The 72,089-nt window shown below is 36.1% G+C and overlaps 1 protein-coding gene across 1 annotated transcript; it reads right to left on the bottom strand.

The window, feature by feature from the left end:
* Positions 1 to 39,672: 39,672 nt before the first annotated feature.
* On the bottom strand, positions 39,673 to 66,060 carry LOC132303227 (1-deoxy-D-xylulose 5-phosphate reductoisomerase, chloroplastic-like). Its single transcript, XM_059800406.1, has 12 exons — positions 65,693 to 66,060; positions 61,722 to 61,900; positions 61,254 to 61,340; positions 45,868 to 45,993; positions 45,725 to 45,787; positions 44,393 to 44,542; positions 44,119 to 44,186; positions 43,450 to 43,561; positions 43,149 to 43,253; positions 42,874 to 42,995; positions 41,959 to 42,105; positions 39,673 to 40,182 (listed from the first exon to the last, which is right to left on the bottom strand). Exons 1-12 carry the CDS (start codon positions 65,784 to 65,786, stop codon positions 40,014 to 40,016), a joined length of 1,422 nt encoding a protein of 473 aa, XP_059656389.1. The 5' UTR covers positions 65,787 to 66,060; the 3' UTR covers positions 39,673 to 40,013.
* Between the last annotated feature and the right edge of the window lie 6,029 nt (positions 66,061 to 72,089).

Genomic DNA, 72,089 nt, shown 5'->3' with positions numbered 1-72,089 from the left:
ACCACGGACGAAGCGGGATCGAACGTTTGATGAAATCTGGGCAGAATGGAAAAAACATGTGCGACCCGGTTACTGTTCACGAGTACGAATCACTGTTCCCGAGGTCAAACTCTGATCTCTACCATTCAGATTGTGTGTCACTGAGTCGTGAACCTCTCCTCCAAAATTTAGCTCGATCGGACCACGGACGAAGCAGGATCGGAGCTTTGATCAAACCTTGGCAGAATGTGAAAAACTGTGTTTTTCCTTCTCCACTTCCACAAAACGTGTGCTTTGTTTAAAAAAAACCCTACACAGACAGACGTCTACCTTATACTTATAGAGTTTTTCTAAACCCTAGGTTCATTTAAGTCCAACTCACAATCCAAACCGGCCCATCCAATTAACGTAGAAACATACGACGGCTATAATATAAAACCCTAATTTATACTGTAATTAAAACCCTAGTTAGATGTATTTACCTATTTACCCTATTCACCATTAAATACTTAACAAATAATCTAATTGAACAAAATAATAATTAGTAAACCCAATTAAACCAAATAAGACATACATAAAATAAGACACACATAGAATAATTAAACCAATTACACTTAAACCATTAATGCCAATTAAATAATTAAAACACTAACAAGTAATTCCAATCAAATAACTAAACCAATTACACTTAAACCATTAATGCCAATTAAATAATTAAAACACTGACAAGTAATTCTAATCAAATAACTAAAAATAAATATCATTTAAATAAATTAAATCACCACAAAAGAAAACAATTAAGCACCTAATAAAAAAAATAATGACACATAATCAAATAAAATACACTTAAATAATAAATTAAATACCATTAAATACCAGTAATATCCTTTTTAAAATTAGGGGTATTACAGCCGCCTCTTCTTTACCCTCTCTTCCTGGTTGCTTGTTTTGTCTCCGGTGATCTCCATTGTTTCCGTTCCTCTCTGTTACAGCCTCTAACGCTTTTAAATTACATTTTAACTGATTAAACTAAGTCCTAGGGTGATCTAGAGTTAATTAAATTCATTGATCATTAATCAAATTCAATTGGAACAAGAATTAAGCAAAAAGAATTTAAAATCGATTAGCATTCACATAAAGGAAGATATACTGTTTTGAAATAAATAATGGGGCAACCAAATTAATTTATCTTGATTTCTTCCTAGGACTGTATTAGGAATGAAAAGAACACAGGCCAAAGAGATAGATTTAGTATAAAACTTGTCTGTGAGATTTGGTTCAAAAATCTCAACGTCTTTCTCCTAAGCTTTTCCTGCGATCCTTTGGTTTTGTCCTAGACTTCTCTATACGTTTCTTGCTTCCAGTATGTCGTGAATAGGGTTCTAAAACCCTAGGGAGACGCTCATTACATATATTTATAGGTTTACACAAAACCCAAATTTAATTCAAACCCTACACTAATCCTTAGTCGGCCCATAGGAAACCTAATCAATGTTTAACTATGTCGGCTACATACGTGACGTCTAAAAACCTAATTTAACAAAAACATATTTAACTCATTATCAGAAATTAACTAATGAAAGATATAATTAAGTCAAATAGAATAAAATAAATCCAATTAAATAACAATTAAAACAAAAAAAAAATTAAATAAAACAAGTTATTAAATAATTCACAACCAATTCACAATTAAATCACCAAATTCACAATTAAATCGAAATTAAACAATTCAATAAATACCCGAACTATCCTTTTAAAATTAGAGATATTACATTCTTCCCCCCTAACAAAAGGAATTTCGTCCTCGGAATTCGCTCTTACTTTCTTCCCATAATTCAGGAAATTGCGAGCGAATGACATCCTCCCGTTCCCACGTAGACTCAACCTCATTGTGATGACTCCACTGAACACGGACCAAAGGGATAACCTTGTTACGAAGGATTTGATCTCGACAGTCAACAATACGACACGGTGGCTCCAAATAAGTTACATCCGGCTGCAACTCAATCTCCCCAACATCGATATGCTAATACCGATCCTCATCTCGCAGAAATTTCCGCAACATGGAAACATAGAATACGTTGTGTACGCGATTCAAATTATCTGGAAGTGCCAACCGATAAGCGACAGCTCCAACTCGGTCCGTAATCATAAATGGACAGAAAAATCGCGGAGACAACTTCCCTTTCTTCCCAAAGCGCATTACACCCTTCATAGGCGACACTTTGAGTAGTACCTGATCCCCAACCTGAAACTCCAGCGCACGTGTGCGATGATCAGCATAGCTCTTTTGCCGACTCTGAACAGTGTGCATGCAATCTTTAATAAGAGCGATCTTCTCAGAAGTATCCTTGATGAACTCAGGACCCAAGAATTTGCTCTCACCAACCTCTATCCAACAAACAGGCGATCGACACGGGCGGCTGTATAACGCCTCAAATGGTACTATCCCAATAGTCTTCTGAAAACTATTGTTATAAGCAAACTCCACAAGCGGTAAGTAATCCTCCCAGTGGCCCTTGAAATCAAGAACACACGACCAGAGCATATCCTCCATGATCTGATTTACCCGCTCAGTCTGTCTATCCATCTGAAGATGATAAGTAATATTAAGGTGTAATTCTATGCCCAAAGCCTACTGAAAACTCTTCCAAAATCCTGACACAAAGCTCGAATCCCTGTCTGATATAATAGACAATGGAATGCCATGCAACTTTATAATCTCTGAAATGTAAAGTCTCGCTAACTGCTCCGAAGTGAAGTTAGTGCGAATAGGCAAGAAGTGAGCTGATTTCGTCAGTCTGTCCATGATAACCCAAATAGAGTTGTGATCCTTGAAAGAGTTTGGCAATCCCTCCACAAAAGCCATAGAAATGTTCTCCCATTTCCACTCCGGTATCAGCAATGGCTGTAGAGCTCCTAGTGGCCTCTGGTGATCAATCTTGACCATCTGATAAGTGCTACATCGTGAGACAAATAGAGCAATGTCCCACTTCATACCTACCCACCAAAAATGCCACTTCATATCTTGATACATTTTGTCGCCTCCTGAATGAACCGAAAACTCAGAGTGGTGAGTCTTAGTCATCACATCCTTCCTTAACTCATCAGCAGAAGGTATCACTAACCATCCCTTGTACTGTAAACCTCCATCAGCCCCAACATAGTATAATGAAACCTCTTCGGAAGGTATCTCTGCAATTTTATTAACACACTGCTGATCCGTGAGTTGTGCCTTCAAAACCTTATGAATGATAGAAGGTGTAATTACTATACAAGCCATAAAAGCATCCGACAACTCATTCACTATCCTCAAAGCATTCCACTCAGTAGCGAATAGAGCAGAAAGACTACCAACAGGTCGGCGACTGAGTGCATCGACCACCACATTCGCTTTCCCTGGATGATACTGTATAGAAAAGTGATAGTCTTTTACAAACTCTAACCATCTGCGCTGTCTCATATTCAGCTCCCGCTGAGTGAACAAGTACTGCAGACTCTTGTGATCGCTAAACAATCTGAAGGATTCACCCAACAAATAATGCCTCCAAATACGTAAAGCAAAGACCACAGCTGCCAACTCCAAATCATGTGTTGGATAATTAAGCTCGTGAGGCTTAAGCTTCTGAGATCCATACGAAATCGGCCGCTCCTCCTACATCAAGACACATCCAAGACCCTGCAAAAAAGCATCTGTGTAGATAAGATACTCTATTCCACTTTATGGGGTAGACAAAACCGGCGCAGAAGTCAACTTAGTCTTCAGCTCATCAAAAGCTTTCTGACAATGTTCATCCCATATAAACCATACACCCTTCTTAGTTAGGTGCGTGAGTGGTCTAGCTATCTTAGATAACCCCTAGATGAACCTCCGATAATATCCCACCAAACTGAGAAAACTCCAAATCTCGGTAGGTGAAGTAGGCTGTCCCCACTCAACCACTGCTGAAACCTTGGCTGGATCCACCGCTATTCCCCTTTCTGACACCACATGACCCAGAAATTTCACCTCCCGCTGCCAAAATTCACATTTCTCGAACTTGGCATACAACTGGTGCTCACGAAGCGTCTGCAAGACTATCCGAAGATGTCTAGCATGATCGTCCTTTGACCTAGAATAGATCAAGATATCATCAATGAAAACAATGACAAACTGATCCAAATAAGCTCGGAAGACTCTGTTAATTAAATCCATGAACACTGCTGGTGCATTAGTCATCCCAAACGGCATGACATAAAACTCATAAGAACTATATCTCATGAGAAACGCTGTCTTAGGAACATCTTACTCCCTAACCCTCAGCTGATGATACCTAGAACGCAGATCAATCTTGGAGAAGTATGTGGCTCCCCTTAACTGATTAATCCTAGGTAAAGGGTACTTATTACTAATAGTAACCTTATTCAACTCCCTGTAATCTATACACAGGCGAAGCGAACCATCCTTCTTCTTCACAAATAAAACGGGTGCTCCCCAGGGTGAAGTACTCCTACGAATAAAACCCTGACTGAGTAATTGCTGAATCTGATCCCTCAATTCTCGCATCTCCACTGGTGCCATCCTATACGGTGCTCTAGCAATAGGCGTAGTGCCTAGAGCTAAGTCTATCACAAAGTCGATCTCGCGACTAGGCGGCAACCCTGGAATCTCCTGAAATACATCCGGGAAATCCTGTACAATTGGTATGTTATCCAATAACACAGTAGTCCCCTCCTCCATTTCCTCCTCCACATGGAACAAATAGGTACTAATGACCCCGCTAGAACGTGGCATAGCAACGACATATATGTCCTGACCAGGTATGGTAAACACAATAGACCTATCAAAACAATTAACTTGGGCATGGTAGTGAGACAACCAATCCATCCTAAGTATCACATCATAAGTGTGCATGCCCAGAACTAATAGGTTGGCTAGAAATCTGAGTCTGCCAATATCTGGTGTCACAGGCCCATCACTCTCATGTATAATGGTTGTATCGCCTAATGGTGTAAAAATACCCTGAGGTCCAGTGCATACCCTCGTCCTAATCCCAGATATAGTAACAAAAGTCCTAGCTACAAATGAGTGTGTAGCACCCGTATCAAATAAAATACGTCCACACAAACCATAAATAGGAAACTTACCCTCAACAGCCTGAGGTACCTGCATATCCTGTGGCAGGGTTGTACACCCTGCCATAATGTAACTGCTGCGGTGCCTGTCCCTGAGGCTGCGGCGGTGCCGGTAAAGCCAAATGTGTCTGTCCCTGAATCCGTAGAACTTATGGAGCTGGTAGAGGCACTGGCGCCCTCTGCCCCTACTGCACATGCTGTCCCGGTCCCTATCTCTGTCCCTGTCTTACTGTAGGACACTGCCTGGAAGTGTGACCATACTCTCCACAAGTATAGCAACTACCCTGGAAAGTACCAAATGGCCTCCTCTGTCGGTTAGCCCGTGACTGACCCTGTCCTGCCTGTGGTCCCCCATTCTGCTGTCGCTGAATAGGTGCCACATCCCTGGGAGCATCTGATCCACCCTAGTGCTTTTTCCAAGGCTGCAGTCCCTGGAACTTGCCCTTGTCATTCTGTCGGTGACCGTTCCTATTCCCTTTCTCAGCTGACTTATTAGCAGAGTCTCTGTCACCCTGCTTCTCACCCTTGGCCTGTCTGATGTCCACGGTCAATTGATACTGCTGTAAAGCGGCGTCTACCACCTGAGTATAGGTAGTATAGGCTGGACTACCTGTGATAGCTCTCTTGATAGACCACATCAGTCCCTTAACAAAACTGTTACGCTTCTTCTCCTCTATATCCACCTCCTCCGGTGCAAAGAGAGATAAGCGTGTGAACTGCTGCTCATACTCTGCCACTGTCATATTCCCCTACTGCAGATTAAGAAACTCAGTCTTCATAGCTGCCCTGACTGTATAAGGGAAATACTTCCCTTTAAAGCATGCATTGAACTCATCATAAATTAATGCCATCCTTTCCTCTGTGGTGGTAACTGACTCCCACCACTACAGTGCATCCCCAACTAGCTTGAAAGTAGCAAGCATCTGCTTCTGAACCTCCGTGCACTGAACCAAGCAAAGATGTCGCTCGATGTCCCTTTTCCACTGGTGAGCTGCTCTCGCATCGGTGGAGCCTGTGAACTCAGGTGGGCTCCCCTTTGTGGAAGAACAACCTGGCCTTCTCCCAAATATCAGTCTGAACAACCGGTGCTAGTAGTGGTGCTAGTAACGGTGCCGGCTGTACCTGAGGCTGATTTCGAAGTGCAGCGATTACCCCAGCTTCTAGAGCCCGAGCAATGAGGTCATTTATGTGAGGAGGATACTCTGGATCTACTCCCTGATCCCGAGTCTGTTGAACTGCCTCCTGAAACTGACCCTCATCATCCTGAAACCCAAACCTTTGCTGTTCTTCCTCCACTTATTGACGCCGTAGGAGATATTGTTGCCTACATGCCGTTCTCCTTTCCTTCCTAGTTCCTTGCATGTTCTGTACGTTTCTAGCATTAACCATCTGTTAACACGGAAAGACAGACATTAGTACCATTTCTAAATGAACCGTAAGGAATACAATGAATCCTAAACTTAAGCTCTAATCAAGAGAAAACGCTACGCGGAAGTCTTAATACGAAACATCCTAGAGACACTTGAACTTGGAGTGCTCTGATACCAACTGTGATACCCCTCGGATCCGAGACACGGGTTGATCAGGCCTAGGCCCAAACCCTAGGGAATATCAAACAATTAATATTTTAAAATGAACACAGATGACAAACTGAAATAAGAATAAACATTTAAAAGCTGAAAGAAACTAAAATAAAATCCTTTAAAGATAAATACTTAAATCTCAAAAATCCAAAACCTCCAATAGATTAAACAACTCGAGAATCCATCTCTAGTGGACCCCTAATAAAAACCAAACTAAAATAAAACAACTGAAAGGACATCCTGATATAAGCTATGGAGAGAAGTCCTACGTCGTCGGTAGAGTGAAAACTAGTCTCTGCGCAACACGATCAAGCCTAAGTCTAGAACTGTCATGTACCTGAAAAATAGAAGTGGGTCAGGCCCACGCGCAAGTTCTATACTACTACAATCCAGGCAGAGACCCGATACGCATGTATATCCTAATCAATCCAACAGTAACTAAATAGTCCATGGATATGTATATATATATATATATATTCACACTACAAGACTCTCACTGGACTACAGGCCCATCTCAACCTGACTAGTACGCACCATGCAAAACAAACCTGAGGTGGGCATGACTACCTAGACCTAGTACGGTACACATCCAACCATCATAGCCAACTATGCATCCCAATGCATATACGCTCCCTAACCAACGATTCTAAGACTCAGGCTCATATCGTGGCACCATAAAAATATATTTAAATTCCATTCCAAACCAAAATGTGGACCAATTATTTAGTGATCTGACACAAAATACAGGTAGGACTTAACTTTTGTAGTTAATCCATCCTGTTGCCCAAGTATAGACTCTAGAGGGGGGGTGAATAGAGTCTTTGGCAAACAATGGCCAATTTTCTGATTTGTAAATTCTACTAAACCCTTCTAACAATTATGCTATAATCAAGTTATAAACATAAGCAATTAATAACATCAATATAAAGGAGATAAGGGAAGAGAGATTGCAAACATTCACACGGCGATTTTAGCGAGCTTCGGAAACTTCTACTCCTCAGCTCAAGACCCCTCTTGAAACTTTCCAATCCACTATGGCACCTCCTTACGGGTGGAGAGCAAAGTTTTACATGAAACAACTCCTTGTTTCACTTTGCTAAGAGACAACCTCTCTTAGTCTTCCTTTGGGTCACACCAACCCTTACAAATTGAAGCTAGCTTGCTTCTTCTTTCTTGGGCCACACCAGCCCTTACAAATGAAGATCAGATTTGTTGCATACAAATGTATCTCTCAAATATTAATATGCAAATCAAAGCTCACAATAATCTCTCACAGATTTGATATACAATGTTTAGCTCACACTAGAGTATGTCTATGAATACAATGAAGCTCAATACTCTTATAATGATATGGGATGAGAGAGTATGATAGATAATGAAGAACAAAAGCTCTTTCGATGCTATATAATGTTTGTCAATGGTAGCAACAACTAATCCCGAAGTCCCCTTTCTCTATTTATAGAATTTCAGCATCTAATTCAAAAATAGAGCTGTTGTGCACGCTGCCCGAGAGGAAATAGCCATTTAGATTCAGATCTGGGTAAGGTTTGGTCGACCAAAATGAAACACCCTTGTATTTCGGTTGTCCGAAATGACTTAAGGTTGGATGTCATCCTCTCAGTATCTCTGTTTTGGTAGACCGAAGTGAAACCCACACTTGTTTCGATCGATCGAAATGAAATGAGATGTGCTGAGTGCCTTATTTCGGTAGGCTGAAATAACTTGCTTATGCATTTCGGTCGACCGAAATGAAATGAGATGTGCTGAGTGCCTTATTTCGGTAGGCCGAAATAACTTGCTTATGCATTTCGGTCTGCTGAAATGAAACTGCTGCTTCATGAGTTATTCTAAGTTAACAGATGAGACAGTGCTCTATAGAACACCTGCACAAACCTTATTTTCATTGAAAACATTTAAATAAATGTCTTTACTTTAAGTTTATAATGTAAATAAGGAAGTACCTCCCATTTGGATTCAATAAAAAATACTAGAAAATTGAAATCCAACTAAATCAAAATGTAGAAATTCAGTTTTAGTACAAATTTGGATTTCCGACAGTTTTGGTAAAATTGAATCCTTATGTAGACCAAATGTAGATTTGGTCAAAAATTCTGATAAAATCTGTTTAGGCTAGTTGAAGTATAAGGAGTTATTACCAGGGAAAATTATTTCGAAATAATCAGTATTTCAAAAATCCATTTTTCACACTTAGCCAAAAACACAGTTTTTCATGATGCGCATTCTGAGGTCCTAATGTCCGTTAACTTATGGTAATGAAGGTTTCTCGTGCCTTGATTGTTGACCAATATGAATTATATGATTGATATGCATGGTCTTAGCATTTCTAGCACAAGTGATGAGTTCTTTCAAAGCTTATGCAAGCTTGAACTAACTCATTCTTTAGCAATGACTTCATGTGCAATAATATATGAATGAAGTGCATAGTCTATTACTAATGGATATAGGAACATATGAATGATGATATGATATGCATGGTCCTATAGAGATGAACTTCAAATGGATTCATAAATACTTTAACACTAAATCATAAACACTCACCATCCTATCTACCCTTTTCTTCAAGCTTTGTCCATGATCTTTAGGCATTGAGGTAGACTTGCTTTCTTCCTTTCTTTGAGTTGCTTTCTTACTCGTTGTAGTCCAAGCTATCTTTGGTTGGACTTTGCATTTGCTTCTTTGCAACTTCATGTCTTCTTTGTATCCATTGTTCTCCTTAATGTGATCTTGAATAATGGAATACTTGGAATGATCTTTCGTGCTTCATTGAGCTCATCCTTTAAATGTAAATAATCTATAACACTTAATGTAAACATTAATCCTTAAACACCATTAATGGTTTGTTATCATCAAAACCTCTAGATTGTCCATGGATGGAATCCTTAAGGTCAACAATCTCCCCCTTTTTGATGATGACAAAACATTGATGTGTTCATAAGCAAGTAGAGTAGCATTTGAAAAATGCTCCCCCTATCAAAGTGCATTCAATGAACATAATGTTATAAAATAGCATGCTTGTACATTCTTCATGAATTTTAGACATTAACATGCATATAAGATCATTTTCCTTTTCAAGAGATTTCTATAAATCTCCCCCTATCAACATGCTTTTATCAAAAGATATATATCATTCATTTGACACGTATGCACAATGAGATAAAGATATATATAACATCAAGCATTTGAATCACATCACACATATTTCTCCCCCTTTGTCATCTCAAAAAGGTGGGAGGCCTAGACAACTTCATTTGGCAAAGATCATTTAGCATAGTGAAGTAATGGTTATCATGAAATGGCAATATATTGGTAATGACTATAATATGCTTTAGAGTGCAATATATAAGCAATTATATCATAAGATACCAATTTCATTGATAACATGAGTTTAATAGATCATAAAGGTTCATGGCATATACAAAAATATACATAAAGTATAAACCAAGGATAAAATATAAACTCAATTAGGCAAAAGTATACAAAAGTATACATTGTAAAGCAAAAATGAAGCATGTATTAGAATGAGCTAAAAGGCAAAAACCTTCATAGAGGCAAATCTAGGAATTTAAGTGTGCTTCAATCCTAATATATTTTTTCAATTTGATATATTCAAGAATGAGGAAAAATTTCATCAAAATTATGAAAGCTTATGAGTGTAAGTATTATGACCAACAAGTCATTTTGTAGCATGCTTGACAATTTCCAAGATAATTCAATTAAGCATAACAAGTCATGCAATAACCATTCATAAGAGATTATCAATAATCTCCCCCTATGAGTGTACTCTCATTTGCATAATTTATCATTTAATGGATACACCTCATTAAAAGCAATGATATATGAATTAAGTCTTTTATACCAAAAGATCCTCTTTTACAAGCATATGGTTGAATGATAAAAATCACATGTGGCATGTAAAGCATAAGGCATATGCATGTAGTGTTACTATTCTAGTTATATGTAATGAATTTTCAATTATACAAAAGCATATTTTCTTTGACATGTATGATTAAAAATAATTGGTTACATGATTGTACATATGAATGAGCTCAATATTTCTTTTGTTCATATTTCTCAAGATGTGATGTCAAGATATTTCATGAATTGTATAGAATAAGGCATTGATACCAAAATGTCTTCTTTAAGAGATGTGGTGAGAGATTGGCTACATGATTCTTCATGTGGATGAGCTCAATATCTCTTTTAGACACATTCTTTAAGAGTTGATCAAGAAATATCACATGAATTTCTAAAGTGCTAAAAATGGATACATCAAAGTAAAATAACACTTGATATCACATTAGTCATCTAAGATAGAATAGAGTGTCTTTTGAATGTCATATTCCCAAGACTAAAAAGTCAAATAGATATATGAAATTTAAGTTCATGACACTTGAGGAGTTTAAACTCTAGAAGAAATCAAGTTTACGCATTATGCTAATTTCAATTCATTTTGCATGCTAGAGGTAAACTTCTTTGTATAGAACATGAATGTTGATTTAAAGATAATACTATCCATGTAAGTGCAATCAACACAATGTCATCAATGGTTTTGAACATAATAAGAGAGATACATATAAGCTTTGTCAAAAACCATTACTCATGAGAAAATCACTTGTTCCTTTCAAGATGAGCTCTAGGAGCTTATTTTATAAATGCAAAAGGCAATTGATAATTTTAAACATGTTGTTCAAAATTTTTGCATTTCAAGTCCGGGTGATTTTTCTTCAATAGACTTTTTTTAAAAATGAAGTCAATTAAAAATTATTTCATGCAAAAACATGTAGTATTTTTATTGCTTCAATTGAAGGTCATATGTGCACAAAAACATATATTCAATTTCTTCTTCTCGGTGAAACCTTTGGGAGTAGTCAGCTTAGTTGCAAATGATACTCAAGATATCTATCATCATGTGATCACATGGTAAAGGAACATGGTTAAAAGTATATCAATTTTTAAGAAATAATTGGTTCCTTTAAATAGCACAAAGAAACATTCACCATTAAATGATCAAATGAATGGTGGTGAACATTATTTAACTCTTGGGAAGGCATTAGAAATTCGCATTCTTATTTTTCATAAGATGGCTCTTCCAATGAGATTTGTTCATTTAGATATTCAAAATAGGACCTATATGATTTATCATTTCTCAAGTCCATCTAAACCTTTTCAAGTTAAACAACTTCATTTTCTATATGCATAGAGGTGACACAATAAAGTATGGATAAAACATATAAGATCACAAAAGCATATAGATGACTTTTTAAACATTGCTACTTTAATAGATTTGATAAGGTTCAAATGAATTAGCATTGATGGTCTATATGAGATAATGTATGCTTTCCTTTGATGGCATATCTTCTAAAAAGAAAAAATTTCACAATTTTAGTCTTGATTAACAATAGATGCATGGTAACATATTTAAGTCACAAAATCCAAGACATGCTATTTTAATAGATTTGAATAACTTTAAATGAAGTAGCTTCAAGGATCAACAATGTGTCTTAACAAACTACTTTTATATAGATTATCAAAATCTGTACCTTATACATTTTTAACAACAAGTAGCATTCATGTTAAGATCACCATCCGTATTAATTATGCCATGACTATATAAAAATATAGTCATCATCTCATAGCACAATTAAGTCACATTTAAGCCTTTTAAATAAAAGCACATTTATGATAAGGAGGGGATATTTACCGAAGCAATCAATATCTCATTGTAATGCATCCCTCATCTTATTCATGGCTTGATTTCTCTTTATGTGCTTTAGCCCTCCATATTTGTGAATCCACTTGTTCTTAAAAGAAAAGGTCTTTAACCTATAAAATATGCTCAAGTGGAATTTTTTGGTACCCAATACTTTTAGTGTCCTTGTGGGTTAGTACACATTGTTGAGGTTCATCTTGGGAGCTTAATTCAATAAAGCACAAATGATGTTTCCTTTAGTTATCATGCTTCAAACAAATTTGCAATTTTAGTGGATCTAGTATGCTAGTGCATTTGTCAATTCAAGGAATAGATGCTTATGGCTACATACAACCTAATGAACCAATATGAAATGAGTAATAATTGAGTGGAAGGCATAATTTCATATATGGATCACAATGTAATTCCATGTGCATTATATGATCAAATTGATAACAATGAGATTCTTTCTTTTATTTTGGTCGTTTGAAACTTCTTGAGATCTTTTCATTTTCTTAGTTCGGTAGACCGAAATGAGTTGGTCCTGTATTTAGGTAGACCGAAATACCTTAGAAGTTATGATCCAGACTCCTTGCTAGAACCGGTCGACCGGTTTAAATTATCTTTCCATTTCGGTCGACCAAAATGGAACTTAAATTCTAGGAACATGTTTTGATGATGTTTAAACTTGGTCCAATGTTCCTTAAACTTAATGAATAAGTTTCTATGCATAATTTTGAGAGTGTGAGCTTGTTGGAAAGAGTGTTACTCTTGAGAACTATGTTTTTCAAACCAATTTTGTCTAATTTTAAGTGTAGCATGCCAAATGCAATTCCAAGATTGTAATGCATGGATAAAATTATTTTAAATCAATAAAACATGCATTAAAAATAGTTTGCATAGGCAATGAGTACTTGAAGCATGAAGATAAGAATTCCATAATAAATAGCATATTATTATAGTCTTTATTTTTAGCATAATTCATTCAAAAGCTCCTCATACATGATGACCAAAAGCTTAAGGATTTGATTTTATTTAGCAACAATTTATTGATCATAATAATTCTAACATGCCAAAAGAGTCAAGCAATAAAAATTTTCTATGAAGTATACCCATGATCATGCTTTTGTAGTTGTTCCAATTGTAACGCTCCTTTGCTTTGAGAGTGAAGAATTTAGAACATTTCTTACATCCCATGTTGAACAACCATCATAAAGAAGCCATTTTTTCCTTGGATGGAGAAGATTTCTTCGAGTAACCCTATAAGGTAAAATTAGGAAATCTTCGTTTGGTACCCAAATTTTCTTGGGTCCATAAGTGTTAGGCAATAGCACAAAAGTTCTTTTTGTAACCCAAATCTTCTTGATCATTTTCTTTTTTTCTAAATGGACAATTATGAATTTTGTGTCTTAACCTTTTACAATAATTGCATTTAAGATATTGAAAAGAATTTTTGCCAAATGAATCATTTAAGAGTTTTCTCTTTTTTAATAAGCATGCATCTTTATTGCAAGGATCATATTTTATCTCATTTTTGAAAGAGACCTTTCTTTGATTTCTAAGTATAGTATTCAAGTTCTCTTTTCCTTTGGTTAACCTTACTAAGATGCCATTTTGATCATTAATGACTTCTTTTGAAAAATTCTTTTCGGAAACACAATCAATTGATGTTGATTCTTTATATAGTACATTATCTTTTTCCTTTTTCAAAGATTCATTTTCAATTTGAATCTTTTCTAATTCTTGCACAAGATAATGATTTTCATTTTTCAAAGAATCATTTTCTATTTGAACTTTTTCATGTCTTTGAGAGATATCATGATTTTTCTTTTTAAGAGAGTCACATTTTTCAAGCAATTTTTCTAGCACACCATGTAACACTTTAAACGCATCATGTAACTCATTATGATCATTAACTAACTCATTATAGGAAATATTTAAATCAAAAGAATCATGGTTGGAGTTTACCTCATCTTTTTCGGCCATGAGACAAAGACCAATATCTTCATAATGATTAACCATATCTTTGATGTCATTTGCTTCTTTGCTAGAAGCTTGGAGAGTTTCACTCTTCCTTTGAATTGCATCATTTTCTTCACTATAAGAAGATGAATAAGTTCTAGCAAAATCATTCACATGATTAGTAATGTTAGTAGAACTAAAATTCATCACATTATTTGAACCATTGTCATTTATGCTACAAGATTCATTTTCATTGATAAGTATGCATAAATTTGATTCCTTAACATTACAAGTACTACCATAGAATATCTCAAGTGAGTCCCAAATTTTTTTTTGCCGTTTTACAATTTGCAATTCTAATGAACTCATTTTTATTCAATGCACAATAAAGATTATTTATGGCTTTAACATTGCATTGAATTAATCTATGGTCATTTGCATCCATTCTTTCTCTTCTTTAGGAACCATTGTCTTTTCTACTTCTTTCATGGGAATGAATGATCCATTAACTATGGCAAGCCAAATTTTATAGCTATGGATTGAAGAAAGCCTATCATTATACTTTTCCAATAGCTATAGTTGGTTCCATCAAAAATTGGAGGTCTATCAATACATTGCCCTTCTAGGTATGTGAATATGCCATTGTTGGCCATGCTCGTACTCTAAGACGGTTAAGTCCTTTTAATTCGAGTTAGGCTCCGATACCAATTGCTGCCCAAGTATAGACTCTAGAGGGGGGCTGAATAGAGTCTTTGGCAAACAATGGACAATTTTTTGATTTGTAAATTCTACTAAACCTTTCTAACAATTATGCTATAATCAAGTTATAAACATAAGCAATTAATAGCATCAATATAAAGGAGATAAGGGAAGAGAGATTACAAATATTCACACGGCGATTTTAGCGAGGTTTGGAAACTCCTACTCCTCGGCTCAAGACCCCTCTTGAGACTTCCCAATCCACTATGGCACCTCCTTATGGGTGGAGAGCAAACCTTTACATGAAACAACTCCTTGCTTCACTTTGCTAAGAGACAACCTCTCTTAGTCTTCCTTTGGGTCACACCAACCCTTACAAATTGAAGCTAGCTTGCTTCTTCTTTCTTGGGTCATACCAACCCTTACAAATGAAGATCAGATTTGTTGCATACAAATGTATCTCTCAAAGATTAATATGCAAATCAAAGCTCACAATAATCTCTCACAGATTTGATATACAATGTTTAGCTCACACTAGAGTATGTCTATGAATACAATGAATCTCAATACTCTTATAATGATATGGGATGAGAGAGTATGATATATAATGAAGAACAAAAACTCTTTGGATGCTATATAATGCTTGTCAATGGTAGCAACAACTAATCCCGAAGTCCCCTTGCTTTATTTATAGAATTTCAGCATCTAATTCAAAAATAGAGCTGTTGTGTACGCTGCCCGAGAGGAAATAGCCGTTCAGATTCAGATCTGGGCAAGGTTTGGTAGACCAAAATGAAACACCCTTGTGTTTCAGTCGTCCGAAATGACTTAAGGTTGGATGTCATCCTCTCAGTATCTCTGTTTCGATAGACCGAAGTGAAACCCACACTTGTTTCGGTCGACCGAAATGAAATGAGATGTGCTGAGTGCCTTATTTCGGTAGGCCGAAATAACTTGCTTATGCATTTCGGTCTACCGAAATGAAACTGCTGCTTCATGAGTTATTCTAAGTTAACAGATGAGATAGTGCTCTACAGGACTGAAAACATTAAAGTAAATGTCTTTACTTTAATTTATATATCCATTTACTTTAAGTTTACAATGTAAATAAGGAAGTACCCCCCATCTGGATTCAATAAAAAATACTAGAAAATTTAAATCCAACCAAATCAAAATGTAAAAATTCAGTTTTAGTACAAATTTGGATTTCCGACAGTTTTGGTAAAATTGAATCCTTATGTAGACTAATATAGACTTGGTCAAAAATTCTGATAAAATCAGTTTAAGCTAGTTGAAGTATAAGGAGTTATTACCGGGAAAAATTATTTTGAAATAATCATTATTTCAAAAATCCATTTTTCACACTTAGACAAAAACACAGTTTTTCATTATACGCATTCTGGGGTCCTAATGTCCGTTAACTCATGGTAATGAAGGTTTCTCATACCTTAATTGTTGACCAATATGAATTATATGATTGATGTGCATGGTCTTAGCATTTCTAGCATAAGTGATGAGTTCTTTTAAAGCTTATGTAAGCTTGAACTAACTCATTCTTTAGCAATGACTTCATGTGCAATTATATATGAATGAAGTGCATAGTCTATTGCTAATGGATATAGGAACATATAAATGATGATATGATATGCATGGTCCTATAGAGATGAGCTTCAAATGGATTCATAAATACTTTGACATTGAAACATAAATACTCACCATCCTATCTACCCTTTTCTTCAAGCTTTGTCCATGATCTTTAGGCATTGAGGTAAACTTGTTGTCTTCCTTTCTTTGAGTTGCTTTCTTGCTCGTTGTAGTCCAAGCTATCTTTAGATGGACTTTGCATTTGTTTCTTTGCAACTTCATGTCTTCTTTGTATCCATTGCTCTCCTTGATGTGATCTTGAATAATGGAATACTTGGAATGATCTTTCGTGCTTCATTGAGCTCATCCTTTGAATATGAATAATCTATAACACTCAATGTAAACATTAGTCCTTAAACACCATTAATGGTTTGTTATCATCAAAACTTCTAGATTATCCATGGATGGAATCCTTAAGGTCAACACATCACTTAATCCAGAGTAGGTAGGACTTAGCGTATTGAGCTAATCCCCCTAGTATGTCTCCATCCCATACCGGTGCATACCAACCATCCATCCAGTGTTGATAATATAGATAACCGTAAACATATCAATATCAACATATCCAATACAATTATAATAAGAATGTGTAAAATAGCATGCTTGTTCAATACCACCAGTACTTAATTCTCTAACAATTTAAAACGCAGAGAAATAAATATAACCATTCTGTATCCCACAATAAGCGTAATAATAGTAATAACAAAAATAACATGCTTATTGATACCTACTCCACAACATCCAATAAGTTGATATAAAGAATTCTTTATAAACATCAACTAATTTCTGGTTATACGATAACATAATTTATATAAACTGACATGTTTAAACTCATACCACTGTTACATGATTTAAATATAAAACTCCTAATTCAATTGCTAGCTTAGAATTAAACAACTTGAATCATCCAAAACAGAGTTAAAACTGAAAACTTCTTTAAGGGTTAGACTGTGACCCTATCTCAGTTTCCTATGGTATCTTATGAATTACCATGCCTTCTTCTAAATTTAACAAGAGTGTATACCCTACTGAATATCCCTAGAATAGTTCTTGAATCAGCCTAGAACCTTAAAAATTTAACCACAGTAGCCTAGGTTTGCAGAAAAGTCAAAAAAACTGTAAACCGTCGATGGAGCCGCCTCCAACTTTCTTTGAGTCGGCTCTATGATTCCATGGAGCCGCCTCTGCTTTCCCCTCTCTTCCTGGTTGCTTGTTTCGTCTCTGGTGATCTCCATTGTTTCTATTCCTCTCTATTACAGCCTCTAACGCTTTTAAATTATGTTTTAACTGATTAAACTAAGTCCTAGGGTGATCCAGAGTTAATTAAATTCATTGATCATTAATCAAATTCAATTAGAACAAGAATTAAGCAAAAAGAATTTAAAAACGATTAGCATTCACATAAAGGAAGACATACTGTTTTGAAATAAATAACAGGGCAACCAAATTAATTTATCTTGATTTCTTCCTAGGACTGTATTAGGAATGAAAAGAACACAGGCCAAAGAGATAAAGTTAGTATAAAACTTGCCTGTGAGATTTGGTTCAAAAATCTCAACGTCTTTCTCCTAAGCTTTTCCGGCGATCCTTTGGTTTTGTCCCAGACTTCTCTATACGTTTCTTGCTTCCAGTATGCCATGAATAGGGTTCTAAAACCCTAGGCAAACGTTCATTACATATATTTATAGGTTTACAGGTTTACATAAAACCCTAATTTAATTCAAACCCTACACTAATCCTTAGTCGGCCCATAGAAAACCTAATCAATGTTTAACTATGTCGGCTACATACGTGACGTCAAAAAACGTAATTTAACAAAAACACATTTAACCCATTATCAGAAATTAACTAACGAAAGATATAATTAAGTCAAATAGAATAAAATAAATCTAATTAAATAACAATTAAAACAAAACAATTAAATAAAACAAGTTATTAAATAATTCACAACCAATTCACAATTAAATCACCAAATTCACAATTAAATAAATTAAATCGAAATTAAACAATTAAATAAATACCTGGACTATCTTTTTAAAATTAGGGGTATTACATGACCCCTCCAAAAAGTGATAACTGCACCAATGACCCAGAATGAAAATATCTTCCAAAAATTTTTTTCTTAAAAACCCCTTAAATAAAACATCTTCAAAATATATTTATGAAAAACACCCCAAGAAAAGAAAATGTTTCTAAAAAACTATGCATCCATGCCCCTATGAACACCGGGAGCAACCAGAGTACTTTTCTACAAAAGTAAAGATAAGTATTTCGTGGAAACCACTTAGAATAAAGATACGTGAAGTCAAAAACCAACTCCGAACACAAAAAAGTGAGGCTATGCCAACAAAGTGACAAATGGGGAAAAGACAAAATAAGGAAAAGGACGAAAAGAGAATAGTGTCCGAAAAGTGAAAATATGAAAATAACTCGGTCTTCAAAGGAAGTTGTCAATCCAAAGGAAAAAGTCTCGAAAACCATCCCCGAGTACTCAAGACGACACTAAGTGCCGAGAAACCGAACTCAGAAAAGAAAAGAGCAACGAAAAAAAAATTATCCGTGAAAATCTGAAGCAAAGGAAAGGAAGGAAAATGACCGGGTCATTACAACCTACCCTCCTTAAAGGGATTTCATCCCCGAAATCCAGGACAGGCAAAAGAGAACCGAACAAGATCGAAGCAAGATCAAACCAAAGGACACACTATAAGGTGCTAAAAGACAACTCCAAAAGCCTGAAGAGCATCCGAAAGAACACAAAACCAAGAACTGGGTGACACCTCCCAAACAAATTGGCATATCAACCTAATGTCAATCACCGAGAGAATCCCAAGACAATGACAAATCGAATCAAGACAGATGGCTAAGAATGATATGGCAGTACGAACAATGACCAGAACCCACCCATATTTACTCGTCAGTAAGGTAGCATGACAGTATAAGGCACTAGCTCATAACATGCCTCTATCAGATCAACTCAGAAAGAAACTTTTCGATACAAATGACATCAATGTCGAGAATGATCATTACCAAAAGCACTACGGGAACCAGGCATTCGCGAGAGTTGGGGTAGCTAATCTCAAAACTCTAACAACAATGTCATTGGCACTGTTACGCTTAAAGCCTTAAATCCCTAACGCTAGCGTAACAACGACTCCCACATCTAGAAATGCGACAACAACAACACCAGTCCCAAATCTATAGTTTGACAAGTCTGTGCCCTCAAGCCAATGGATTGGACCCACAAAACCAAAAACCTAAGCACAGATTTGAAGTAGACCTACCGTACGGCTACATACAAAAGACAAAACACTGGGTCAAAATCCCTATAGTGGACAACTAAAACCTCAAAATGCAAGTCTACTATGTAGCTCACACATGACAATCCTGACAACCAAGGTCATAAAACCCCAACATAAGTGCAGGAAAGATGGAACAGTATCTTAAACTAGATTTTTCAATAAAAATACCAAATGAGTCCAAAGGAGGCTCATTTCACCAAGGAAGAGGTTTTACTCGGAAACGATCATGCACGTAGATGTAACTTACCAATTAGGACGCACTACATTGATCCATAGCTTAAAAATACTGCCAATGCAATAAATGACCTATCAAACCTCAAATGCTTGAAAAATGTCCTTTAAAAGCAAAATATGCAACAACCGGACTTAAATGCAACCAAAAGGCCGTTTGGCCTTTGACCACACTTCATGCATAATTTATGAGACCCTATGAAAGAAAAAGAATGGAATTCTCACACCCGATGCAAACATGGTGAAGTAAATAACTTGACATTTCTCAATATTTCCATAATAAACTTTGAAAGTGAAAATGTATAAAATGCAAATTAGATAACATTGGCCTATAGCCTCATCTCATACATGTCAAATACATTGTAAAGAGTGTACTCATGTACACATTACATGTTTAGAATCAAATATACATATTTTGACATATAAGGCTACAAGTGGCATTTCAAGCCAACCTTTACAAGAATGGAACCTTCAAGTCCACAAATCATCCAAGCATAATGAGAATCTCAACCTTGATTCCTATACCTGAAAAATATCCCCGGTAACTTTGGGGTGAGTAACATAAAGCTACTTGTAGAAGATGAGCATGCAAGGACCTAAGTTTTACAAGTTTGCATAATTTAATCATTATGGTTCATTCCACCTAACGTCTATATCGAAGGTGAGACTCAGGGAGCATCTTAAGCTATCTTAGATCATTTCTAGCATAGATCGCATCACTCATGCAAGTTCAATAACATAGAAGCATGTTATACAGGGCAACAAGATATAGATTCTCAAAGTTATCAACTTAAAATCTAAAATGCGAAAACAATTAAAGTGGGTCATACCACCTAACGTCTATGTTCCAAATGAATCTATAGGATCATTCCTAAGCTACATTTGAACATTTTAACATAAACGTACAAAACAATATCAAAATCTGCAATGATTCATTAAAAATCATAATGCCTGAATGTACTTAACAACATCAAAATTACGATGATTCATTAAAATCATAAAGTATAAATGTACTTAACAACATTAAAAACATGCGATAATTCCTTAAAAATTATAATGCATAAATGTACTTAACAACATTAAAAACATGCGATGATTCCTTACAAATCATAATGCATAAATGTATTTAACAACATTAAATCACCAATAACCAAAACCACAAGTCACAATTAAACATTGGTTGTCAACTTAGAATTGAATGCGAAATCAAATAGTGGAAAACTTGGACATCAAATCTTGGATAAAGCCAAGACCTAAACGGTTATTCTGGGCACTAACCCGTTGGGAATACCACCCTAGTGTGCACTATAAAATAGGGAGAACTCATACCTCCGGTAATAGAGACAAACTCTAGCCATGTCTCTGTAACAATGTCCCAAGTGACTCCAAAATAGATAAGATAACAACTTATATACGAAATATATAAAGCACGAAACTACATTCCATGCACAAGTAGGTTTAAAGCACACAATACATGCTCTAAATCCACAACTACTATAGGATGACAAATGTCGAATCTTTAGAGTGCGATTCGTTACACGCTATAATAACATCATATGTCGAATCTTCAGTGTGCGATTCGTTACATGCTATAACAATATAATTCAATATTGAAAACATAAACTCATGAATATAAATTTAATAACAATGTTACTCAATGCTTAAAACATAACCAAGTGAATACGCAACAAGCCCAAATCCATAATCTAAACATAAAAACAACTTCTAAAACATAATTAGATCCATGGAACAATGCGATAGAATTTAATTAAATAAAAATAATTAAATTCTCTAAATTCTAAATTAATTCCAAATAACCTCAAATTAATATATGTTAAAGGAAATAGCATGGTCATCACATATATCACATCAAAAACTTAAATAAGCCAATGGAGCCATTAAATAGATTTTAATTAATTCTTTTAATTAAAATCTCTAGATTTTCAAACTCATCCAAATGCTCTCAAATTAAAGTATGTTAAAGAACATGCCTAGACTTAATTTAATAGCATATTACAAGTTACTTCCATGCAAGGTACAACCATGAGAATTAAACTTTCACAAAAGAAAATTATTAACTAAAAGTTGCAATCCTTATTCAAATAATCCCAATTTAATATATGTCAACAAACATGCCAAAGCCTAATTTCCTAGCATACCACAATTTAATTTTTAAGTTGAATATCATCATAAGAATTAAATCTTAAACATAGAAAATAATTAAATTAAATTCTAAATTATGAACAAAAGCATGCATACAAGTTATATAATCATCAATAGCATGCAAGACAACAAAAATATAAACTATAACATCCCCTACCTCTATTTGAGATGAAATGTCAAATCCCCACCGAAAGAAAAGTGTTCTAAATCCGATGATACTCCTACGTTATGTCGGGGACAACACGGTCAACATTAAACACCAAAGAGGTCAAACCAAGAGGGAGGAAGAAGATGGAAAAAGTGATTTTTCTCTTTAAAACATTCTATTTATAGTAAAACCCTAAAAGTGCCCCGAAAGGGCCACGCCGGGTCCAGAAAAGTGGAATTTGAACAGACGCGCTCAAATGGAGAAACTCCATGAACGAAAAAAAAACAAAATGAGAAAAGATGAACAACAGAAGAAACAGCGTTAAAAATTGAGTCCCAAGCAGAAAGATATGCCCTAAACAAGTTCGGCGGCAACTAGGGCCAAAAACCCTAAAACTGGGGGAAAACGACCAGAAGAAAATTCTATGAGTACACGACTTGACAGAAAGTGAAAATGAAACCCGTACAAGGATTCAGGCTTAAGACAAGGCCCTTTTACAATAACTTTCATTAATTGCACAATGGCCCCTGCAAAAAGGGTTAAATGCACTAATGACCCAGAATGAAAATATATTCCAAAAATATATTCTTAAAAACAACCGAAATAAAATATCTCCAAAATATATTTATGAAAAACACCCTAAGAAAAGAAAATGTTTCTGAAGAACTATGCATCCATACCCCTATGAACACCGGGAGCAACCAGAGTAGTTTTCTACAAAAGTAAAGATACATATTTCGTGGAAACCACAAAGAATGAAGGTACGTGAAGTCAAAAACCAACTCCGAATACAAAAAGTGAGGCTATGACAACAAAGTGACAAACGGGAAAAAAAACAAAATAGGGAAAAGGACGAAAAGTGAACAGTGTCCGAAAAGTGAAAATATGGAAATGACTCGGTCCTCAAAGGAAGTTATCAATCCAAAGAAAAAAGTCTCGAAAACCATCCCCGGGCACTCAAGAAGACACTAAGTGCCAAGAAACCGAACTCAGAAAAGAAAAAATCAATGGAAAAAAAATATCCGTGAAAATCTGAGACAAAGGAAAGGAAGGAAAATGACCGGGTCATTACAATTCTGGATAATCCCAAAACTCTGACAACAATGTTATAGGCACCACTACGCTTAAGGCCTTAAATCCTTAATACTGGAAAAACTGACAACCCCAAGTCTCAAAACACCGTTGTCAACCACATCAGTCACGAATCCAAGGTCGGACGAGTCTGTGCCCTCAAGCCGATGGATCGGACTTTAACAAATCAAATAACATCATCCTCGTCCCAGTCACAACGACTCCAAACAAGACAATCCACCCAAGAACCTCCACGTCATCCTAAAGCTGACCTACTACAAGGCTACGCCTATGAATCAAGACATCAGATCAAACTCACACACATAATCCCGACAACCAAGGTTATACAACCCCCAACATAGTACAGAATGATAAAAAAGGAATAAACTAATAAAGTAATTAGTCATGAAACATATATATATATATATATATGTAAGTACACATTCACAAGTATACTAAGAAATATTGAAATGGAAACACAATATATGTATATATGTGTAAGTATATATTCACAAGTATACTAAGCAGTGTTAAATCCATGGTAGACAAGTATACAGGCTCAAGTATACTAAACCTAAACGAACTAAAATTTATACAACGCGCAAGTACACTAGGTACAAGTATACTAAACATAAATGAAAATTCACGCACCAAACAACTAAACATATAGTGTACAAGGGCAATCAAATATGCTACCTATCATATAAGGGTCAAGCATCAGAGATACGCTACACATCACCTATTATGCTAGCATAACAAGCAGATATAGTAAACGAAAAACACATCATCTATATCATTACATAACTACCATATAGTTACATCCCCTAACATGTTTCTAAGGCATGCTCAAAACAACCAGGCATATAAACATGTAGGAATGACTATGCAAATAACAACCCCACAATAACAAAAGCAAGAAGGGATGAAATGCCTCTCAAAAGAACAACCTCACCGAAAGTGAATCTCAAAAACCCAGATAAGTCAAATCCCTCACCGCGAGGAAATGAATCATCTCCTAGAATGAACACTAAGGTCCCTGAAACAAAGAGTCTACAAGTCTTTCCCAAGATTGGCTCAAACACAAGGTGTAGCCTTAACGCCTCTTAAAACAAACCAATGAATACTAACCATTACTAGACACCAACAAGAGGTCACCTCCTAAAACACCGATGGGAACTCTACAGGATCCCATTGGAACCCTAAACACAAAATCCCAACTCTCTAAAGACGAGGGAGAGTAATTAATTGCACCAATGCAATTAATTACACGAAACCACTCACACCCCAACCTTAGCTCGTAAGAGCTGTCTAAGGCAACACAAGAAGAATCACAGGTCAACGCACCTATCAAATCCCTAACCATCACTCTAAGGAGAAAAGACACAAAAACCCCGCCATTAAGGCTCAAGTAAACAAAACTCCCAATCCCTAAGGAAGGGCTCGAGTCAATCCGACTCATCGTCTCATGACGCTAGAAATAAAACACCAATGACGTCACCACATCAAGGTCACCACGAAACCCCAAGAGATGATGCCCTAGCATCAATCTCAACTAACCCAATTGGGACAACCCACGATGCTTAAACAAGACATAAAAGTAATCAGTTAACAAGTAACATAGCAATGGACTACATACTTAAACAGGTAGAAAAGAATCACATTAGGCATGTTAATGTATGCATCATACAATCATGCTAAGAATAACAAGCATATGCAATATGCTAAGGCAAACAAGCATATATAATACGCTAAAGCAAACAAGCATTACCATCATGCTAAGCATACAAGCATAAATCAATATGCTAAGATAGTCAAGCATATACAGTGTACTAAAGCTGACAAGTATATACGATATGCTAAGGTAAACAAGCACATACAATACGCTATTGTAAACAGGAGTATACAATGTACTCAAACCGATAAGCACATACAACATGCTACAGCAGTTAAAGTAAATTCCTAAACATATGTCCATATAAGCACGTAAACATGCTATCAAAAAGAAACTAAAAAAATAGAGCATGGTAACACAAGCATGATATGAACCCAAAACCTATCGTCCTAAGGTTTTTGAACCTAAGACATCTGATACCACCTATGACGACCCTGGATTTTACAAACCCAGTGTGTCTTGCGATGGCCCGAAACAGATCCAAAATGCAGAAGCTAAAAAGAAACATGGCCTCTAGAGATGTATATCATCTCTAAGACACAAAAGTGGCTTCTTGAGGAGTCCCGAGACTCAACGGAAGTAAGAAGGAAATGAAGGTTTTAAAACCCTCCAAGAATTGAACTAAGGGTAAAATGGTCATTTCACCCAGAAATGGGTGCTACCATGCACACCATTGGAAATACAACGAAAAATTAATGAAGTTAGACTCAAGAATAGCTTGATTCGGAGTTCGAATAGAAAAGATATAAAAAAAGGACAAAACGGCGTCTTCCGATTAAGAGATACCATGACTCTATCTCACTAAAACTGTCATAACTCTCATTACGGTTGGAGTTTTTGTGTGGGGTTGGTACCATTAGAAAACTAACTTCAAGATCTTGAAGTTAAGCTTAAGAATGACCTAATTTGGATCAGAAATGAAGGAGATATAACCCTCTGAAGTTGACTCAAGAAATCTGTCCAAGAATTTGAAAAGAAACCAAGATTCAGGGAGGATCAGCAGGCTGACGAACAGTACTAGCCAGCCAAAACCCCATCATCAGCCAGCTGACGGCAAGGATCAGCCTGCCAAAATACCCTGTCCAAGCTATAAACTCACTGGAATTCGTCTCGAGGCTTTGTTAGTCGACTGATGGCTCTCATCATCCAACCGACACATCTGCTACATCAGAAAAAAACTGCTGCAATGGGTGTGAAAGGTGCCCGGTCCATCTCTAAGGTTCTATGTGCTTTCTACATAATCTGAATAAGTTTCAAAACATTCCCTAGCCTCATACAAGCATCCATAACATGCCCAAACAAAGAGGAACTTAAAATGATACCTCAATGCATGAATTTTTCATGAAAATTCATAAAATCGCCCAAAAATAGTTCCAAGTTGAAACTTAAAAGTTTTGTGAAATATGGACATGCACACAAACGTCAAAAGACATTTAAGACACGTCCCAATGGTCCGCGGCCTCGATATAAATCCAATGCAAAATATGACCTCTCAAACCTCAATTTTGCATAAAATGACCTTAAAATGCAATAAATGAAACCAAAATGAAAAACCTAAAACAAAATGGTGTTTGGCCCTTGGCCACACCTCGTACATAATTAATGATTTGATATTTTTCATTATTTTCATAATAAACCTTGAAAGTGAAAATGCATAGAATACAAATTAGATGTCATTGGCTTATGGCCTCATCTCATACATATCAAATACATTGTAAAGTGCGTACTCATGTACACATTATATATTTAGAATCAAATATACACATTTTGACATATAAGGCTACAATTGACATTTCAAGCCAACCTTTACAAGAATTAAAACCTTCAATTCCACAAATCATCCAAGCATAATGAGTATCCCGAACTTTGATCCCTGTACCTGAAAAATACCCCCGGTAACTTTGGGATGAGTAACATAAAGTTACTCGTAGGAGATGAGCATGTAAGGACCTAACATTTTACAAGGTTATTACATTAACATGAAACAATTCAAAAGGATCATGTTACCTAATGTCTACATTATAAGTGAGACTCAAGGATCATCCTAAACTACTCATGCAATTGAAATGAACTTCGGCATACAAGTACACATGCTCAAGTACACTAAACCGTATTAAAACATGATACATGATATACAAGCATACATGTTCAAGTACCTTAAATAATGTTAAACAAGATAAGCAATATCTAATATACATACACAAGTATTCGATATATATAGAGTACTCATATATCAAGTATACAAGCACAAGTATACTAAGCTAAATGAAATACACATAAGACAAGTATACACGGCACACGTATACTAAATGAAATTTAAACTCACAGAGCAAGTACACAAGTTCAAGTATACTAAATAGGATTCAAATACCCAAAGTAAGCATCAATTCTTAAGGTACAAGTAATCCATGATTAACAACTTGAAATTAAATGCGAAATTAAATAGTGGAAAGACTAGGACATGCAGTCGCTAGACCAAATAAGTATTTTCAGGTAATTATGACCCACAAGGTACCACCAAGTGCGCACTTATGACTTAAAAGACTTTTGTCTCCGTACTAGAGCCAAACCCTAGCCATCACATAAATTATGTCCTCATAAGCTTTCCAAAACCAATAAGTTCAAAACTTATACAAAATCAAATGCAAGTTACCACATTCCATGCACAAGTAAGGTTGAGTCCACACAAACCATGTCCTAGAATTCAAGTCTAAATACCATATGACATGTCATGTCCTTAATATGCAATTTATACACAAAGTAAGAATATTTTACAATAATTAAATCACATTACCATCCTAAGCCACAAGTATTAAATAAGTTTCAATTTAAAACAATTGTAATATTCTAACAAGCTATATACCTACACAAGATATATTTAAACAAGTTATGCAAGTCAATGATATTCCATATCATGCGAAGTCCAATTACCATTTTAAGATGCCACAAGTACTAATTCTACATCTAATTAGTAATATGCTCGCAAGGTAATCAATTGAACATAGCATGCTCTTCACATTTCATGAGATTATCACCTTAAAATGAAAAGTCCCTAGATTCCAAATCAATTCCAAATAGACTTAAATTAATACATGTTAAAGAACATAGCATGCTCTTCAAGCAACTCTAAATTAATACACTTAAATAAAATTAATTAAGTTAATTAATTAATTTTTCTCTAGATTTTCAAGCAACTCTAAATGTCCTCAATCTAACATAAGTTAAAGAACATACCAAGGCCTACCTTAATATCACATTATAAGTTGATTTCATGCTTGATAGAATTATGTGAATTAATCTTTCACAAAAGATAAATATTAAATAAAATTCGCAATTCTTATTCAAATGCTCCCAATTTAATAGATGTTAATAAACATACCAAGGCCTAATTTTTTAGCATGCCATAATTTAATTCCAAGTTATTCACAACCATATGAATTAAATCTTAAATATAGAAAATAATTAAATTAAATTCTAAAACTTGTACAAAGGCATGCTCACAAGTTATATATGCTTATAAAACAATCAATATAACTCAAATATAAGCATATGACATCCCCTACCTCAATTTGAGATAAAAATCTCAAATCCCCACCAAAATGAAACCGCTCTTAATCCAACGAAACTTCAGGGTTTTGTCGAGGACAACAAGGTGATCATTAAACCCTAAGGGAGTCCTACCAAAATCCTAACTTTGTTTCAAACCCGAACTCAAAAAATGGCCAAAATGGAATTCCAATCAGTTTGAATCAAAGGCCTCGTCAAGGCGAACAATAAATCCTAAGGCATCACCACTTTTCTCAAAGAGGATGAAGGCTTAAAGGGAGAAAGAAGCATGGAAGCCATGGGAGGAGCTAGGGCTGGCCATGGGAGAGAGAGAAGAGAGCTTGACTTTTATTTCTAGCACCCCCTATTTATAGAATTTCAAAAGGTGCCCCGAACGGGTCCTGGCGGGTCTAAAAAAGTGAAATTTTAGCAGACGCGCTCAAATAGCAAAACTCCGTGAACGAAAAAGAACCAAAATGAGAAAATATGAACAAGGGAAGTAATAGTGTCAAAAACTGAGTCTCGAGTAAAGAGATATGCCCCAAACAAGTTCGGCAGCAACCAGTACCGAAAACCCGAAAACTGTAGGGTTTGATCGCAAGACAATTTTAAGAGTACACGACTCGATGAAATGTGAAAATGACTCCCATACGAGAATTCAAGCCCCAAGGAGACACTTAACAATTAACTTTCATTAATTGCACAAAGGCATCTATATAAAAGGATAACTGCACAAGTGACCCAGAATAAAAATATCTTCCAAAAGATATTTTCTTAAACACCCCTAAAATAAAATATCTCCAAAAAATATTTATGAAAAACATCCCAAGAAAAAAAATATTTCTAAAGAATTTTGCATCTATGCCCCTATGGACACCGGGAGCAACCAGAGTACTGTCCTACAAAAGTAAAGATACGTATTTCATGGAAACCACTAAGGATGAAAGTACATGAAGTCAAAAATTAACTCTTAACACAAAAAGTGAGGTTGTGCCAAAAAGTGACCAACGGTGAAAAAGACGAAAAGTGAATAGTGTCGAAAAACGAAAAATGTGAAAACGATACGGTCGTTTGAGGAAGTTGCCAATCCAAAGGAAAGAGTCTCAGAAACTATTTCTGAGCACTCGAGATGATACTAAGTGATGAGAAACCAAACTTAGAAAAGAATTTTCAACGAAAAAAAATCATCTGTAAAATCAGATGAAAAATGAAAGGAAGGAAATGACTGGGTCATTACATGCATTACATAATCAATATCTCAAGGGGAATATGCTTGATGGGACATTCACAACAAGAGCTTATCATGAAATTGTTGAAGAATTGAAACAAAAACTCGGAATTGATATCAATAAAGCTAAAGTAAAGAATCGATTGAAAACAACTAAGACTCGTTTTAACGAGTGTTTCGACTTGTTCAAAAATGGTTTGAGTGGGTTTGCTTGGAGTCAATAAACAAAAATGTAGACCACTGAACCTGAAGTTTGGGCTGATTTGATTGCGGTTGTTTTTCTAATTTTGATTATTATTTTACTCTTAAGAAATACATTATTTTTTTATTTTTTCATTTTGAAATAATGATAATATATATATATATATATATATATATATATATATATATATATATATTTCCTCTTTTATGTTTTGGTAATAGGCAAAACCAGCTACTGAGAAATGGAAGACTGCTACGATTTCCAATTATGATAAGTTGCTGGATTTATTTGCCAAGGATAGGGCGAGGGGGTTTAATACCCTAACTGCTAATGAGAGGATGGATAAATGGGCAGCAAATGATAGGGAGAAGAATAATGAATCAGCAGCAAGTGCTAGTGAGAGGAGCAATGAATGGGTGCCAACTCATAATGATGATCCTATGGATAACATTTATGGTATTGATCACTTGGTGACACGGAATGAAGCAAGTTTGGATAATACGGGTTTTTTGGATACTAAGTTTGAAAATATGAATATGATGTCTCCTGAAACACCTTCAAGTGTACCTTCCCGTTCCACTTCTTTTTCAAAAGGAAAAAGAAAAAGGAAATCTTCGACTGTTGATCAAGATAATGAAATGATTGGAGTAGTGAGAGGTGTTGCTATAGCTCTTAAAGAGGGAAATGATCTTCAGAAACATTCAACAATCTTTATGAGAAGTGCAACCAAAAGGGAAAATATGAAGAAGAAATCTTTAAGGAGTTGGCAGCAATTGGAATAGAGGAGCATGCAATTGTTAAGGCTTTCAATTTTTTTTTTTTTACTAAGCATGACCATCCTGATACAATGACACAATTTCTTGGTTGCCCATTTAATCATCGCAAGCAACTCTGGGAGGAATTGATGTCCAATGATTCTAGACGTTGACTATAGTTTTAGTTATATTGTCTTTTGGGGATGTGTTTTGGTAGAACTTTCTACTATTTTTATGTTTGGTTATATTATGTTTCTCTTTCGCTATGAAGCTTTTGGGATTTTAACTTTGAGACCATATGTTTGTTTTATTTTAATGAGACATTATAATGTGTTATCTATTTTGGAATGCTTGATATAGGTTATTTTATTTTATTTTTTTCTACTTAATATCTATTACAGAATGCTTGATATAGGTTATTTTATTTTTTTTCACTGCTGGTGTCTCTATTCTGTGGTAGAAGCATTTTGTGAGTTCCATTCTGGTGGCTATGTGGCTGTGTTCCTTCTACTGCTATGTTGTTTGATGGGAAAAAGGATGAGATTCTTGTAGTTCCAAGTTTGCAATGTGTTTTTTCTTCAGAAAGTTTGTCTGAATGTGTTGTTTGATGGGAAAAGGGATGAGATTGTTCACTATTTTGGTGGTGATGTGCTGAATTAGTTATGGTTACACTACGCAATGAAACTCATTCTGTGACCTGCAAACATGTTCTTAAACACTTTAAGTAGTCAGATTTTGATAATTGATTGAGCTTTTGAATCTGACTGAATTGGGAAGAGTTTGGAATGTTTAAATTATAGAATCATAGTACTAGCTTAACCAAAAAAAACTCTATTTGTATTAGAAAGAATTTCTTTCCCCCCTAACTAATTTGCATGAAACATTTTGTACACACTAAATTGTTAATTTCTTTTGTTGTGCTTAAATTAGTTTCGAAAAGTTAGTTTGGTACTATAATTGTGATTTTATCGTTTAATGTATTACTTTTTCCGTGGGCTTCAGGCAAACAATATCATTTCTACTTCCCGGTTGCTTAGGTTGAATGAGTCCTATCTAATTTTGTTATCACCCATTATTTTTATTTTTTACTTTTGTTTTTATCGATGGCATTGAACTACCAAAAATAAACAAGATTTTGGAAATGGATAATGTATGAAGTGGTTATGAAAGGGCAGGACAGTAATTTGGTCACCATCCTTTCCTTTCTTTTCTTTTCTCTCCTCTATCTTATCCAAACAAGAATAACTATCATTTCTTTTTTTTTTTCTCCCCTATCTATCTAAACACAAATATAAATTATTATTATCCTTTCTTTTCTTTTCTTTTCTCTCCTAACTACTACTATCATTTATTTTATTTTCTCCTCTATTTATCCAAACACACCCTTAAGCATTTATAATCAAAGGCTGAAAAGGCTTAATCTTGAACAGTTTTGTTGATGATCCTTTAGATTTATTGAATCGTTAAGGAAGAACGGCACAACATCGATGTACTTGTTCTTCTTCGCCTTTAAGATTTTGGATGTTATGGATGAACGACACGATTGTAAGGTTCTTGTTATTCTTCAGAACTTTAGATTTTGAATGCTTTGATGTTGACGAATGAAGAAAATCTGCCAGAGTTTCAACGTTTTGTTCTTAAGAGGAAAGAATTTGACAGAGTTTCAATACTCTCACTTTGAGTCCTCCCTTCTCCACCCCTCTTTACCTCTATTTATAGACTCAATGGAGGGGTAGAATTGTAATTTGTGTTGGTTTGATAATTATTACTTTAATTATCCATCAAGATAATTATATATAATTATTTTGAATGACAATTATCCTATGACCCATTTTTGACGTGGGTTTGGGTCATTTAACCCATTTTTTAGGTGAATTTGGGCTGTTGGTTAATTTCGTTTTGATCAATTAGTGACTAGCCCATCAAAAAATCATTTTGACCCATTGATTAATTAAATGATGAATAATTTCATTATTAAATTTTCGATGTCTACAATGATCATAGAATAATTTCTCTTTATTAAGACACATGAACATGGTCATTTATTAGGACTTATTTTAATTTCTTATTTACAATCGTCAACATGGTCATTTATTCTGACTTATTTTAATTTAATTTATAAATAATGTTTCTCCATGGTACTTGAGCTCAAACTCAAGTTCGAATTTGAACTCAAAATGAGGTATATTGCTCCCTCTTTATCATGAAGTCGTTGAGTGAGCAAGAATAATATGCTCAAGTATAATCTTAGGATCTAATCCTACGGTAAATAAAAGCTCATTAAGTTACTTCCAAGCACTTTGATTGAGAAAATAGTCAAACAAAAGTGTATTAATAAATTATAAAGAAATTTAAACATTAATTTTTATTAAATTGATCCACTAAACGTCAAATGATAGAGAATTATCTAATAATTTTTTCTTTTTAGGACACATAGACATGGACATTTATTAAGAGTTATTTAAGTTTTTTATCCACAATAGTCTACATGGTCATTTATTAAGACTTATTTGAATTTATTTTATAACCAATGTTTTTCTTTTTTTCTTTTGAATGGTAAATTAAATAAAAAACTTAGAACTCACAAAATTTGAACTTGAACTCTAAATTGGGTGATGATCTTCATCTTTGGTATTGTGGTGTGAGGATTAAAAAACTAGGTATAAATGTAACAACCCATTCAAGTGCATATCCTACTCACAAAATTTATAACTATGCTATAAAAATAGGATTGTAAATGAATCAAGTTATTCTATTTTCGAGTACAAACAACATTATCAAATTCAATAATAAACAAATCAAGTCTGACCAACTCATGGCTTCTCTTGTTGTATTTGTGAACAACTTTCCCAAAACTCATGGACATAACTCTCATTGTGAGAATCCCCCATTAGTGGCCAAAAGAAAGAGCTTAGATGAGAGGAGAGAGTTGGAGACAATCAGACAAAGGATAATTGGAAAAACATCCGTGTCTGGTGGTGGGATTGTTGGATGGAATTGTGTAGGTGGACTTTTAAGTAGCAAACAAGACAAAATATTTGTAACAAAGTGATGCACCAAATACGGTGGCAGATTGAAGTACAAATTACAACCACCCCCACAAAAAGGACAAATAAAAGATTTTATACAATTTAATAGCACGCTGAATTTTAGAGAAAAGGAACAGAAAATATTTATATATATATATATATATATATACACACACACACAAGAGATAAGTAAGGGGATAATCTATTAAATTTTACTTATTTTAGAAAAATATTATTTCCTTTTTTCATTTTCCTAATGCACATACATTTTTGAAAAACTTTCTAATGTTGTTTTTATTTTTATTTTATTTTATTTTTACCTGGCGAGAGAAGGAGTCGAGAGGATAGAGTGAGTTGAATCTAGGCTCCTACACGACTAGCAGAGTAGGTTAGGTGTTTCGTGATCCGACTCAAAAGTTTAAATTGTTAGGTGTGACTAACACCCAATTCATTAGATTTCTCATCTGGATTTGATGTGAGGCAAGTCCATTTGTAATGCCCTCGTTATGGTTGGGCCACCCATCATATTCGAGGTAAAGACCCGGATGCTCCTAGGTCAAACGATTGGTGTGACATCGGATCAAGGATTGGGTCTGACTTTAATACCAACTGTAACAGAACGGGTGTTTCACGATTTGATCTAAAAATTTAAGTTATTAGGTGAGATTAACACCCAATCCATTTATACTTATTACATTTTTCATTCAAATCTAATATGGAATAAGTTCCACTTGTAACAACTATTCAGCACATCTCTAATGCGGATATTATTTAAGCAAGGGAGAACATGCATGAAAAATCTTACCCTTTTTCGTTGTCTCTTCTCATCATTTTCTTTGAATCAAACGTAGCCTTAATCATAGGAGCGAAGGAGTCGAGGAGTGAACCATTTTCAATTTCCATATAATCTCCGAGACGCAAGTTCTCATTTCTCGTTCACTTTACATGCATCCTCTAACAAAAATGTAGGACTCATAATGAACCAGGCCAACTAATAAAAAAATACATGTAAAGTAATTGTTTCATACTAATGATGTGGTGCACTATCATTGGTATATTTGTGTTATAAGTCGGGTGTCAGATACTTAACAATTAATTCATGATATAAGGATCAGGTTTTGAGAAATTATTAGATATTTCTTATCGATACTTAGTGGACTAGTTAAATTCAGACTCTTGAATTAAGAAAATATCCCTACAAAATGTATTAATATATTGCAAAGAATCTCAACATAAACTTTCATTATATTAGTTCACCACATGTCAAATGGATTAGGACCATCTAATAATTTCTTCCCTAATCTCATAATGCATGACCCATATAAGTAAATAGAAATGAAAACCACGTGTTTTAAAAAATGGCTTGATTCAAATAAAAAGCTTTCTAATTCTCTTATTAATTTATGTTTTGTTTCCAAAGTTCTAAAAACTGCTTTTTTGACAATTTGACATAATTGTGAAACAGCTACGAGAGTAGTTATGCAAACAAATTGCATTCTCATCTGAACTTTTAAAGTTTTTCTTCTTTCAAGAAAACTGCTTTTTGTAATGTTCAAAAATTTTGTCCACTAGTTCTCAATAACGAATATAAAGAAATACTTTCCGGGAAAGAAGAAAAACTTTTGAAAATTGAGATGAGAATGCAATTTGTTTTCATAACTACTCTCGTAGTTGATTCACACAGTGTGTGTTTATTATTATGATGTCAAAATTTGCATTCTCATTTGTTTGCTAAATAATGGTCAAATTTTTAATGGACTAGTTGGTTTTGAGCTGTTGGACTGTCAGTCATTTTAATGGATTTGAATATTGGGCTTGGTATCATAAAATGTGTCCATTTTCTGTTTGGGCCATCAATTTGCCCATAATGAATGTAATGTCTAAAATTATAAGCAATATATTGGAATAACAACCACCAAATTGGATCTTAATAATCAGTTCAAACTTAAGTCACACGACACACAACGAGAGTATTAGAGTCTAAAATAAATTATATTTAATTATTTTATATTAAATAGGATTATATTTTTGTGATTTTTTAGTTATTTATATAGGTCAATATTTTTGTCTATAATTTCTTTAAACCATTCATCAGATACAACCATCTTGTATGACAATTAATTTTGCACATAGCATAGCACACCTAGCTCAAGGCAAGCTTGGGAAGGCACCAATATGCCTTTGGCACGGACATTGGACTGCGCATCACTCAATGGTGGCAGCAAGCGACAACAGTTCGCATAATTATTCTAGAATAACCAACTCTCCACATTGTCACTACTCACAACTTCTTCGAAAGTAGTGGTAATGTCAGGAGTCGACAAGAATACAATTTTTCTTGAACAGATTTTTTCACAACTCCTCCGACGGATCCACCAAAATGGTTGTAAGTAGTGGCAATGTAGGGAGTAAGAATACAAATTTTCTTGCACAAACAAGACTTTTTCACAACTCCTTCGATGAGTCCACCAATCATGTGAGGCCTGTAAGATGGTTGTAAATAGTAAACGAAAGAAAGAATAAACTGATTGTGTACATAACAATCGATTATTAGAAGGGTAAAATGTCACTTCCCTTCATTTTATTGAAATTGTATTGCAACTTTAAATTCAAAGAATCAGCTTAGATTCCAAAACTGAATTTAAAATTTTGAAGGAAAAATTCAGATAATTGGATATCTTCATATTCATATACAATTCCCATTTGTGAAACTAAAAACTTTTTACCCACAAGTTATGTGCTATGGGTATTGTGGCCTATTGGGTACAACTACAACCTCACCCACTTCTATTTTTCTTTCCATTTCTTTTGGTATCTCCGTCCCAAACATAGTCCAATGCCACTTCATTGCCTTCATAAACCCACCATTCTCTCTGAAACTATCTGATTCATCTGAACCTCAAAAAATGGCGGTCTCATTTCAATTTACCTCAAATCTCAGAAGACCCACTCTCCACCACCCTCTCCACATCTCAAACGGCCTCTGCAACCCCAAACCCACCATCACCGCCACCACCGAAACCCCCAAAACCTCTATTTCCCGTTTCTCCAAGACGAACCCAAAATGGGTTCCCATGTACTCGTCAAAGCCCTCAAAATCGTGACAATGCATTGCCCGATATAGTCCCCATCGTCGCCGGGCGAAGTTCGAGGAGGAGTGATCAGAATTGTAAAGGTAATTTATATACTCCAGTTAATGAAAGTTAGTCAATTACTCTAAAATAAAAATAAAAAAATAAAAAAAAAAAAAAGAAGAAGAAGAAGAAGAAGAAAAAGAAAAAAAGCTAAATTTCCAAATCCCACATCGATTAAATAGTACTGGAATTTTAAATTAATAATATGCAGTATTGCCCTACAATATAGCCGAGTCCAGTAACGTGGCCTTGTGACCAAGTGAGGCATTAAAGTGGTTGAATGTGTTTGCATTCTTTCAAGCCAGGGATGCACCCTTCTCCCACTTCCTCACCAAAGTGGTGCGCACCCAACCCACCATGGGTTTGGTAACAATCAACTCTCAATGAAAATTGTGTTGAAATTGGGGTACCCTACCATCAGCTAGTCTGACCCTGACCTCAACACACGACCTCTTTTTAGTTCGTGTCTGGATTCTCTCTCTTATGATGATTTCTTGAAAATTCAACAAACTTGCTTACAATTTTATTTTATTTTTTCTTATTATTTTTGTGTGTGTGTGAAAGGTGAGCTATTGGTTACATTTGTTCTTGAAAAATAAACTTTACATTTGGAACCACTCTAGATATTTGTTGCAAAAAGATTAAGATTGATGATTTCTTCAAAATTCAACAAACTATGGTGGATAAACTATTGCTTACAATTTTTTATTTATTAGGAATATTATTTTTAATATATATATATATATATATATATATATCTTAGTTGGTACTCACACACACATGTTTTCACCAAAGTTCGAACCTCTAACCCCCTTTGGGAGATAAGATCTTAGTATCGCTAGATCATTGGTCAGTAGCGTGGACTTTTGATCAATCAGGGCATTAAAGTGGTTGGATTGGATGTGTTATTACCAACAATAAAATGGTGCGCACCCAACCCACCATGGGTTTGGCAACTATAAAATTAAGCCACCTTGGGTTTTGGTAGCTATAAAAACAAGCCACCATGCGTTTGTGGGTACCACGGGGTTTGTGGTAGCTCGCCCTATGAATTTAAAGAAATACTTTTCGGGAAAGAAGAAAAACTTTTGAAAATTGAGATGAGAATGCAATTTGCTCTCATAACTACTATCGAAGTTGATTCAGTGTGTGTTTGTTTATATTATGATGTCAAAATTTGCATTCTCATTTGTTTGCTAAATAATGGTCAAATTTTTATTGGGCCAGTTGGTTTTGAGCTATTGGACCAAGATATTGCCTATATATATATATTGTACCTAACAGGACTCCAGGTAAAAGCTAGGGACGACAAAGTAGTTATAGTTGATAGGCTTTATGGCTTTAATGTGATGGTGCTTGAATTCTCAACTTTTGTATTTAATAATTTTACGTTTTTCTCTAGTCTTGCCACTACCTACAACCATCTTGCAGGTCTCACAGGATTGGCAAACCTGTCGAAGGAGGAGTGACAAACTCTGTTTGTCCAGGAAAAATTGTATTCTTACTTTCGACATTGTTACTACTTGCAACCATCTTGTAGGGCTCACATGATTGGTGGGTGGACCCGTGAATGAGTTGTGAAAAGGTCTATTTGTTCAAGAAAAATTGTATTCTTACTCCCGATATTGCCACTACTTACAACTGTAACGACCCACTCCACCACATGGTATGATATTGTCCGCTTTAGGCCTGAGCCCGCACGGTTTTGCTCTTGGGTTTCACTCCAAAAGACCTCATACCAATTAAAGATGACACACTTACATATAAGCACTTCACCTTTCCTCTACCCAGGCGACGTAGGACTGTGCACCGTAGCTCACCAGTGTGGTAGCTTGACAGTATCTCTGGCACCCGCCCACAGCATACCCGCCCACAAGGTCATCACAATCCACCCCCCTTGGAGGCCCGACATCCCCGTCTGCACACTTCCGGCTGGGTCAGGCTCTGATACCATTTGTAACGACCCACTCCACCACATAATATGATATTGTCTGCTTTGGGCCTGAGCCCGCATGATTTTGCTCTTGAGCTTCACCCCAAAATGCCTCGTACCAATTGGAGATGACACACTTACATATAAGCACTTCACCTTTCCTCTACCCAGGCGACGTAAGACTGTGCACCCGTAGCTCACCAGTGTGGTAGCCTGACAGTGTCTCTCGCACCCGCCCACGGCACACCAGCCCACAAAATCATCACAACAACCATCTTGCAGGGTTCACATGAATGGTGGATCCGTCGAAGGAGTTGTGAGTAGTGGCAATGTCGAGAGTTGGTTATTCTATAATGGTTATGCAAGCTGTTGATACCTTTGAGTGATGCAGAGTCCAATGTCCATGCCAAAGGCATATTGGTGGCTTCCCAAGCTTGCCCTGAGCTAGGTTAACCCATAACTGTAAAGCCTGCGGTCGAAACCCATAACACAAAGCATTCCATATGACCCATAATTCCTAATAAACTGCAAATGATAATAAGGTGTTAATGGTCATCTAGCCTCAATAATTTGCCCCAAATGGATCACATTCTTTCACTATATGAATGCAAAAAACATATATTATACTCTACAAACAAAGTACAATTTTAATCCACAAGGTTTCAAGTTACCAACATTTATTGGACTTGAAATTCTCCCAAATGCAAGTTGAATTATTTATCTTCCCACATTACCTTTGGTTCCGATTCCAAATGCCTCATTCTTATCATTTTCTCTCAGTTAATTGCTATCTTGTTCAGATGGCTAAGAAATGCATTCATTTATTAATAACCAAGGATGTTTTCAACACATTGACCTAATTCTCAAATCAATATATTCACCACTCCAACCAATGGGGACAAGCTGTCACTCATACCAGAGCAGGGCTTAAACCAGAAGAAGGTTGCAAACCGGCAGCATATTTCCGTGCCCACAAATCATAATGTACAATTTCCTCCGGGGAAGGTGAGGCCACCATCTCCGACCGATGTTTATCACATGTTAGCTCCACAACCTTAAAAATATCAAGGTAGCCAATCCTGAAAACTCAAAAATGGTACACAAGATTAAAATCCATCACATGCACAGCCATACTCGCTACATGGTTTATAGAATTAACAACCAAGAAGGCAAAATCTATGTTTCAAATATCCAAATGAAGGCAGAACAGCATTGAATAACATCAGTATATATCAAATCATCATTTAAGTAAAAGCAAAAATGAAACCGGCTTCCTAGGGTGTAACAACCCTCTAGTTTCTGTCTAAAGTTTCAAAGACCACAGACTTGTACATTTGTACCATAAAAATGTCATCTTCTCATGTAGAATAATAAAAGTAAGATCTTGAAGTTAGAAAACAATGGAGTTGTTTTCTCCCCCGCCTTTTGTTAGCTTCGCTGAGTACTAATGGAGATTCAAGGGACAAGTACATTAGATTTGTCACCAGAATAGCACCATAACCAATTCTAGGACATACAATTTCATTGCAGTGTAAGTATTTAAAACAAACTCATTCAACCATACACAAATTTAAATTGGGAAGACTGCACAGGGACAGAATTGGATTTCAGGTGTCCATTCAGGATTAATTTGGAGGAGATAAGCTCACTGGTAACCACAACACATGCCAAAAAATACAGGAAAACTATAAAAGGTATACATAATCAGTTTAAATTATTTTGGTGTCAACAGGTTCCATGGGTGCATGATCAACAAGTATATATGATGAAAGGTTTAAAGAAATTATAAACAAAAATATCTTTGACTGAAATATGATACCTGTTTGTACATAATTTTACCTCCGGTGAACCAGATCAGTTGTTCTATCCTAACTTGTTTGTTAGCTTTGGCATCTTACCCAAGGAGACTTGGAATATAATGAAACTACAGGAAATTAATTGAGCCTGGTGTTTAGTTCAATTCTTGAGAACCCTTTTCAAAGAATTGAAAATTGGAAAACAGTTAGAAATTTCGTTTGGTTTGACAGTTTTCTAAAAATTGCCTCTGGTTTAGTTTTCCAATTTTTTTAGAGAACAGAACCAAACAGACCCTATACGTATAAATATCATCAAGTGCATTTATTTTGGTTTGACAGTTTTCTAAAATTGTCATCCTGGAAAAACAGTTATAAAGCCTAATTTCAGAAAAAAAAAAAAAAAAAAAAAAAAAAAAAAAAAAAAAAAAAAAACTCTCTCAGTTCAATAAGAACTGTTTTAGTTTTCAAATTTTTTGAAAATAGTTTTCAGAGGACAGAACCAAACAAACCCTACATATATAAGTATAATCAAGTGCAATTATTTTGGTTTGACAGTTCTCTAAAAATTGTCGTCCTGGAAAAAGACTATAAAGCCTAATTCCAGAAAACACTATTTCTCAGTTCTATAAGAACTGTTTCAGTTTTCATTTTTTATTTTTTTTAAATAGTTTTGAGAGAACAGAACCAAACAGACCCTATATGTACAAGTATCATCAAGTGCAATTATTTCTTAAATCATATCCAGATATCCTGCATGATGCTATACATGATCCAGTAATCATTCTGATTATACGTCAACATATTGGGCTTAATTTTCCTAATGGCAATTAACTTCCTCCGAATACACCATGTCCAACGCTTATAACCTTTACATATATTTACTTTCATTGACTTCCAACTCTTCAAACGCGAATGAATTTGCCCAAAGGTGTTGGTACATGTCTACAACTAATAGAAAAATCAAACTACTTTCAGTTCCTTTTAACATCCTAACAGGTTGCAGAACAAGAGAAACAGAATTTAACATAAGCAGTAAAAATCAGGAAGCAAACTACATACATTTCATCTATGAACATCTCCACAGCTTTTTCATTAGCTGCACTAAGAACTCCTGTCATGGTGCCTCCGGCCCGTCCAGCAGCATAGGCTAGATCCATGGATGGGTATTTCACATTGTCAGGAGTTTTAAACGTCAGGGACCCAAGCCTGTATCATCACATTTTAATTTTAATCATATCAACCACATTGAAAAATAGATAACAAATTCTCAACATTTTCACAAATTACACTTTGCATCTGGTATTAACTAGTAAAAGAAGTCGCAAAATAGAATGTCATAATGCTGCATATTAACAGATTATGGATTTCATTGACAAATATAGAGATGCACACCTTAGGAAATGGTTATCATTTAATATTCTACGACGAAAGCATTCATCTAGAGGTCGATTGAAGAATGTTTTTCGAGTATAGAACATTACTGGTATCTACCCTGAACTGAACCTAGAACTGGATGAGGACAGAGACACACGAGCACTTGCAACTGCTTGCATTAAAAGTCAAATGAGCCCAACTAAGACAAGAATGCTGAAGATTTGTTATATTATTTTAAGACACAACGAGAATATATTGAATCATCTGCAAGACAGTAACTAATTCCTTTTGACAAGAAACAGGCAATACTCAATAGGCAACCTGTCTATTTTTTAAATTTGTAAAAAAATAATAATAACATAAATCTTAAGCAAATGAAAGCTACATCCCTCACTGTTCTTTTGTGGAAAGGTAAATGCTTAGTCATAGGTATTAAGAAAATCACATATTGACAGTCTAAGATTAAACTTTGGTCCCTTTCAAAGTGGAATCACTCATGAATCGTGGAATTTAGACTTTTCCTTCATAGAATTGCAAGGGAAATAGAAGAGTTTTAAGAAAAAAGAAAACCATCATCTAAAAAAGATATTTGGTACTTACTTGCAAAGGTCAAGGCGGGGCCAAGTAATCTCAGAGCAGTAAATTCTCTCTGGCCAAGATAATGTGTAAAGGATCGGTAAACGCATATCAGGCCACCCCAACTGTGCGAGGACAGAGGAATCCTGGATACGGGAAAAATAAAGACAGATGAAAAAAGATTCGGATGCGAAATTCAGGGTACCCCACAATATAAAGAAAACAAGTTTCTTGATAGAAGTATATGAACTCTTAAACAATAATTTCGACAGACAGAGGAGTTCAAGTTCAAGTTCAACCTGTGTTTCAACCATTGAATGAATGATAGATTGAGGGTGAATAACAATCTCAATATTGTCATATTCAGCCCCAAAAAGATAGTGCGCTTCAATAACTTCTAGACCCTGTCAAGATGAAAAGATCTATTATATCTTGACATATAGAAAAATAATCTGCTCCTTATAAATCAGACCACAGCTTCAGCCGTTCGGTCAACAATGCATGGTTCACCAGAAAAACAAAAAGAAAAGAAAGAAAAAAGAAAAAAGAGAGAAAGCATGGTACTTGGAAATGAAAATAGAGACAACAGAAAGAAATAACCTTATTGAAAAGAGTAGCAGAGTCCACAGTGATCTTTTTCCCCATATTCCAGTTAGGATGCTTCAAAGCATCAACTACTTTAGCTTCTTTCAATTTATCAACAGGCCAGTCTCTGTCAGAAACAACAGAATAAATGGTTAAATATTGGTTTGAGTAATGGACCTATGATTAATGTAAAGATTGCAGAAAAGATAAACTGTTCCAAATTAGCCATGGCAAGGAGTATGCGGAAATAAAGAGGATCAAAAGAAAAAAGAAAGAAGAGAGCATATCAAATGTTACGAGACTCGAGAATTGGCTAAGGAAGATAGTGTTATACATTAAAATAATGCATATAATCAAACTCTAAGAAGCAAAATTATAAGAGAGACATGCAAACCATAGTTGATAAAGTTTATGGTATTACTATATTACTATGAAGTTCTGTTTTTGGATGGGAAGGAGGGAATTGTAAAGGAAGATGAATGAAGGAGGAGAAAGCAACCAGGATTTCTTGCTCACTAGATAATATTACATGTACGGAATATCTTACAAATTTCTAAAAGGAAACTGAGCACCAAAACAAATATAGCCAAATATTTTCTTTTTAATTACAGAAAACAGGACAAATACCCCAGATAAATTTTAATACACAATTGAAAAAATCCTATCTTAATTTAAGATTCACACCTGAAAGCCCCACCAGACGCAGTTAATATAATACGCCTAAGAGCACCCTCTGGCAAGCCTTGAATGCACTGAAGCAGGGGACATCTTTTTTAGCCCTTAAAATTAGCAGGAATAGAATAGGAGAAATAATTGCAGAACAGTCAGCCAGAAATAAGATTTTACATTGTAACATATATTGACTTAATAGTGACAGCCCCAAAAGACTCGACAGATGTAATGGAAGTCTCTTCATTCTAGGATGTATTTAGCTATCAATATAGATGTGTATTCATACCTGGAATATAGCAGAATGTTCTGAATCAGCAGGAAGAATCTTTACTTTATGCTTGTGTGCAAGAGGAAGGACAAAAGGGCCCCCTGCAATTAGGGTCTCTTTATTGGCTAAGGCGATGTCTTTCCCTGCTTCTATTGCAGCCACTGTAGGCTAGTAAAGTAGAATAGGGGGGAATTTTACTTTAAATCCTTGAGAAGGACATTAGTTATAGAATAATTAGAAAACTGTTCAAGAAGTATGCATAAGAACACATGTACAAAAGTAAGCTTATAGCGAACAAAGCAGCAATCAAAATTCATTCCGTAAACACTTAAGAACTGAAGGGAAGTAAAATAGGTAGATGGTAGCATAACTTAAATTATGACTTATTACGTGCACATAAGGAGCTGCATGCCTGCATCCTTGTGGAATTTCCTTTTTTTGTTTTATTATTATTATTATTATTATTATTTTCTCTTGGCGGTGATGGTACTAGGCAAGACAAAGTTATATTACCATTTCTAGTTTATCAGTCAGCGGTGGCAGACAATTATTCTTCTCCTTTATGTTTTGCTTCTTTTATTCTTCTTGATTTAATTGACCGAGGTAAAATACTTGGCTTGAGTAATTTTGTTGAGGGCACTACATATTTCCTGGTTTACCTAAAGAAATTATCCTCAAAAGCAATCCATGAGATCACAGTAGTGTAAATTACCATCCCTTTCAATAAATATGTTGATCAAATTGAAATCAGATAGAAGATGTTTTCCAACCAATATCCCTTTTCAGCTTAGAATGAACATAAATCATTCTTATATATATATATTAATCTTGGCACACACCAATCAAGATAAGTCCATCTTACAAACTAAATTCAAGGTAAACTTTCTTTGAAGTTAGAATATGAATTTGGAACTCACTATCCACGACTATTTGTTAGTTATACATTCTTCATGCAGCATGAAAAGAAATGTATAAACATGCTAGTTAATGACATGATCACTCATTAGCCCAGATACGTCAAGCATTCATATACATGCAATTTTAGACGAATGGTAAAAACTCTCAGGTATGACAGCAATCACTTTGTGCAAAATGATCTCAAAAGTTAGCTGTCGTCATTTTTTTTTGCTCGTAACACCCCAAATAGGCAAATCAGCATTAAATAATGTCCTTCATTATATTACTCCAATATGAGTGCATAAAAAAACACACAATATGTGAGTGCATACATATGTGTATGTGCAGAAAAAAGGTGCCATTCCTTACATGCTAATCCTAAAGGTTTTGCTAAAATGGTCTAAAAGTGGTATAATAATGAAAACCACACAAACAAAATGAGTATGAATTTACCTTCAATCCTGCACAACCTACGATTCCCGTGACGACAGTGACAGCATCAGGGTGTTGGGCAACCTGAAATTGAAATATGAGGAATGTAAACCAAATGAAGAGAATAGACTCTTATCAGCAAAGTGTAATGTGAGTTAGCTAACCTCAATCACGCCTTGCTCTCCAGGAATAATTTCAGGCTTGTGTTCAACGTCAGCCAAAGCATCTTTGAGTTCATCTACTAATGACTCATTTCTAACAGCAACTAATTGAGGTTTGAATGTCTTGACCTGATGATGAAAAATGTTTGTTATCAACAAGACTACAAAGTGAATATAATGGTAATAAGAGAGAGGTTGATTTAGCACAATGAAACACGGATGCTTCTATAAGAGAAATATATTTGCATCATGTCCGTATCGAATACCAATACTCCTTAGATACTAGTGGGACTGTGTCTGATACTTCCTAATTGTATAATAATTCAAAGGGTTAAGTTCACAAAACACCCTTCTAATATCAATATAGTGCATATCCCCCTGATTTTCCCCAAACCCCACTCAAGTTTACGAAGTGTTCAAATAAGGACCTCCTAACATGTTAACCTCATGCAAATACTTAAATACAGCTGAATGTAAAAGGCTCTTGTAAGCCACAAATTCTCATTAGCCATACTCCTAATTTATATTACATACTGAATATTACATAAGTGGAAAGTAAAATCAAATCACTGATCCTATGCCTCTAATAGGCAAATGATGAAAATAATATCAGATAAAATCAAATTAAGATCAGATCAAATCCAATCCCTAAAGATACTCCCAATACATATCAAATTCCTATATTTTCTCCCAATACTCCCCCCTCAAGTTGGAGCGAAGATATCAACTAAGCCCAGCTTGCCAATACCAGAGTGAAGAGCACTGACTTTGTGAACATATCGGCAAGCTGATTAGTAGAAGAAACAAAGGAAGTATGGATATCTCCACAACACACTTTCTTTGACTCAATTCTTCATGAGAGGACAAAGCATATTGAGGTTGATATTTAATTTCTTGATATCAACCTCAATATGCTTTGTCCTCTCATGAAGAATTGAGTCAAATGCGAGTATAATAGCAGACTGGTTATCCCAAAAAAGTGTCGATGAACTAAATATAGGGAATTCTAGCTCAATCAATAGGGAACAAAGCTAGAGGATCTCACAAGTTCCCTGAACCATGGCACAGTACTCTGCCTCTACAGAAGAACGAGTCGCTTTGCTTCTTACTTTTCCAAGAAATTAAATTGCTTCCATGAGAAGGATAGAAACCTGAAGTAGAGCGACGGTCAGTCAGAGATCCAGCATAATCAGCATCAGTGTAGCATAAGATATGAGGTTGTGGTGTGGATCTGTAGAAAAGACCAAGTCCTGCCCAGGACTTGAGGTACCAAAGAATTCGGTATACTGCAATTAAGTGTGAGGTCTGTGGAGCATACATGAACTAACTCACAACACTATCCGCAAATGTGAGATTAGGTCTAGTGTTCGTTAAATAAATTAAGCGGCTAACAAGGCGCTGATAAGCAGACAAATCTGGAAGGTCTCCAGAATCGGCATGAAGACGCGTCGAATCCATAGGAGAGGAAGCAAGACGACACCCAAGCATACCAATGTCATGTAGGTCTAGTGCATAATTACGCTGAGAGAACGAAATGCCATGCCTAGAGCGTGCAACCTCAATACCAAGAAAAAATTGAAGAGGACCCAAGTCTTTAACCTCAAAAGCCTGCCCAAGGTCTATCTTTACCTTGTCAATGAAAGGTGCATCATTTCTTGTAATGATTATATCATCAACATATGCTAAGATAATGGCACAACGATTTTGTGGACTACCACAGAAGGAGCATATGTGATATGACTTACATCGAGTGAACCCCATAAAAATAACTACATCACTGAATTGGTGAAACCATGCCCAAGGTGTCTACTTCACTCCATATAAGGATTTTAAAAGGCAATACACCCAGAATACTCCCCCTGAAGCCAAAAACCAGGAGGGTTCATATAAATTTCTTCTGTCAAATCCCTGTGAAGAAAGCCAAGAGTAGCAAGCCACTAAGGAAATAAGAAGGCGAATAGTAGTCAGCTTGGCAACCAGCGTAAAAGTTGCATTAAAGTCCTTCCCCAGAGTTTGTGTAAAGCCCTTCGCGACCAGCCTAGCTTTGTAGCGATCAACAGTACCATCTGGTTTATATTTAACTGTAACTACCAATTTACAGCCCACAGTCCGCTCCTTGTGGTAAAGTAACAAGCTCCCACATCTGATTTTTCTGCAAGGCGTCCATCTCAGCAGCCATGGCTGCTGTCCAATGTGGATTTTGCAAAGCCTAAGATACAATTTAAGGGATGGAAATAACCGAGGTGGCAGCAAGGTAGGCCTGATAATTATGTGAAAGTCCCTGATAAGAAACAAACTGGGCAATAGGATGATTAGTCACACAAGTCCTTTTACCTTTGCAAAGTGCAGTAGACAAATTAGAATCAGAAGTAGATGAAGCAGGATCTACAGCAGAAGTAGGCAAGGTAGAATTTGGAGTAGAATTGAGAATAGCAGGGTTAGGATTACCTGTACCAGAAGAGGACAGTGGTAGGGTAGCAGGAGGGGATGTCGTGGGCAACGAGTGTATACGCGAAGTTCGGGTTGAGACACAGGAGGAGATGTTGAGCATAGAACTGGTGCAGGCCGAGCCAGAGGTGAGAAAGTTGGAGTAGAAGATGTGCCAAAGAAGGGAACATCTTTGAAAAAAGCGACATCAAGAGAATGAATATCCGACGAGTGCTAAGGTCATAACAATGGTACCCTTTCGACATAGTCAAATAACCCAGAAAAATGCAACGAATAGCTTTATCATCCAGCTTCATACATGTAAGGCGTCAGTCCTGAACAAAACACGTACATCCAAAAACACAAGGAGTAATAAGGAAAAAGGTGTTGTCTGGTCGCAAAATATGTAACAGAACCTTACCCCTTAAAGTTCGACTAGGGGTTCAATTAATCAAAAAGTTTCAGTGAGAACAAACATATTCCAATAAGATCGAGGAACCTGTATACAACGAAAAAGACACCAAACAACACTCATGAGATGACGGTTTTTCCATTCCACCACTCCATTCTGTTCCCGTGTACAAGGGCATGTCAATTGATGAAGAATCCCCAACTGAATAAGATGAGTCATGTTCTTTCTTTCAATAACACTATTTTGTTGAGGTGTGGCCATAGCTGAGAACTCTTCCTTTATCCCTCTTATATCACAAAAGCTTTCAAACTCTCTCATTGCGAATTCAGTACCAAAATCTGATGTACACTTCTTGGTTGTACAACCCTTCTCATGTTCAACAAGATTAACAAACTTGATGAAGTGTGTGATAGCTTCAAACTTCTCTTTCAGAAAATAAACCCAAGTCATTCTACTGAAATCATCAATTAGGAGCATGAAATACTTACTTCCACCAATGCTTGTGGTTTTAGTAGGGCCATAGAGATCCATGTGAATCAAATCAAGTGCCTTTGAGGTGTTTACTTCCTTGGAGGTAAAAGAAATCCTTGTTTGCTTCCCTTATTGACATGTTTTGCATGTGTGATCCTCCTTGAACTTTAAATCAGGCAAGCCCTTGACAGCTTTGAACTTCGGAATCTTAGAAATGTTCCTGGAATGAACATGTCCAAGCCTTTTGTGCCACATAATACTTTCATCCACAGTTGAGAAGTTACATGAAACATCATTTCTTAAAGACCTAGTAGCTGAGAAGAGTAGTTTTTCAATGCTTTGATCAATGACTTTGCACTTAACTTTGTCAAAACATATTTTGCTGCCTGAATCACATAGTTGATTGAAACTCAGAAGGTTATGTTTAAGTCCTTGAACATACAAAACTTCTGTAAGCTCAGGGAGTTCTTCAAACTTTGAAATAGTGTCAATGCCAACAATTTTTGCCGATTGATCGTCTCCAAACACCACATTTCCTCCATCAAATTTCTTCAATGTGAAAAGAACTTGGTGTTATCACCTGTCATGCGTCTTGAGCAGCCATTGTCAACATACCATTTGTCGTTTGAGTTACAGGTCATAAGAGTTGTGTACACCAACATGCTTACAGCATTCAACTTCTTTGGAATCCACATCATTTTCGACTTGATGAGAGAACCTTTGTCTTTAAACTTCAATGACTGACAGATTTCTTCACATAAGCAAGATTGAATCTAGCATTCTTCAAGGCTGAAGTGATGAAGCCTCCTCTATCTATCCTCAATGTAGTATAGGTCTTGTCTAAGAGCTCATATCTGGACCTGGTTTGTTTCATTATAAGGAATGTGGCATATACTTCACCTGTCATAGACTTGACAATGACTGTGCAAGTTTGATTGACCTTCCCTGCTTTGTTTGAGTTGTAACCAATGCTTGTTCATCCTACTTGTTTAGTAGAATTCTTCCAAATTTCTGACATTTTCAGTGATCTCTCTTCAAAAGCTAGGGCGAGTTCTTTGCATCTTCTTATACTCCACTCACCATCCTTGTTTCTGAGCCTTGAAACACAGTATACAGTTAAGGATATAGAACACAGAGTTAAGAGTTTGACCTTTACATGCTTAATAAGTAAATCCCTGGACATTTATATTTCTATGTTGAGCTTCTTGATTTGAAACTTCTGAGAATCATATTTGACAGCAATTCTTTCACATTCAGCAAGAACCTGTTCAATATCATCATCATCACCCTATTCTTCTTCATTGTGAACTTCAGAAACTTCATGTAAGGCCATGAATAGACACTCATCTTCTGGAGCATCTTCTTTGTCTTCTTCAGAGGTTGAATCCCAATTTGTAATCAAAGCCTTCTTACCAAATATGTTTCTGTTTGGGGCTTCTGGTTTTCTTTGATTCTGACTTTTGTTTGACAAAAAAATTGCTATGAAGTGTCCAGGCTTTCCACAACCATAACAGGTTTGATTCTGAGCTTGACCTTTTTTCTTGAACCTGAATTTTCTGAACTTCTTTGCAAGATAGGCCACTTCATCATCTTCTAAGTCATCATCATCAAAATTTTGTTCACTTTCTTCAACTTCTTTGGCCTTGAGGGCTGCTTCTCTTCTGTGATGAGCAAGAACCCCAACTCTCATCTCATAAGCAGTGAGTGAAGCTTGTAGATCATCAATCCTCATCTGTGACAAGTCCTTGTCTTCAAGAATGGTGACATTTGCATTGAACCTAGGAGTTAAAGACCTAAGAATCTTCGTACACACATCATAGTACTTCACATCTTCACCAAGGGCCTTTATATTGTTGACAATTTCATTGATCCCGAACAAATACTCTGAGACAGCTTCCCTTTCTTCCATCTTACAGCTTTCATATTGAACTTTCAAAAGCTGAATCTTGTTCTCTATAATCACACTGTTCCCTTCATGAGCAGCCTTGAGAGAGTCCCACATTTCCTTGGCTGTTTTACAATTCTTGATCCTGGTGAATTCTTACTGTTTGAGAGGACAGAACAAAGCATGTTTAGCTCTTCCATCATTTGACAGAGCTAACTTGTCATTTGCAGTAGGATCATTTGGATCAAGAACCACCACACCAATAATGGTGGCATGCTAAACATCATATGATTGTGACATTAAAAAAGCTTCCATTCTTGTCTTCCATGAATCATAGTTTGATCCATCAAACCCTAAGGCTTTGTTGGTAACTTAACCTTCATCCATTTCTGTAAAATGTTTTCTGCAGGTTGGTTAAAACCTTTGAATAGCAGACCAAAGCTCTAATAACAATTGATGAACCAAGAGAAAGAGAAGAGGAGGGGGGGGGGGGGGGGGGGGGGGGGGGGGATTTGTGGGGTGTTTATTTTAATTGGTTCTTTCAACAATTTGCTTCAAGATGTTAACAATTTGCTTCAAGATGTTTATAGGGAAAACCCCTCTCAATAGAGATCAAACACCTTGGTTCCTGGCCTCTGCCAGTGCAAATCCACTAGTTGTAATGCAAGAAGAAACACACTCAATTGTCTCACTCTCTGCACACACCTTAGCTCATATACATGTGCTCACAGCACTCCCCCTGTCCTAAGCAACCATGCTTGGACCCTATAAGGTCTCAAAGCTTACCAAATACATTGTAAAAGATATAGAACAAAAATACTCAAACTATTACACAAGATAAGAATGATAGTGTAGCTCAAAGTATTAAACAGCAGTTTCTGTGGTATGAGGGGTAAAACTGGAAATTCGTATTATCACAGACCAGAACTTGGTTTCCTCAGTCTTGTATCTTCAATATACACAATCTTAGATGATGATCACAACAAGAATAGCATGGCATAATGTTGAAAAAGGTTATTGCTGTCAACTACAAAATAATAAAGCTGACTTCTAGATGTAAATAGTTGAATGTTAGATTTAACATTGTATAGTCAATATTGTCACCTTCTAGTAGCATGCTTTCTAGAAGCACACCAAGCTTGTGTTCACACCTTGCCTAACTTCACCTAACCCATTTGGTTTTGCCTATATATACCTCTTGTATCATTCACTGTAATTCATTCAATACAATACATTTTACATGGTATCAGAGCAGGGACTTAATCTCTAACTCTTACAGAAACTTTTTTTTCTTCTTCCAGCAGTCCTTCACCATGTCAGAAATTTCATTTGATTCCACTTCTTCCACTACCCCATCAAAAACTCCTGCAATCCATGCTTCCAACTCTGATTCACACTCTGTCCAAATCACCAATATTCGATTGGATAGGTTCTTGCATTGGTCTCAGTCTGTCCAGATGTACATCCGTGGACAGGGAAAGATTGGTTACCAGACAGGAGATAAGAAGACACCAAAAAAAGAAGACTCGGCGTATTCAACCTGGGATGCGAAAAATTCCACGATCATGACTTGGCTCGTAAATTCCATGGAGGAAGATATCAGCTGCAATTACATGCGTTATCCGACAGCCAAGGAACTTTGGGACAATGTTAATCAAATGTATTTTGATCTAGGAAATTAGTCCCAAATCTTTGAGTTGACACTAAAACTTGGTAAAATCTGACAAGGAGAGGACAACGTCACCAAGTATTTCAATTCTTTAAAGCGGCTATGGCAAGATTTTGACCTGTTCAATGACTACGAGTGGAAATCGCTAGAAGATTGTGATCATAACAAAAGGATGGTGGAGAATAATCGAATTTACAAGTTTCTTGCAGGTCTAAACGTTGAATTCAACGAGGTTGGGGGGAGAATAATTAGCCGACAGCCTTTGCCCTCACTTAGTGAAGTCTTCGCTGAAGTTAGACGTGAAGAAAGCCGCAGAAATGTCATGCTCGGAGAAAAGGGAGCTGCTGCACCTGTCGAGAACTCAGCCTTGGTTGCATCCGATGCAAGTGTGAACAAGGTATTTGCCACCAATCAGAGAAGACAGGATGAGAGGCTTCGGGTGTGGTGTGATTTATGCAATAAGCCACATCATACCCGAGAAACCTGCTGGAAAATCCATGGAAAGCCAGCAAACTGGAAAAGCAACAAGCCGGGCGACAGATCTATTCGTTCATTCCCTTCGGCAAATGAAGATGAAACAGGTCCCTTCTCCAAGGAGCAGATGGATCATCTTCTCAAATTGCTAAAGTCCAATTCTTCACTAGGTACTCCTAGTGGTTTCCTTGCCGAAACAGGTAGAAATCCTAATGCCCTGTAGCCTAGACTTTGCACCATGGATTATTGACTCCGAGCCGTCTGATCATATGACGTCTCTTTCTCACCTTTTTGATACTAAAAATTAGGATTGCCGATGGTAGTTTTACCCCTATTATAAGAAAAGGCCAAATAAAAATCTCAGAAAATATAATTCTGAATTTTGTCCTTCATATTCCAAAATTGGCATGCAGTTTGTTGTCTGTCAGCAAATTATCTAAAGACTCTAACTGTCGCGTTATCTTTTTTGATTCTTATTGTGAATTTCAAGACCAGAACTCAGGGAGGACGATTGGCAGTGCTAAGATGATCAATGGTCTTTACTACTTTAATGACAATTTTTCCAGTAATAAAATAGCTCACGGTTTTAACAGTAGTATTAGTTCAATTTCTGCTCGTGAACAAATAATGCTTTGGCATCTGAGACTAGGACATCCTAGTTTTCCTTATCTAAAACATTTGTTTCCTAGTTTGTTAAAAAAATTTGATTGTTATTCCTTTCAACGTGAGAATTGTCATTTATCTAAAAGTCATCGAACTACTTATTTTTCAAAACCATATCGTGTTTCAAAACCTTTCTACTTGATTCACAATGATGTGTGGGGACCTCTAAGGTGATCACGGGGTCTAGAAAAAAATGGTTTGTAACTTTCATAGATGATCACACTCGATTATGCTGGGTTTATTTGATGAATATGAAATCTGAAGTTGAAAAACTGTTTAAAGATTTTTACAAAATGGTTGAAAACCAATTTCAGTCAAAAATTAGTATAATACGCTCCGATAACGGAACTGAGTATTTCAATGAACATTTGGGAAGTTTTTTAAAGGAAAAGGGTATTTTACATCAATCTACTTGTCGGGATACTCCTCAACAAAACGGAATTGCAGAAAGAAAAAACAAACATTTACTTGAGGTAGCTCGTGCCATGATGTTTTCTATGCATGTGCCAAAATATTTATGGGGAGAGGCTGTTTTAACAACATCCTATTTAATTAATAGGATGCCTACCCGTGTTCTTAAATATGTCGCACCCTTAGATTATTTCAAGCAAACATTTTCCCGAATGTAGAATTAACTCAGATTTACCATTGAAAATTTTTGGCTGCATTGTTTTTGTTCATATACCTAGCACGTTTCACTCTAAACTTGACCAGAGAGCTGAAAAATGTGTCTTTATAGGTTATGCTCCAAATAAAAGAGGATAGAAGTGCTATAATCCACAAACGAAAAAAATTCACGTGAGCATGGATGTTCAATTTCTTGAAAATCAACCCTTTTTTAGCAAAAATTATCTTCAGGGGGAGAGAGAAAGGGAATAAGACAATTTTTGGGAGACTATAGGCCCTTTACCGAATCCCATTCTCTCTGAAACTATTTTTCCTGACTTACAAAAACAACTTGTTAAAGATATTGAAAATGAAGTTCCAAGTCAAGGTTTGCCAAATGCAGAAAAATCACAAACAGGGGGAGAAATACTACAGGAATATCAAACTAAACCTGAGCTACTGGTTTATACTCGGGAAAAAAATTAGCAAAGAAATAAAGACCGACAGATCATCCAACCACAAGGTCAATCAAAATCTCCAAGTGAAGGTCCTTTGGGCAGTTCAGGTAATTCTAATCCCATTCTCCTTCCAATTTCTATTCCTATCACAACTCCTCCATCATTTTCATCTGATCCTACCTCCGATTCTATCCCTCCTACTGCCTTACCAAAATCGATTCCCACATATCTTGACATTCCCATAGCCATTAGAAAAAGAACCCAAGAATACACCAAACACCCCATTACCAACTATCTATCCTATCATAGACTCTCCAATAGCCATAAAGCATTTACTTCTAAAATATCTAACTTGTTTGTGGCAAGAACCATTAAGGAAGCTCTGGATGATCCGAATTGGAAGTTAGCAGTTATGGAAGAGATGAATGCTTTGAGGAAAAATGGTACTTGGGAAGTAGTTTCAATACCAAGGGATAAGAAGATTGTAGGGTGCAAATGGGTGTTTACAGTAAAATGCAAGGCAGATGATAGCGTAGAGAGGTATAAGGCAAGGCTTGTAGCGAAAGGGTTTACACAAACCTTTGGAATTAACTACCAAGAAACCTTTGCTCCAGTAGCCAAATAAACTCAATACGAGTTTTGTTATCCTTGGCTGTAAATTTCAATTGGCCCCTACACCAGTTAGACATTAAAAATGCCTTCTTGAACAGAGATTTAGAAGAAGTCTACATGAACTCACCTCCGGGATTTGAACAGAGATTTGGAGAAGGCAAAGTTTGCAAGCTGAAGAAATCATTGTACGGTCTCAAACAGTCTCCAAGAGCATGGTTCGAACAATTCGGGAAGGCTGTAAAGAACTATGGCTATTATCAAAGTCAAGCAGATCATACCATGTTCTATAAGCACTCAAGAGAAGGTAAAATTGCTATCTTGATTGTTTATGTAGATGACATAATCCTCACAGGTGATGATAGTATTGAATTGGAAAGATTAAAGGATGGTCTCGCTAAAGATTTTGAAGTCAAGGATTTGGGAGCATTGAAATATTTCCTCAGCATAGAATTTGCCAGATCTAAGGCAGGTATTTTTGTCACTCAACACAAATATGTACTTGATTTGTTAAGTGAAACAGGTTTACTTGGATGTAAAGCAGCCAAGACTCCAACTGAGCCCAACCAAAAACTACAGCCCGCAAGAAAGGAGGATGTGGTGAATATTGAACAGTTTCAGAGACTTGTTGGAAGACTTATCTACTTATCCCATACTCGTCCTGACATAGCTTTTGCAGTAAGCAGAGTGAGCCAATTCATGCACTCACCAGGACAAGAACACTTCGAGGCGATATACAGAGTTCTGAGGTATCTAAAGGGAACTCCTGGTAAAGGCCTCCTATTCAGGAGACAGGGACACTTACAAATTGAAGTCTACACTGATGTAGACCGGGCTGGGAGCGTTACTGATCGAAAATCAACTTCTGGCTACTGTACCTTTGTTGGGGGAAACTTGGTTACCTGGCGCAGTAAAAAACAAAACATGGTGGCTAGAAGTAGTGCTGAAGCCGAGTTTAGATCAGTTGCCCATGGGATTTGTCAAGTTTTGTGGATCAGGAGACTGGTAAATGACTTAAGAATATCGAGCACCTCACCTATGAGGGTATACTGCGACAACAAAGTAGCAATCTCGATTGCCCACAATCCTGTTCTTCAGAATAGAACAAAACATGTGGAAGTTGATAAGCACTTTATTAAAGAAAAGATTGAAAATGGTTTGATCTGCATGCCATATGCCCAACTACGGAACAAATTGCAGATATACTCACAAAAGGTCTACACAAAAGACAATTCGACTACTTGGTTGGCAAGCTGGCAATGGAAGACATCTTCAATCCAGCTTGAGGGGGGGTGTTGAAAAAGGTTATTGCTGTCAACTACAAAACAGTAAAGCTGACTTCTAGATGTAAATAGTTAAATGTTAGATTCAACATTGTATAGTCAATATTGTCACCTTCTAGTAGCATGCTTTCTAGAAGCACACCAAGCTTGTGTTCACACCTTACCTTGTGTTCACACCTTGCCTAACTTCACCTAATCCATTAGGTTTTGCCTATATATACATCTTGTATCATTCATTGTAATTCGTTCAATACAATACATTTTACACATAAACATAATCAGTTCACAAACAGGCCTAATATCTGCAGAAAACCCTAACTAATGTGGTTCATGTAACCAAAACTTGAAATGGTCTATTTCTGGGCAACTCTTAACTGATACAGCTTCAAATCAACTATGTAATCATGCTCAAATGATAAACAATCACCTCACAGCAATATATCAACAATAAGGACTTAGATCAAAGGCTTAAACCAGCAAAAATCAAGTATAAGCAAGGTATGCAATATCAAAAGCTACTACAGTAAGATAATAGGCACAAACATTGTTTCTGCAAATGTCAAATGGTAAACAAAGCTTGTCTCAACCTTCACAGTGCACCAGAAATACCTCAAATGGATTTAGACCTTTCAACCCTTGATTCAGCACCAGCAATCAATAACACAAGGCCTCCTCCACACATCAGTGACATAATCTCTCACAGCAGGATTCTAAGATGAATTGAAGGTCAAATATTGAATTGAAACTCATAAAACTTGGTCCATTTGGTCACTCGAGATATGAACACTCAATGCAGCTCACAAAGGCACTCACAGTCAAGAGGCTTACACAACTCATTTCTATAACAGTATATATATAGGGTACATTGAGTTGAAATCCTACCCTAAAGAGGAAATACACATGGCACTGTCAACTAATCATTTGCAAGGGAATATTCTGACATTCTCTATGTGAAAGGACCACAATGCCTCCGCCACATTTGCAGTTTTGTCCTTTAGTGCACCAGCAATTTTACAGCTCATATATATATGTGTATATATCTGTATAAACACAGACTTGGTGCCTAAGAAATGCATAACCACCTCCATTCTCTCACTCTAGGACCACAGTGTACGTGTCAACTCCTTGTTCATCCACTGTAATGACCATAATGCCCCTTAACTAGTAGACATATGCCAATATATATAGAAAACTGTTTCTGCAGCCTGTATGTATACAATTAATCTTGATTTTTTAAGCTCTGTGAAGCAATGCAGCATCCAAGGTAAACATAAAATGATCACACACGTGTGAAATGACTGGAATACCCAGAACCCCAAAATACATTGTATACTGGAAATAGGGTCATGTTTGGTCTGTGATACAATGTACCTAGCATAATCAATTTAAAATGAGTTCGCTCATATTTAAAATGACCACACTACCCCTGTACATATCTGAATAAACCTGAGCTCACTAGAATCCATGGTATATCACTGTAATGGACCTGTAGTCATATTTTTTACATTTAAAAGAGCAAACCCTAGATAAAGGCTGGACTAACAAATATCATAATATAATTGTTGGATAAAGCATAGAATCATTTAGAAAAGATGAACCAAGATATAGTGAGTACATACCATGGCTAATTTAGTCCAACATTTATATTGATGTATGTAAATCAACTTTAGGGATGGAGTCCTTGGACATAAAAGATGGTTTAAAAGAATTAGATATAGAACAAGGGGAAGAGGATGCATTTGACGACAAGAAATTTGTTGCTGAAATTAAGCAATATAAAATAGTTGATGACCCCAAGTTACATGTCCAAGAAAGGGTGGAAAGTTTCGAGCACCAAGATGGTAAAGAATCAAACCAAGAAGTTACACTTGTTACGAACAATACAAGGGTTGTTGATGTTAGTGATCCTTATGCTTCTACTGGTGTCATTTTAGTGGCCCCCGTTAGCAATTTGAAATCAATTGATAAAAAGTGCTTCACTCCAATTTCTTCTTTCATGCAACTCTCGCTGTCCATCATGGTGGTGAGTTACAATGAGGACTTGATTGCAAGTACTTCGCCTATTGGGTGACAGTTGGGGCTAGTTTGGTGCGCAAGAATGAAATAGAGTGCGAATGGAATGAAGCTGAGAATAGAATGGGAATGAGAATGCCCCATTCCATTCTCAGCTTCATTCCATTCCCACTCTATTTCATTACCATTCCATTCTAGTGTTTGGTTGCAAATATGGAATGCTGTAAATATGGAATGATGATTCTCATTCATGTGTTCGGTTGAACCAATTAAAAGCTAGAATGCAATGAATTTACATTGATTTCTCCAAATTACCCTTTATCATGAATAACAAAATTTAACTTAAAAAATATTAATAAAAAAATTAACATAAGAAATGAAATTGGGGCAAGAAAGTTGTGGAAGCAAGGTGTTGAAGATTAGGGCAAGAAGATGCCATGTTGAGAAGAAGTTGATCGAACAAAGGGGAGGCGTCTCCAGCGGCAGTGGTGAGATAAGGGGTAGTGAGAGAGGAAGGCGAGGAAGTCGAATTTGTCTTCAGCGGCGGAGGAAGACAATGGAGGGAGACGACGAAAGGTGAAACCAGCGCTTGGAGACGAGAGAGGCGGCTGGGTTGGGTTGTGTTATGTTGTGGTCTTGTATGTTCCACCGTTGAGAAAGGAGATGATGGCGGTGGAGCAAGACGGCTGGATTATGGAGAGAAGTATAACAGATCTGATATCAGAGATGAAGATTGTGGCAACATCAAAGGAGTTGAAGGTGCGATCCAGAGTTCCAAGGTCTCTGATCTCAACGGTGTTTCTGGATTATCCGATAGCTTCCTCTACTTCGGCCCCCTTTGTCGTCGTCGTGGTTCTAGGCTGTGGAAGGAACTCCAATGTCGATGGGTTGGAAGCTGTCGATGGGTTGGAAGAGAACAAAGATGGGTTTAGAAAAGAGAAGATGAACAGGTTTTTTTGGTCATAATTTCTTTAATCCCATTCCATGCGGGAATAGAATGCCCATTCCATTGGTAAAGAGAAGGAATGATTTTGGTGGAACGACCATTCTCTGAGAATGGTGAGGAATGATGATTCCACCTTTAATAGCCCACACCAAACACAACAATGGAAAGACAAGCAATCCATTCCCTCTGATTTAATTCCATTCACCCACACCAAACACAGCCTTAGGGTGCAGGCTCTCATGCAATAATCTTAATGGGCCATTATCTTTGGTACCTTTGCTGAAGGAAGAGGCTATTCGGAAAGATCTTTTGTGCAATTCTATGTCTTATGTATTTGGATCATTTTTCAATTATGATTATTGGTGAAGCAAATAGGGAACAAACCATGTTATTTTCAAAGTGTGGATTTTTCGATATTGTGATTGAAGAAGTAGCTTACGAGGCATCAAGGTCGAGTCAGTGGTATAAAATTTTGTTTATATTAATATATGATTAGTCACAAGGAAACTAGAGGATGAGTTTTTGGAATTGGAGGAGACTAATGTAGGACTGTTTTATTTAGGTTTTATATTATTTTTTTTTTTATTTTTTATAACTTTTAGGGAGTTTAATTTTAGGTTTTTAATTTCCTTCTACAATTAGTTTCTTTATATTTTTTTGTTTACTTAAGCAATTAGTTTCCTTTACAGTATTATGGTTTTCTTTTATTATAAATATGCATGTAGTGCAAGAACATAATTGAACCTTTTATCAATAATATTTCAGAATTATTTATGAATTTATCTCTTGTTTTGTGGATTCAAAACACCCTACTTTGTGGATTCAAAGTAACCCATTCCTTGTGAACGACTTTAATCGCTTCCGCTACGTCATCTTGGGTGCAAACAATTCCTTGAGGGGGGGTGAGTTTCAACTAGGAAAAGAAAAAATTCAATATGCATAGATACATATATATTTTAATTCACATATCTATATTAATATATTTATATATCTAGCCGTGTCCTTGCCATATTCATTTCCTACCTTTTAAAAATTTCTCATATTGCTATATTTGTGTCGTGTCATGTCCATATCTCATATATATCCATTTCTATGCTTCACAGATCCAGCACTAAACAGAAAATGTATGATTATTTTGTCCGGAGTAATGAAGACAAAACTAGATATGCTACTTGAGCACGATAAGACGGGTAGGTATGCCTAGATCCACTGTTTAAACAAAATAAGCTAGTTTTGAAAGATTTATCTTTTTTGGCTAATTTAACAGAATAGAAGTTGTTTTGCATTGACGTTGGGTTGTTTGTATGTCATGGCCACTTTCTCAATCAAAACTCCTATCAATTGAATTTTTGAACTCAATGGGACCTTCCCTCTCGGATTTGACAAACAATAATTATATAAAGGTTGCAGCAACTTCAAAAATTAGATCTGTTCCAATTCTATATAATATAGACAAGTTAATAGATTAGCCACCTGATCAGCAAGAAGAGTCACATTTGAACCAGCCGCTAGTGCCACAATTCTGAATTTATCTGGGTTCTCCGCAACTATGTCCAATGTCTGTAAATCACCAACTTATAATTGTAAGCAATTGCAGAAGATTTACACGCAAAATGCATGTGTAGCATTCAATTTGACCGTATAAAGAAAAATGATTTTTTTTGTCAATTACTAATGGCAAACAGCACAAATTGGAAAAACAAAACTAGGTCAAAATAATCTCGCTTTTATTCCACAGTTCATCTTTTTAGAAGAAAGAATGAACCTTTAGGAAAGGCTAATAATCACAACTGCAAGGCTATTATATGTCAAGGGGAGTCATGCAAAGGTAGTTTCTTAAGAATCTGTGTGGTTTAGGCATAGCTAGTAGAAAAATATGCAAGTGAAAAGGAAAGCTAGCTTTACTATTTATGTAACAATGTAATATGAAAATTTCTTCACCTGAGTTCCGATAGAACCAGTAGATCCAACAACTGAGATTGGCTTTGGACCGTCCCAAGTTTTACGTCCTGGCTCCACAATAGCCCGTCCGGGCCATGCTGGAGGAGGTGGCTGTGCTGAACAGTAAACTCTATTTCCCGAAGTTACTTCGCGGTCCTTCCTTTTCAAAGACACCCCTCCTAAGAAAATTACAAATCAAAAAACCTAAAATTATCCCTCTAATCAAATAACAAAAATACCAAAACAGCATTAGAATATTTGGAAAACACAAAATAAGATGCCAAGCAAATTGAAACTTTACTGATGCAGCTGTAGAGCAAGTAGAGATGCTTTTACAGGACTATTAAAATCCAAAACAAAAAAAAGACTAGGACTGAAAGAAGGAATAGATAGGCCAGAGATACACATGATCCAGTTTCAGCAGCCTCTTTATTTACATTTCTTTTCAGTGATAAGGCCAATCAACAAGGATTGAGTTTCTGTTATTGGATGGCTAATGATTAAGCCTATTATAGTTGGAATACCCTATATATTGGATTAGCAAGGGTTCAGAGAATCATTGTTAATTAATTTCCAAGTTAAATTTGCAGCAATCAAAATCCTGGTTTTAGTTCCTCCTTGGTTATGGATGTTTTCTTTACTTTTCGTTTTCCATTATACCATGGACTACAATTTGATCATCCTCTCTTGGTAGGTGGCATCAGGTTTGATATCAAAGCTTTAATTTTGGCCTCCTGACTACTCAATTATGCATCCACAGTAACAATCCAGAGGAGGACTTGGTAGGATTCAGGTTCCAGTCTTTGAAGCGAATCCTAGAGCAGTATAAAGCCCGTTTGGCTGCAAGGGGATTCACACAGGAGTATGGTGTTGACTATGAGGAGACCTTTGCTCTTGTTGCTAAGATGATGACCATTCATACATTGATTGCTGTAGGAGCTATTCGTCAAGGGGGCCTTTCACAGCTCGATGTCAAAAATGCCTTCTTAAATGGGGATTTGACCGAGGAAGTTTAAATGGTTCCTCCCCCTGGTCTTTCTCATAATCCTAGAGAGGTGCGTAAACTCAAGAAGCTTTATATCGTCTCAAACAAGCTCCTCAGGCCTGGTTTGAGAAGTTTTCTACGATGATATGTGGGTTTGGCTTTCATCCTAGTGATCATGACTCCGCTTTCTTTCTTCGTTCTACTTTTGCCGATCACATTATTCTCCTCTTCTGCGTTGATGATATGATTTTGACAGGTGATGACATAATTGGCATTACACTTCTGCCGTATCAGTTGCAACAACAATTTGAGATGAAGGATCTTGGTTCACTTTGCTATTTTCTTGGCATTGAATTAGCTTCCTCTCCTAAAGATTATCTTCTGTCTCAGTCCCAGCGGATGTTATTCAAATGCTCATCTCACAGATTCTCGGACAGTTGAGACTCCCTTAGAGCTCAATGTTCATTATTCTTCCTTAGATGGTGTTCCATTGGCTGATCCTACCTTGTATCATCTTATAGTTGGCACGTTAGTGTATCTCACAGTTACGCAACCTGATCTTACATATGCAGTACACATTGTTACTACACTTCACTGGGCTGCAGTTCTCCAAGTTTTGCGTTATCTTCGGGGTACTTTAAATCAGAGTTTGTTGTTTTCCTCCACTTTTGCTTTGGAACTTCGAGCTTTTTCTGATTTTGACTGGGCCGGATTTCCAACCGATCGTAAGTCCGCTACTGGCTTTTGTATTTTTCTACGTGACTCTCTCATATCCTGGAAAAGCAAGAAGCAGACAGTTGTTGCTCGCTCCTTGCTGAGTATCATGCCATGGCAGCAGAGATAGTTTGGCTTCGATGGTTGCTTGGTGATATGGGTGTTACTCTTTCTGTTCCTATTCCTATGTATTGTGAAAACAAGATTGCAATTCAGATTGCACACAACTGTCTTTCATGAGCGCATGAAGCATGTGGAGATTGCTTGTCATTTTGTGCGCCAACACCTTCAACTTGGCACTATTTCTCTGCCCTTTGTTTCTTTTACTATGCAGTTGGCTGACTTCTTCACAAAGTCCCACACTATCATGTGTTTTCGTTTTCTTCTAGGCAAACTCGCAATGCTTCTCTCTGTTACATCGTGAGTTTAAGGGGGTTAAAGTACGATTTATTTTATTATTAGAGGTTACTATTGTCTTTTCCTTAGTTTATTAGTTTAGGGCTTATTATATATTGTTATTTAATGTATCCTTCTGTAAACTGAATACATGATTTGCGTTATTGTGCACCTCTTGTTCCTCCTCTTTACTCTGCAAAGCAAACCAAATAATTGTAATTCTAATGCCTATGTATCATATCCAAATTTTGGACCATTTCAAGCCAGTTCCATGTACCCTAAGATTTGGGATTTAGAGAGGCCCAACACCAGGACAAACAGTCGCACCCTCAGCACCGACACAATAGGACATGATATGAGTATAGGATGTGTCCAACACACGTATTCAAATCGAACATGCAAAAACGTCTTCCCTAATTTTGGGATAGATGGAATCCTCCATTTTTCACCATATTCTATTTAACTTGAATACGATGGAGTATAATTTTAAATAATAAACTGCATCATATATTACGCTATTATATAGCAAATTATGTATTTAAATATACAAGATGTGTCCATGTAATGTATCCAAATTTTGGACCCATTTCAAGGCAGCTCCATATATCCTAAGATTTGGGATTTAGGGAGGTCCAACACATGGACACACACTTGCACGGGTACATATATCCAAGTCCATGTAACATAGAAAAATTCTTATATATTAGGCTACCTAAGGCTTGGAGAATCATTATTAAATCAGTTTTCTGGTTCAGTTTTTAAGATTCATTTAATTCCTCTCTTTTTTTTGGCTGTTTTCTTTACTTTTCAATTTCAATCTTGTTGTAAACAATGTTTTGATCGTCCTCTCTTGGTAAGACAGATTGCATCATGCACACATTTTAAATTATACATGATGAGATAAACTTAAATTACTAAGTGAAAGGAGAAAATTACCAGTCATACTTCAGAATTCCCACAATCAAATCTTGCAACAGAGGAACATAAAGAAGCAAATACAATCATTGTTACATGTTAGAATTGTAGATAATATATTATGATTGTACCCAGCTCCACCCAACAAACTAAAAGACTTGAATCCCTAGAACCAAGCAGAATTGAATAATACCAATAAAAAAGGTGATATACACAATTAAGCTTTAAAGTACATGAAAATATTAGAAAACTAATTTTGTAAAACTCTACAATTCAGGTTATTGTATACTGTGAAGAAAACTTTAAAATATACAGAGTTCAAAAATCATAAGATTGTACTTTGATATTCCTAAGATTGATTTATTATTATTATTATTATTATTATTATTGATGAATAGAGAGTGATTGTATTTATGAAAATCTATTGAGTGAACTCAAGAAAGTCTCGAGAAGTCCTTGTTTCACCTCCTCTCATATGTAAGAAACCAATAAACAAAACAAGAATCAAATGCAAAAGCCAGTGTACTCCCACCTCTCCACATGATAAAAAAATGTAGTTTATCCAGTATATTTTCAGACCAAAACCACCAAAGTGGTATCAAAATACCAAGATATAACAGTGACATCAGGGAATCAAAAAATTCTGGCAACCCATTATTTTAGCAGCATATATATTCAAAACATAACCACAAGACATAAAAATCAACAGCTGTTAAGCACCCACTTTGAATTAATCCATAAAACAGCAACTAATTTAGTGCTCCTACAAACAACAAAAACATAATCTTTCTTTAGTGGGTATAAACAGAAAATCATAAAAAAAATAAAAATAATTACAGAAGGTACAGAAATTAAATTATTTTAAGAGTGCAAGTAGTCATAATGTAGTGGAATGTTAATCATTCACTAACTCAAAATAGGGAGACATGAGAGAGAGAGAGAGAGAGAGAGAGAGGGGAACCTTGAAGCTTGAAGAGGTGAAGATTGGATTTAGAGGAGTCCAGAAACGAAATGGTCTTGATTTCTGTTGGAGAGAGTAAATTCAGAGCCATCATAGCCCCACTTTGAACGAATTTCTGATTCTCAAATTCAAAATGAAACAAAAAAGAAAAATTATATGTGGATAAGCAGTGACAATGATATATATATAGAGAGACTGAAATATGATATAGGATTATTTTGTGGTTTGGAGTAATGGGCAGTCGCAGAGCTGTCTTATAGAGAGAGAAATTGTTTGTTTAGAGTCTGGGTTTTAGAGAGAGAGAGAGTGGGCACGATGAGTGGGGGGACAAGACGAGACGAGGGTGTGGAATCAGCTCATCTCGTGGACAGCGTGCAAGCTTAGTTTATGTACTCTGTTTCGGTCTTTGGAATTTGTAATTCGGCGTCATATTGCTTGCTAAATTCATTCTGATTCTCTATATTTGCTTTTAACTTAAAAATATATTATAAAAATATAAATATAATATTATGCCACAAGAAGTTCTACTAAAAACATTTTTTTTTTAATAGTTAATAAATAAATGTTAGGAAAATTGAAAGAAAACGAAAGTGGGCTCAATTCCTCTCTAAATGAGATACCCACCATTATAAAGATTTGAACTATGGCATTAAAGTGAGACAAAATTAGATACGATAATGACATGTCGGATTAAATAATGGGTTAGTACAAGTTTTTGCATGAAAATCACATTCAAAAATTTAATAATATAATCATTGTATTGTTTTATGCAACTTATATATAAAAATTAGAATTGAGGGAGATACAAATCTAAATTTTAAATTATTTTCTAATCAAATTTTAATTATAAAGTAGAGTTCTGTTGAATCTCAACGGGATAGTTGAATTGTTTGGTATTGACAAACAATAGGAAGTTCCTTCTATTTTACCCCATACATCATTACATACTTTGCAACAATGGATGAATAAAGGTTGTTAAGTAAACAAAGTATTCATATTTTAAAATTAATAATTATTTGATTGTAAGATTCTGCACCAGCGGTTTAACTGTTAAAAAATCTTAGGGGACGAGACATAAATACTCATGTTTTGAGTTTGACTCTTTATTTATTTTTTTATTTTTTTTATTTTTTTTTTCTCATCCTTTTTCCTGACCGGAAGAGTACTATTTTTTATTTTTTCCTTCCAGACTAAAGGAAAATATTATTCCAACACGTGACTAAGCGCTTTATGTGAAAATAGAGTTACGCGGGTACGAAAATAGTTAGTTAATTTTTATTGTGATTAACTCCTTTAATAACCTAGATTTGATTATTAGTTCAACTTGCTCAATTTATGATTCATTTAATCATTCACAATCACAAATATATGTAACGTAAAACAAGTTAGAGTTAAAGAGATTACACCAGGATTTTTAGTAAGGAAATTCCATTTAATAAAATACGTCAACTGTTTACTTGGGAAAAACTTGGTGGACTGTTCAGTCCAAAGTAAACCGATCCACTATGTTTGAAATAAATCGCAATAAACTTTGACTCTAACTCACACCCTATCGTTGTACCAAACACCAATTGCTAACAATCCTCTGACTTTGCAACGTTCCGTCTAACAGCAATTTAACCTAAGGCTTATGCTTGTTCTTTGTAGAAGAGTAGCAGGTAGATCAGATAACACTCCTCGAATGTTCCAACCCTTTCAAAGTGTGATCGTTTTTACTTCTGTTCTTCAAGATCTGAACTTGATGTAGAAGAAATAAATTATAATGTTTCCATTTTTTACCATTTTCTATTTTCTGAATTTTTCGAGGGCGATTTTGTTTTTTCTTGTTTTGCATGCCGGACACTATGGGGTGTGCCGGGTGTGTCCGAGAGTTGGTTGGGGTATTTCTTTAAGTCCAAGACTCTTAGAAATGCATTGTTGGTCATTTCGGCATTTTCTAGTTTTTTGGGCGGGGAGGTCCCGGGCGAGACCCGCAACCAGTATTGTTGTGCACGGGAATTATTTTTTTTCGAGGCCTTTATTTTTCATACATTATTTTATGATGTATATTTATGTGGTTATGTGTTTGGAAATGTGTGATTGTAAAGTATTTAGTGTTTGTATATATGTTTATATATAAAAAAAACTAAAAAGAAGATTTTTTTTTTTGGTGCGCCCCATATGATATACACATATATCATATGTGACTGGGCCTTTCTTTTTGGCCAGAAATCTCTCCTTCTCACGCAACTCTCTCTCTCTCCTCTCATTTCCATTTCTTTTTTCTTTTTTCTTGAGACTTCGATTTTCTCTTCCATTTTTCGGCTAATCGGTGGGGATTACGATCTTAGTTCCTTGACGAAAAACGTCCCTTTCGTCGTTCTCTATCACATATTCAAATGATCTAATTTTCTAGGAGCAGTGATTATTTTACGAATTTTTGAAATTTTTGGATTTAAGGCTTCGGAAGGGGTTTTGGGCCAATTGGAGTCAGATTTCAGAGTTGAGCCTTTGGAATAGTAGAATCTCCTCGTCGACGACTACATTCCCACCGAATAGTTTTCCGTTCCATCGCTGTTAACCGGCAATGACTTTTGCTGACCGGCGTTGACCGCGTTGACCGGTGTTAACTTTTCCCGCCGGGGATGCATTTTAGCTATTTTGAGGTAGGGATGTCTAAATCGTCGTGTTTTGACTTTAGTTGAGTTCGTTTATTTGATTTCTTGCTAACAATGCTTAAAATGATAAATGTCGGGATTTAATGTTGATAATGTATTTACTTGTTTATGAGACGAAGCATTAACTAAATGATATTAATTTCGTATAATTAGATATGCGTTTAATGAACATGCCTTGCGTTGAATTTTTTTCTTGAGATTACATATATATGATAATGAAAATGTATAGCTAAACTGATAAAGTGCAGGCATGTTTCCATCGCTTTCATTCATGCATGATTCCATTCATGGTATGGGCATGGTTTGGGAAAAGTGAGGTTGGAATGTTTCTTTTTAAAGAAATGTGTTTGGAAATGATTGTGAGGAAAGGATTTAGAAATGAACCGGATATCGCAAGTTCGAGGCTAACTTGACCTAGAGTGGGCGCGGCCCGGTGTAGGGCATGAAAAAGTTAACACTAAGAGTATCAATCCCGGCTCAGTAAAGTCAGTTAGCGACTAACGTGACCTAGAGAGGGTACGGCCGGGTGTAGGGGGTGAAAAAGTTGACACTAAGAGTGTCAATCCCAGCTCGGTAAAGTCAGTTAGCGTAGGTGGGGATTTGGGGTTGGTGTGAGACCAAGCTCGAGACGATTACACAATGCATTGCATTTCATAGCATTTTCGCACCTATGATTATGACTGATTATGTGATCATAATCTTTTCAATTGAATGACGTGGATTGTAATTTTGATAATTTCCCCTGTATGATCCCGATATCTTTTTTTCCCATTATTTGGTTGTTGGCTCAAGGGAGTCCAAAACCGATGTTTTAGGCATTACCTACTGAATTGTTGAGCTCACCCCTTATCATAACATTTTTAAGAAATCGGAGGAGTATGGACGTATGACTTATATCCATGGACTTAGACGCCGCTACTATTCTACCTGCATTTGTGAGTTTTCTATGATGTTAGTGATATAATGTACTATGAGTCTTAGGATGACGTATATATTTTATGCATTGACATAGGAAAGGACGGTAATGCTTTAGATGACCTCGGGTCCGGGTAAGAACCCGATAAATGATTCGAACCCCCGGGTTCGGGTCGTTACAAATTTGGTATCAGAGCAATAGTTCGAAAACCAGTAGGACGACGAGTAGAGGCCTACCTAGGGTTGTGTGGAAAGTGGATTGCATTGTTTACATGCTTATGTGTTAAAGTATTTGTTATATGAGAAGAATGTTTACTTGCTTAATTGTTTATGTGTTTACGGTTTAAAAAGGGTATGTTTATTTGCTAAGTGTTCACATGCTTACGTGTTTAATTGCTAAAATGTGTGTTATATGGTCATGACGATGAAATGTATAAATAATTGAAAACATATTAATTATGATATGATGACAAGTGTGATTTAGGTGCTAACGGTAAGTGGTAGGCACGGTGTGTGCAGTTTTATTTTAAATGATAATGTGGTAAATAGTGAGCACGATAGGTGGAAGCATATATCCTATGGTATTGTGACGATTATTTAGGCATGGTTATGCAAGTATTTTTTTAAAAAAAAAATGAAAGACGGGGTGTTTATTTACTTTTAAGTGATGGGACACAATTATGTCATGGTATGGGGTATGGTTATTATGTATGTGTGTTCACGTGTGTACATACGGTTGGGTACGGGATGGTTGCTTGTACGGTAAAGTATTTGCTGCGGCATTGATGGTTGTGTGAGTTTTGACCAAAGTAGGCGAGGAACTCGGTTGCTCAAGGGTTGTTTGGGTGTCGGTTCTTATCGAACTAATGGCGTAGGTCTTTAGCTCGTGGATCAAGCAATTCGGTGTATGGTTATTTCATATATCTTGTTATTTTTAGGGTGTAGTGCTTGGGGCACGGCTTTTGAACGATTGTGTATGGCACAGTGCGATGTCCGGAGTGAGACGTACAAGTTTCAAGTGTTAGTGAATGGTTTTGTGGAGGTCAGGTGTGCACTGTGGGGGAGAGATATGACCTTAGGGGGTTAATATTTATGACTTGGATGACGGTTTGGTACTGAGGTTCTCTTCGAGCTGGTTTGTGGTGAGTGTGATAGAGGTTGCTCGAGTCTCGAGTGTAGTCTATGGGTTGTAAACATGTATCTCGAGTATTCTGGTATGGTCTAAGGAACCGTGTTGGTTATGGTGGTTGAGAGGACTTATTGGACTCAGTAGGTCTAGTGTGACGTAAGCATTGACTGGAGTCATGCCAGTGTTGGGTGATTGACTATTTGATGTGATTCAGTTCGTGGGTTATAAGAGTATGTATTAGAGACTGGATAGTTGAGGGGTGATCCCCATTTCGGATAGCTACAGGAGTGTGTTGCAGGTAATTAACTCTCAGTGAGTTGATTGCATGGATCAGTAGATGAGCGGGGTTATAGGTTGTTACGATTGTCGAAAGAGTCTCGAGGTAGGGTATAGTAGTTAGTTTTAGCTGTATAGTGTAGGATTGCATAATAAGGCAGGTAGTATAAGGTCATTGGAGTGTTTGGTTGTTTGCGAATGAAATGATAGCTGGTGAGTATTGTGTTATCAAATGAATTGTGTTTTAGAATTTGAAAGTAGTGGATTAAGGTTGTATTTCAAATTACGTCTAGAGTATCAAGAGATAATGCTTGTTATTTGAGGATTCGAAGAGATAGATTAATGATTGGAGTGATTGAGACGAGGTTGGTCTTGTAGGTTAGTTAGTAGCCCCATTTGATTTTTGTTGGGGCCAAGGATGTTTTAAGGAACGGAAATAAGGAAAAGTAACGATGTTGAACTTAGGGCATGAAGTTTTCTTGTTTGGATGCGTACATTACTTAGAAAGAGTGGTTTGATGTTGTTGGTTAAGCGTTAATGATTGATGGCATCGTTGATGGTATTGAGGTGACAATTGGGTGTTGAGCATTTTGAGATTTGTGCTCATTTTGTTTGGAGGGTTTATCGGCATAACATTGCCGTATAGAGGTTCTTTTCTAATGATAAATAGTGATCATTATGGGAAGTATCGAAAGTAATGTTTATTTTCTTGTTACGATGTTGTTGTCCTAAGGATGTTTGAGGAAGAACCACTTGGTAATGGCTTGATGGTCTGGTGAGATAAGAGGTACGAGTTGTCTTTTGGGAAGAATGGTAATAGAGGTGTTATAGTGAGATGTTTAGTGTTGATGAGCAAGACGGTTTAAGGTATGACCCGAATGTGGTTTGGGGAATATGAATTGTTTGTTGTATGTTGTTAGGTAGGTGATGGGGTAGTGCGTCAGTTAAGGCAATTATGGTCAGTTTAGTCTTTAGAGTCAGTAAGGACGATGTTGCCATATAGGCACCTTTTTTTTGTCGCGAGTAGTGGGTTGTTGTGACTAAGGTCACGGGTCTTGTGTGCATGGTGTTTGAGGTAGTGTCACCATGACAGGTGAAAGTGGAATGGGTGGTAAAGTATCATTTTACGTCTTAGAAGTTGTCATTTAGGAGTGACGGTTTTTAGATGGAACGGGACGCGGTGTCTGAAGGGCTGTGTTTGTTTTTAGTGTTTGTGTGTTGTGAGTGTTGGTACTCTTGTCTGGTTGGTTTTGGTTGGCATGAGTTTCGCGGTGTAGCGTATGCGAGGTTCCGTGTTAGTAGTATTTGACGGTTTGTTGGTGGCAAGGTCGCCTAGATTTGTGTTCGTAGTCTCGTATGTGTTTCCAATTGGTTCTCCTCCTTGTGTGTAAGGGGTTCATTTGATCTTAGGTGAGATCGG

This window comes from Cornus florida, unplaced genomic scaffold (assembly GCF_030987335.1).
Source record: "Cornus florida cultivar Cherokee Brave unplaced genomic scaffold, ASM3098733v1 CherokeeBrave_3.0.0_Hap2_Chr04, whole genome shotgun sequence".
NCBI lineage: Eukaryota > Viridiplantae > Streptophyta > Magnoliopsida > Cornales > Cornaceae > Cornus > Cornus florida.
The sequence above is the reverse complement of the archived record's forward strand: the minus strand, read 5'-3'. Positions and strand labels throughout refer to the sequence as shown.

Excerpts from the sequence above, each read along its gene's own strand:
- LOC132303227 (XM_059800406.1), bottom strand. The coding sequence starts at position 65,786 with ATGATGGCTCTGAATTTACTCTCTCCAACAGAAATCAAGACCATTTCG. Across the intron at positions 44,187-44,392 it reads AACATTCTGCTATATTCCAG|TGCATTCAAGGCTTGCCAGA; the intron begins GTATGAATACAC and ends CCCCTGCTTCAG. Across the intron at positions 42,106-42,873 it reads CCCCGCCTTGACCTTTGCAA|GCTTGGGTCCCTGACGTTTA; the intron begins GTAAGTACCAAA and ends GTGATGATACAG.